We start from the raw sequence: 72,089 nt of genomic DNA on the forward strand, positions 1-72,089 counted from the left end.
CACTTTTGCCGACCATTGCTGCATTGGTCGCTTCATTTCTACTTGGAGACGAAACATCTTTTCTTTCTGTTACAGAAGTCTCTCCATTACTGCTGATCAACTCTTTTGAATAGACAACCTGTTCATGGATTTCCTTCTCCCTCAGCTCTACTAAACCTGAAACAGGTTTTTTGATGCTCTCTGACTGAGCTGCAGACATAGCTTTATTTTTGGCCGCATTTATTGCCTCCCTCGCTGCCCTGATCACATCCATAGTGCTCATGGGCTGGCCACTAATATCTTTCTCCTTGGAACCAACAGGCTGGCCACCAAACTCTCTCACAGGCCTTTTTGCATCATCTGCTACACTTGGTGAATGTCTTCTGCTGACTGATACATTTGATGAAAGTACAGCAGGTGAAACTGCTTTGCTACCTGGTGCAATATTGGGTGAACGTTCTTTGTTGACTTGCACAATATTTGATGATAGCCCTGTGTTAGTTGGCACTACAATTGGAGAAGGCTCTGTGTTTGGTGCGTGCGGTAAAAGTCTGTTATTTTTCTCTATAAGATGGTTTATATTCACTGGGACTTGAAGGAGTTTCATCTCGTTGTCAATAGGACTGGCTTTCTTGTACAAATTCAGCGATGGATAGTTTTGCTTATTAGCCATGGGGCTCTTGTTCTTTTTTGAATGTATCTCCTCACCAAGACATCTGCTACCTGCAGCCTCCCTTTTGCTTTGCAATAGATGTGATATCAAATAATCATCTGATATTGGCCTTTCCATATCATACTTCCTACGACCAACGGTTGGGGTATTGGATGGGTCTAAAACAGGGCTGCAAATTATCTGTCCATCTTTAAAAATGGCAGGAGTGCTGAAGCCTGAAGCATTGCCGTCAGAGCCAGCTTGTGTGTATTTTGCAAGATCTAGTTGTGGAGACTGGGTGCCACGATCAGGCAATTCTGAGGTTTTGAATTTAGGTGGGCTGTAACGGCTTTTCACTCTTTTCCTGTTGTCTTTTAGGTTGAAGAGGATGCTGGAGGCGAGGGATTTGTAGCTGTCCCGCTTGATCGGAGGTTCAGGGGTCAATTTGATCTCAGAGTCTGGTCTGAGAGGGAGGTCGAGGGCAGAGGGGGAGAGGACAGCTTGGAGGATTTCAGATGTTTCTGTTGGTTGTCTGGAGGGAATGAGGGGAGTCATAAGCTGGCAGATGCTGAACGGGGTAGAGGCCAAAGAGCTGACCTCGTCAACTGCTGTCACCTCCACAGATCTGGCTTGGTTTTTGATCGACAAAAGACTCTCCTCCACTGTTTTGGAGACACTGTACTGAGGAGGTGAAAGTATCCCTGCCTGACTAACTGGAATAGCACTTTTTGTCCTTGACCTGTTTCGCCTCCAGGGGGCAGCAGGCGTACCTCCTCTGTCTGATGAGCACCTCTTCTCAGCGGGAGGAGCTGAGGGCTTTGCCACGACCTTTGGTGGTGGAGGAGGGGGAGGGATGGGTTTTGGGGCAGTGGGAGGAGCTGCTTTCTGGCATGGCTGTGCCACCTCTGTATGCAGAGTCTCTTTTCTATGTGCCTCTGTCAGCTCCTTGTAAAGCGGTGAGTCATACCATTTAGGGATGTTATCTGTGGGAAGAATAGAGGTGACTATGTCCTCCTGGCCAAAGGGGAAGTGGTTAAAATCTCTCCATGTCTGGAAAGGACTAAACTCACTGTGGAGGAACAAGTTTTTGATGTTAAGCTTCATCAGTTTGATTGTGGATTTCCCATTTTTAGTCTTTGAGGATTTCCCTGAGGCGAGGGCAGCATCTCTGCTGCTCTTCCCTGAGGCGAGGGCAGCGTCTCTGCTGCTCTTCCCTGAGGCGAGGGCAGCATCTCTGCTGCTCTTCCCTGAGGCGAGGACAGCGTCTCTGCTGCTCTTCTTCGCTGAGCCGTCACCAGAGGGATGCCGTTGATGGTTCTTGTGGCCGAAATGTCCGTCTGTAAGATTGTTCTGATAATCCGACGAGAATTCTGACAGTTCTCGTTGGATGCTGCGGAGAGCCGATTTATCCCACGAGTCTTTCAAACCTCCATGTTTGTCCAGCAGCTCATCACAGCGCCCCCCTGTGGCGCTTAGCGCCTGGAGGAAACACGACACGTGGGACATATTCTTCTGTTGCTGCTGTTTCCATGGCTGTGCATCATTTGTGCCATTCTGACTATGATGTTGCCCTTGTTTTTTTTTAGATTCCTTAAGATGAGTCTTTTTAGGAGGATCCTCCACTAACGGCTTGTGGCAGCTGAAAGGCGAGTATCCATACGAGAACTCATCATTGTAAACTGCATCGTCTCCAATGCAAAGACTTCGGAAGGCTCGATCGGTGAGCGTGCTGACCTCGCGATCGGTCTCGTCCATGAGCAGCTCGCTGAAGCCGTTTGGGAAGCGGTGGTGCAGCATGCTCCCCGCCCGTTGGCTCACGTGTCGCTTTTCCACGCAGCTCATGGTGTCAACAGCCATGTGTCTGTCTGTCCGGCAGAGAGGCTCGTGCATCAGCTGTCTCACCTTCTCTCTGGATAACTTTGTTTACTTCCGGCTCAGAACAACATCAGGGAAGTGGTGGGGATGTGCCAGGTTCCTACAAAGGAGACACAGTGAAACCAGTGTCAGAGTTTAAATATATATCAAACACTGTGTTGTGTTGTGTTGTGTGGTGCGGTGTGGTGTTGTGTTGTGTTACTATGTAATAAGATTGAGGTTTACATTATCACATTCAATTTGTGCAATTCCACAACTTGCAAGAAGTAGATTTTTCTGATTTGCACGATACTATATTAATGGTTTTGAACTCTTTCTGTACTGATGACCTTTGTGTACAAGACGTGTGCAGGCTGACACTATGCACATTGCACACAAACACTCCATACGCTCCACTGGGCTATTTTAAGCAGTGGACAGCACTTAAAGCTGTGAACATTGAGCATAACAGTTGCTAGTTATGAGAAGGGGCTGCTGCCTTATATAGGAATGACATTTCAAAGAGATAAGATAACCATCATATTGTTCGTGTGTGTGCAGAACCACAATTCACACTGCTACCCGTCAATACACAATCAGGTCTCAGTGCAAAGCGTTAGAACAATCATCACAGCATGGAGTTTATACCACAGAGCAAATCACCACAGCATTCACTGTGCGCCTTAGCTGTAGCTTAGCTATCTGTGTGAGGGCTTAGAATAGCAACAACATTAACCCATTTACTGTATATATTCTGACCCACTGACATATCAGTCAGGTAACTATTTACTGTATATTACATTGTATATACTTACTGTATTACTGTATATTACATTTACTGTATATATCCTGACCCACTGACATATCAGTCTGCAGGTAACTATCCACACACTCCTTTAAAGCAGATGCAGATCCAGACAAATATAAATACAAACATGCCACGGTGTATGGGACAGTATCTGTATGGGACAGTATCTGTATGGGACAGTATCTGTAGTTTAATTCCTACACAATCAATTTGGTTTGGAAGCCATCTGAGTTTTCTAAGAGCGATGTTCCTGGTCAAAGATGATGAGAAGATCAACACTGGTACCTATAACCATTTCGACAAACACATCACATTATTACAATTATTATTGACCCTATTCCAACCAATTAAGGAGCATTGAACATACCCATGTCAGCTTGGTAGGACTCAGTGACTTTACTGTACGATAAGAATGCTCTGGCTTTCCAGGAGACTTTGGCGGCCAAAGAGTTATTTTCCAGCTCTCCAGCCGATATCAGTTAGCAGCCACGGTACTTTCCCAGCATCTGCGTGTGTATTTATACCCGAGGAATAAGGTAGCCAGGCTAAGTACAGTGGAATAATGTACAACCTACAGTATATATATATATATATATATATATATATACAGTGTATATATATATATATATATATATATATATATATATATATATATATATATATATATATATATATATATATATATATATATATATATATATAAGGTAGCCAAGCTAAGTATAGTGGAATCGTGTGCAACCTATAGGAACCAAAAAAAAAACGATTAGCCACAAAAATCTATATTGGTGTAAATATTAAATCCATATAATTATTTAGATGAACATTTAAATTATTTCAGTTTAAAACAGGATAGAATGGTAAGAGGAAAGCCTAATAGTTTTGTTATTGATATTTGAATGTTGGTCTGTTGTTATTTTGCAGTTAGTAAGCCACATAGCCCAAAATATGACGAGTTGGGAGTGGGAAGGTGCAAATCTTCTTTCCATAACTCAGCACATATCCATGCTTCTGCAAACATCATGTCATCACACTGGTTCCTCACCTTGGTGATGGGTCTTTCATGCTGAGCGCAAGGGTCCAATCAAGACAGTGGCATCAAGTAAAACTCCTCAGTATTCGATTTAGATCCACAACACCTGTTGATAATAAATTGTTGTTAGCGGCGGCCACACTTGGGTGGGATGAAGACTTTCATTTGAAGTCAAAGAAACAAAGAAAACTCACCAAAGTGAGTCAAGCCCTCAGACCCATGTTCAAATGCACTTGTGTGGACAGACTACTGATAGCCAGCTCAGAAGATACCAAAATAGACGCAGAGGCCAGTGTGGCCAAACGGAGCAGTAACCCAGCAGGCAGCTAGCTACAGTGTAGCTCCACATTGGAATAACCACTGGGTGTCGAGTGGCAGTAGGGCAAGGCAGGCGAGCCGGATGAAATGGACACTGTCATTGGTTATTTTTGTAACCAAGCAGAAAGACATGCACCCTCTCTTTAATGTTAGGCACCACTGAACTAATGACTGAGGGTCTTCATGTGAGGATGAGGTGGAGAGATTACAGAGGGGGGTCACAATAGGTTAGCTGTTTACCAAATATTAGCTTGTGACTCATTTTGCCTCCGTCACCCAGGCCAACAAGCATCCACCCAACTCAAAACAACTGTCACCGTCAAGCATGCTGAAGCACAGCATGCTGGGTAACGCAGATCATCTGATGACTATGGGGAGGGGAAGGTGGCAATTTGATCTAATTCTCACACTCGTTGCTCAGGCGTTTGTTTACCAGGCCGTGTTGTGGCCATGCAGGCATGTGACTGGGTGGTCTCGTTTTAGGGCCGCTGCAGCTGTTGTTGCTGTGAGATGAAATGGAAGGTCTTTCTGTGAGTCACAGGAAGTCAAGGGGGTGAGGTCATGCTTATTGGTTGACCCTACTCCATGTTTTCCCTAAATGGAGAAAGGGGAAAAATCAACTTAACTTGCATTTTGATACACACTGTTGGTTGTCCTGTGATGTTTTGTCCTGTGACGTTTTGCTGTCTCTGTTCTATGTTGGCCAATATTGACTTCACTTTGTGAGTTTCAACATGTTAATGTGCTTTCATCACTCAAACAAAATCATAATTGGTTATTCTGGTAATTGAACTGTGACTGGATGTAAATGAAAGGGGCATGAGCGTTATCGACATGGTGACCAGTAGGAACTGCAACAACATTGATTTAAAAAAACTTTCCCCTGAGCTAACATGGATTGTAATTGACACAAACAATATTCACATTTTGCCAATATAGAGAGGAGTAAGATTGCTAATTAAAGCAGAGATCCAGCAGAAACACGAGGAATATATGGCCATGCTGAATACCTGAATAACAACAGGCCTACTGCTTTGACATGTGCCCCCCCTTTTGTCTTTCCTGGCTAGAGAAGTGTCTTTTGAGCCTTGGTAGCTGACATGTGTTGAGACACCTGGCACTTGTAGCATTGTCTTTCTTCCAAAGCCAGTAGGTGGGAGAAGGAGGAGTTTCTGTTCTGTGCATTTTGAATGGCAGAACTCTCAGCAGCTGGCAAAGTACAGTATCATTGAGTCATACTGATCACCAGCCCTACAACCCCCTTTATTTTGGAACCTGGAGCATATTATTTTTGCTTCCAAATGTATAAAAGGAACATGGCTAGTGTGCGATGTATGTAACTATTTTTAAAAGGGAAAAGTCCCCACATAGTTTTGCGGAGATACACTTACTCACTTACTTAAACATGTCATCTCCACCAGTGTGGAGATGACATGTTTTAATGAGAGCTATGTGAGACCATTTTCCTTTTACTGGCTCACATGGACATCTCTCTCTCTCTCTCTCTCTCTCTCTGTGTCTCTCTCTCTCTCTCTGTCTTTCTCTCTCTCTCTCTCTCTGTCTCTCCCACCTCATTCTTACGTTCCCCAACCTCTTGCTCTGGCATATTCCTCACTTTTCTCCGTTTGCCTCGCAACACAGCTTTCAAACCCCCAAAAGCAAACTTGACTCAGCCCTTGTGTCAGCGACCCACATCCAGCAATCAGTCTATAATAGGAGATTGGCGTTGAAAACGTTGAGTGCTGCCTCTAGAGGGCAGTACTCAGAAGGAGTAGATAACAACGAGCCAACATATTATTGCCCCGCATCCACATTGCATCCAACAAGACCCTATGTCTTGTTTGGATATTGATTTCAGTTCTCTGGCTCCCATCAGCCGCCTACATCTCTTCTCTGGAGAAAACATTTGCATTAGGCGACTTAGCAACTGAAGTTAGCAACTTAGCTACTTCATATGCATATACACATTAGCAACTGTGTTAGCAAAATATATGAAATACGGTACACACACAAAGCTAAAGCAAGAGAGTGGACAGAGCTGGGAGACACTGAGCCAAGAATACAAGGGTGCAGCCTTTGTGTCATTCTTCTGATTGACACCCACACATGCCTGAAAGCATAGAAAAATTACAAGAAATTCTGTGACATTCTCGCCCCACTCCTCAGAATGACATCTAGCTCGAAGAAGGATAAAGTCTTGCCTAAAACACTGTATGAAGCTAACATCTGCATCTCCCTCATTCTAAAAAAGAGGAAGGAGGAAGTAGTAGTAGTAGTAGTAGTAGTAGTAGTGGGTCAGCTACAGACCCATAGCGCTCCAAAATCTTGACAGGAAGGTAATAACTAAAACTCTAGCTACCCGGCTAAATAAACATTTGTCAACCATCATTCATTCTGATCAGACAGGGTTCATCCCGAATAGGTTCTCTTTCTCCAATGTCAGACGTCTCCTCAACACCATATACGCAGATCAAAGACCCGCGGTGCAGCGATTTTATCACTCGACGAGCAGAAGGCGTTCGATCAGGTTGAGTGGCCTTACATGTTCGACTCACTGCACAGATTCAGGTTTGGCGATTCATTCATATCCTGGGTAAAGTTTATGCTAATCCAACATGCTCAGTTATAACGAATGGTGACAAGTCAACCAGGTTTCCATTACTCCGCTCGGTCCAGCAGGGCTGCCCTCTCTCGCCGGCCCTCTTCGCCGTTGCGCTCGAGCGTTGTGTGCCTGATGCTTTCTCCTCGGCTGGCATTGGGTCATCTCGTGACTTTGACCCTAGGCTTGACCCATAACCCCACGTCTCAACTCAACCACCTCCTCTGCCTTCAAACCAGAGCTAAGATGTCACGGAGCTCGCAGAAGCGTGCACTGCTGCGTCCTGCAAAACCACCCCCAACCACCAGGTGAAATGCCATGATTTTAGCGAGTCTGTCAACATTCCTTAGTACCAGAAAAACTGTGGCTCTTAGTCTATGGCTCCGCCCACTGAGGTTTATCTTAACCAATGAGATTATTTCTGCCTCCTGGTTCCCACCTTGGCAACTTTGCCACCAGATTTAGCGACGGGGAACAATGCCAATGTGTGTTAATGAGTCGCACTGGGCGACCTTGTCGGCCAATGCTTTGGGACAGCTGATGTCAATTTGCACTGCATGCTTGTCTAATCAGAGATCTGCTGTTTATGGGAGGCGCAAGTTGTTTTTGTTAGCCAAACCTTTGAACCTAGGCCAAGGCATTTGAGGCAATGGATAAAGCTCCAGGGAGTTTGTCCACATCTGTGCCTCTGTGCAATGTAACACACAGCAGCCGCAGGGCCAAAATGATCAGAGGTGATATGATAGAGAACACAGCCATTGACAGCATGGCTATCATGGCTTTACATGGTAAGGCTTGTAGTGTGGGTGTGTGTGTGTGTGTGTGCGCGCGCATGCGTGCGTGTGTTATGTAAGAGCATGTGTATACAGTTTTAACTCGACAACAAAAACATTCTAAATTGAACCCCAGCTCACTTCCTGTTGGACAGGAAAAAGAAAGAAGCAGAGCAGGAAAACGTCTCTAGGCCTACTTATACTTTATTTTCATGACTTCTAATCCACTTTACTCATTGCTGCAATTCCCTTGTTTTTATCTCACCTACACATTTTGTTTGTCTTGCACAATGAAAATGGACAGCAGCATATAAAATGGTAGCCTCAACGCCAGACTCATCATTCATTCCTCTTTCTTCGTCTCGAATGCGCGGCCCATATCCACTGGGAGGTCGGCTCAAATGGCTGCATGCGATATGCACGTTATCAATCACAATAAAACTGTACCTAGTCAGTCAAGTCTGTCAAGTTATTGCATCATCTAGTTTTTTGCAGTTGCTCTGCAGAAAAAGTTGCAGAGGACTTATTCAGCAACCTTTGACGCCCACAGGCTCAGGAAATGACTTGAGACAATACGTGAGCTAAGAGGATGTCAAGTCCCCAGCGTGTCAGACAATAGAGACAGTGAGAGATGAGGCTGTTTCAGACTGGAGGGTGTTGGACTGTCATCAGAGCTTTCCTCATCACCGGTGAGTACTGAGGGACTGTGATTTAATTAAAGGAACACTGCGCCGATTTTCAACCAGCTTTGTATCATTACAAAATCAGGAGTATATCAGAAAACTGCAAACAGTTTTGCAGACATCAATTTAGTTTGACAGTCATTGAGAGTTTGAGTTAAGTTGTGGACCAGTGTTGACATCACTGGTCCACAACTTAACTTGAAAATCGGCGGAGTGTTCCTTTAAGCCCCAAGAGGCTGTGGTTTATAGTGATTTTTACAACAGCTAGGGTGTTCTAGGCCCTAGAACACCCTAGCTGTTGTAAAAAGAACAACTAAATGTATTGGAAGTTGGAAAACCTAGAATCTAGGGTTTCCAACTTCCAATACATTTAGTTGTTCCAATGCCGGGGCCCTAATTAGTGTATTGCTTGCACCTGTGTTACTTCCTGCCTTTTAGACACAGAATGGGTAAATTGGGTGGGAAGGGAAATAGGCTAATACCCTGTTTGCTCTGCTCTCTCTCTTCTCCTACTCCCTGCGCCCTGCTCTCTCCCTTCTCTCAATCACCTCTCTCCCCCCTCTCTCCTCTTCTCCCCCTCCCTCCCTCTATCTAATATAAGATTGTTCAATCATGTTTATTGATAGTGCTTAGCTAGACTTAGCTAGACATATTCTCTGTAAAGCCCTCTGAGATATTCTTGTGAATTAAGTTTACAAATAAACTTGACTTGATCTTCAAGAACGTACTACTTTGTAACTGTGATTTTATAGCTGACGCGGGATCCGTCCACCCAGACAGGATACATACAGACTTGCAGAAGCTGTGCCTTATCTGATGTGTGTCTTCCTGTCAGTGTTTCACCCTCTCAACCTGAAAACAAACCGTTTCAGAGCGACTGCTGGTGAGCGTGAGAGGAGAGGAACTGGACCACGAGGAGAAAGTGGGTGAGTGAACAGAGAACACGCTGGCTTAACACTAGTCTCTCCCCAGACTCAAATATTGCGTTGAATCGCTGCGCTCCGTATACTAAGTGAGTCTGTGCCACTTCACAGCCACGGCTGGTTTTTGAAGCTGGGTTGAAATTGAATGAGTGACAGGTCGTAGCACCGATGAGAGAGCGGTTCGAAAAATGGGCTGATCACAAAGTCGTTACTGATTGGGGAGGACTGGATCCAGCACTGGCATATCACTGGCCAAGTGAATGGTTCCCTCCCATAACCAAGCCTCTATATTAAGCCTATTCACCTTATGTAGCCCCGCCCACTTGACCTGTTTGTGTTCCGACTTCCTGTTCAAAATGCTGGCTGTTTTACCTGCTCAAACCAGAGATCTCTGGTCAAAGCTAGTGACTCACTGGAAGCAGGCCCACGGGGATAAGCTCTGCCACAGGAAGTGTACACAATCGGTTCCGATTGTGTTTACACTTCCTGTTCATCTCTCATGCCAGACTGTCTCTTTTACATAAGGTGAATAACATAATTTATAAGATTTCAGGGGTAGCATATTTTGACCAATATCTTCCATCAAATAATGTGTCAATTCTATCAATTTAAATTTGATGTCAAAAGACTTGTGGATTCTGCACATGCGTGCGCCTTGCCAGAACTGCTAGCATGGATTGATATTTAGCATGGATTGATAGGTAGCATGGATTGATAGGTAGCATGGATTGATCGGTATCATGGATTGATCGGTAGCATGGATTGATCGGTATCATGGATTGATCGGTATCATGGATTGATAGGTAGCATGGATTGATAGGTAGCATGGATTGATCGGTAGCATGGATTGATAGGTAGCATGGATTGATAGGTAGCATGGATTGCGGAACACTGGCACTGACTCCCCTTGTGATTCCTGGATGTTGGGGATTCAAATTGCAAACACCGGTGATGCAATACAATTTGCAGAAAGGAGTCTGATACCATGACTGGTACCATACAGTACACTGAGTAAACAGGTTGTGAAATCAAACATCCCCCTCCCTCCTCTCTCTCTCACACACACACACACCACACACACACACACACACACACACCCGCACACACACATGCCATTCAGCGAATCAGGGGGAGAGAACATGCGCTGGCATTCCCGCTGTGCTTGCTCAGGAGTGTTGTTTTGTTTATGTCTGCCAATGTGTCCAAAATAAGTTCACTGATGCAAACAATAGGGGGGGGGGGGGGGGGGGTCAGGCTACATGACAGCTCGAGTACAAAAAAGAGATTGAATAAGAAAACAAGCTGCACCAACAAAACAAAACATTTTGGATCAATTGTTTTTCATTTGAGCTCTTCATGATCAATTGTTTTCTATTTTTTGCACAAGTCTCTTAATATTCCTTTCTTTAGTGTGTGTGAGTTCTTCTCATCCCAACCTGTGCACCTGAAGCACACAGTACTTCTTCTTTCTTTAGTGTGTGTGAGTTCTTCTCATCCCAACCTGTGCACCTGAAGCACACAGTACTTTTTCTTTCTTTAGTGTGTGTGAGTTCTTCTCATCCCAACCTGTGCACCTGAAGCACACAGTACTTTTTCTTTCTTTAGTGTGTGTGAGTTCTTCTCATTCCAACCTGTGCACCTGAAGCACACAGTACTTCTTCTTTCTTTAGTGTGTGTGAGTTCTTCTCATTCCAACCTGTGCACCTGAAGCACACAGTAGGCTACTTCTTTCTTCTTTTCTGGACTATTTATAAAAAGCACAAACTACAACAGATGGACTCTTTAGGTTCTTTCTTCTCTCTTCTTTTCTTTCAGAAATGCGGTTTGCTCTGCTGGGAGTGGGGATCGGCCTGCTGCTAGCCGTCGCCTTCATCGCCATCAAGCTCTACATGATCAGAAAGCACCTGAGTGACAACAGGAGAGGTCAGAACATAATGACACTGTTCCACTGTTCAACAACACTTCAGCTTAGAGAACACATATTAGCTATGTTGCTTATTAAAAGTCAAGCTGAAACGCCTTTTGCAGAGTGTGACTCCTTATCGTGATGTATTTGAAACAGGGTAGAGAGGCGGGACATCGAGTAGAGAGGCGGGACATCGAGTAGAGAGGCGGGACATCGAGTGTGGAGGAGTTTGATTTGACTGTTGAAAAGTGGGATGAGGGAGAAGGAAATTCCGCGCAGGCAACATGGCTGCCTACATGGGCTGACTTTGCTATAAACGGTTTTCACCAGAGCGCAACCCCACAGCAATTCCTTTTTCTCAGCATTCGGCAAACTGCAGAAATATTCACTCGACATTGTTACTTTTGTTTTCGCCGCTCAGCTGTATAGACGGTTTTCATGGAATGGTCAGTCCTGCACTTGAATGTTTTTTTTTCTTTTATGTCCATAGCAAACACTGCAACAGGAAGTGAGCGGGGGTTCAATTTAGAATGTTTTTGTTGTCAAGTTAAAACCGTCTATAGCCCAAAAAGTAGGATAGGATATAAAACAAACTGTAATGTCTTAATTTAATCTAGATGCAAAGGATATGTAATTGGCTCGTTAACTCACATTCCAAGAATATCGCTATTTACCACGGCTCGTGGTGCGCTTCAAGACCGGTTTGGGTTCAAGATCTGCAATTACAGATGGCACCACAACTTCACGCATTATGATTGGCTGCAGCAGCCAAACAGTCACGTTAGCTATGATGATCTAATCTGATCTGATCTAATGATCTAATATACATAATGTCATTTATAACATTGATTATGTTAGCTTGACCACCATTGACTGTTTTAGTTGCTACAGGTAACATTTTAGCTTTCTTACTAAAGGAATGAATTGCTAGCTAGCTAGCTGAAAGTATGTACACAATGTCATGAGAAATGCTCCTGTACACTTTAATTCTGATGATTGAATGTTTGTATGATTCATATTTTGTATGTATGAACGTGCCAAAATGCCTGTTGACATCAGTAGCTTAGCTTGTTAGGTAACCTAAAGCTGTCGGACATTTTGGGCATGTTAAGCCCACGTGACCAACGTACAGTCAATCACATTGCGTGAAGCCATGATGTCATCTGTAGTCGCGGGACCCCGAGCACTTCTGGTAGGGTGAGTGGATCTTGAACCCACACTGGCAGCCGGCTCTCTCTTGCCTGCCACTTCTCTGCTTTGCTTTATTTTGCCCGTCATCTCACACATATCAGACATTTTTATTTGAGTGAAGTTGTCGACCAGTGATGTCATTTATGCATGAATGACATCACTGGTCCACAGCTTCACTTAAATCAACTCTCAATAACTGTCCAACTAAATGAATGCCTGCAAAACGGTTTACAGTTTTCTGATAGGTGTGAGATCATGGGCAAAATAAATCAGCATTGTTTTCAGTGGAGTGTCCCTTTAAGCTACTGAGGGAAATCCCATGAATGTGTTCCCCTAATGTGATGTTTGACCTCTGTTCTTCCCTGTACAGGTAGCAGCATGAAGAGACCTTCAGAGGTGAGATGTTGACCTCACCATCACCACACAATCTACAATCACTAGCTACAATTAATTACCTAATTACTTAATTAATACAATTAAACACTGCTACGATCTAACTTATTATAATCGTATAACTATTTTCATTTCTGTCACTTTCTTTTCTTTAGTCTGTTCCATTACAAGACCATTGTGGCAGAAGAGAAGATGGGCCCTAAACATTTTGAGGCTAAACCTTGTACAGTCTTTTATATTTTTAAGTTTAATGGATTGCATTATGCCAGAGATGGAAACTCAAGTCACATAACTTGATTGCATTATGCCAGAGATGGAAACTCAAGTAGAAATATATACAGAGAAATATCCTCCATTTGCAGAAACTCCGCCCCTGCCAGCTGCAAGTCATTACGGCTCGTTGAGGCTCTCCATGCAATTCTCCGTGGATGTGCACATACGTAAAAAATAAACAATAACAGCCACCCTCGGAGCAGATTCCGCATCTCGAGCAGAGCTTCCGCAGTTCTGTTGTGACACGTTTTGACGTATAACGCATCACAGCGGAGCGTTTTGCCAGAGGAGGAAATGAGTTGGGAGCTCTCTGTGTGGTAAGACATTATCATGATACAAAGTGGGTTGATCATCGGTAAAGCCATCCTTTAAAAAGCAGTGTGAGGTGTGTGTGTGTAATGCATGTGGGTTTTGTGTGACTCATCACAGAGATTTTGAGTTTGGATTTGAATGAGTTAATGAAATAATAAATAAAGTTGAACAATTCATCAATTTGCTGGGGACCCCCTGAAACCCCCTCAAGCACCCCTGGTGGTCCCCGCATCATTGTTTTACAAAGCATCACATACAGCAGAAAGGCAGGGAGGGACTTGTGCTTCAACAGTGCTTCAGCTGATCCTGGTTTTACAAACAGCATCACATACAGCAGAAAGGCAGGAAGGGACTTGTGCTTCAGCAGTGCTTCCCCTGATCCTGGTTTTACAAACAGCATCACATACAGCAGAAAGGCAGGAAGGGACTTGTCCTTCAGCAGTGCTTCAGCTGATCCTGGGAAACATTTGTGGAGCATGTGCACGAGCTGACTGGTGGTCTGCACTCACCGCTTTCCCAGCCTCAAATGGAAATGACCTTGGCTGGTTTTGAGCTGTCTGGGCCAATCAGATGGGCCCATAGCGGCGGTCTCAGGTGACTCGCGGTGTTAAAGGCCGGGTGGAGTGTGGGTGAAAGGTCAACTAGACGGCCTGTTCTCCCCTCCACAGAACTCCCTATCGACTCCTCATTCAATTTGGTTCCTTGATAACATGCAGGAATGTTATAACGTTAAATGTTTTTCTTCTTAATACCAACAACAATATAATACTGTATTTTTCTTTGGCTAAATAATATAATAATAATAAATAAATAAATAATAAATGAGATGATGTCAGTGACTGACACCACAGCTCTGGCCCGGTACCATGCCACACCATGCGGCCTGATGCTCTTTTCCCCATCATCAAATGAATGAACTGTTCAAGCTCATCCTTCACGCCTCACTCTGATTTGTTTTTATTTTATGTCATGCTTGTGTTTACAGTTATTTACTCGCACTTGCGCTTCCTGGGACGGCCAGTGTGGCGACCAGAAATAGGCTGCTAGCAGACTGGGAAAGAAACCTCAAGTGCAGTCACATGACCCTGGGGGATGGACTATATAAGCTGCATCATGGCCTCTACTCGTCAGTCTACGCCTCTCCACAGAGGGGGCAACTAGGCCAGCTAGTTAGCCGATCCTGTTAGCTTGCAACAACATGCTATAATGTATCTGTATCCTACCTAGATAGGGACTGTAAATAAACGATGCCAGCAACATGCTGGATCAACTTTGACCTCTGCTCCTTTTCAGAGCAATTTCCAAAACAAGTGCTCGCCACCCAATCGCCAAAAAGGTAAATTACAGAAATCTCCAAATGTCAAAAGTTTTTGATAGCAAATCACAGCACAACTTTTTCTAATGGTGTTCCTTAAGGTCTTGGTGTGGTGTCTTAGTGTGTACGTATTATTATTTGTGGTATTTAATTATTACAGTAGCTACAGTTAAAATGGTCAAAATGAAACTGGAATTGTCCCCCTTTTTTATTTCACAGATAATACTAATGATATATTGACCGCCGAACTGGAAATCTGGTCACCATATCTTGGAGACATTAGCTACTGCCATTGTGCACTCCTAGACCATTGCTTATGTCAATAATTAGCACACTTGCGTTCCTAGAGGCTATTTTTGTCCCTGTGTAAACCAAAATTTCACCCTATTACTGTTTTGGGATGAAACCGATCAGATAGATTTTCCATTAGAAACCATTATAAACTGCAAAAAAGCCGGGTTTCCCCCCCCCCTTTTTTAGCCATATTTAGAGTAATATATCATTTTAAATCAACATTAGGATTATACTGTTGTGATGTCATTATTCAGTATATTCTCTTTCATGTCACCACCTGCTCAGCTCTCCTGTCAACATAATTGTAACTAACAAACACAAACTGTTTTAGCCAAATTCATATCAAAATGACACCTACAAACACAGGTACACAACCCAAGCCGTACACAACACACAAAGTCATCATCGATAATAAAAAAAACATACAGAGGGACATTTATTTATTCCTGATAGGAACGATTGAAAAATAAAATAAAATATATTATGTTGTTTTTAACTTTACACCACCTCTTTTTGTTACTTATTGGGTCATGAAACTGAAACCATGCATATAGCCACCTGCATACCTGACTTCGGGAGCTTGGCAATTGGCATCATGCATGATTAGCCAGTAGCATCCCAACGTGTCACACAGGTAACATTACTTAAGAGACAGACTAGACACTTACTTTCTTGGTTGTTGCTAAAAAATCTGTCAGTGTCACTCACTGTCTGTCGTTCACTCGCTCACTGTCTCGCAGCTCGCTCACCTTCAATTATCTCGCCAGGCAGACAGACAGTCATCACTCGCCACCATGCTGCTGCTCTCTCGGAATCAAGTTACCGCGGACGCGGCGTCAGATGACTTCCTGCCTGACCTGCCTTTCGTTTCAAAATAAAAGCGATCCCGTGTTTTTCATGCTTTTCCATGCAGATTGTTTTATAAAAAAAAAAATCCTCTGAAATATTAGGGGAGGTCCGGACGTCCCCGTCCTCATAGCTAGTTACGGCCATGCATGCACGCTCTATTTTGACAATTTTCAGCACTTTACTTTTCCGCAAAACAGCAGTTTCATTCGGCACTGCTTTTTCTCCCAACCGTACATCTACCGTATTCCTCCGCTAAAAGCCTGCACAGAGCACAGAGCCGTGGTTTACAAAACAGGAAGGCTTAGAAGAGAGATAAAACACTGACTTACTTTAGAGACAACAAGTCACCTGGCCTCTCTGGTCTGGGACGTTTTCCACAATTTATCCTGGGAATGGTGAAAAAGGTCTGCAGCCAGGGCACCCCGGCATTTAGGCAGCAGGCGCATGATCTCTCTTTCTGCCTGTTCACTCTCTGCAAAAGTTCCTCTTCATATTCTCTCTGGTTCATAATTGTATCCTCTTGTCACCAAGGTGAATGGCATATCATCCTCGCTATCAAAATCTCTCATATTTTCGTTCGTGTATTCTATTTGTTGTGTCTTCACTAACAAACCGAGAGAAATAAAATACCCCCAAATAACTGCGGAGTAATCCAGTGCTGCGGCTCTGTGCAGGCTTTTAGCGGAGGAATACGGTAGTGATACGGTTGGGAGAAAAAGCAGTGCCGAATGAAATGACTGATTGACGGAAAAGTAAAGCGCGGAAAATTCTCAAAATAGAGCGTACATGTACACTGACTGACTGACTGACTGACTTTATTAATTGATATAGAGAAACAAAAACAAGATCCAAGGGATAGCATGTAAAAGTGTAAACACTTATTTCCAACATGGTCCCCGATGTTCTAAACACAGGACAGACAATAACAGAAAACATATAGTCATCTAAAAATATGTAACAAAAATCCCCATTACAAACATAAAATAGATTTAGACACCAATAAATATGGTACTTGGAAATAACTTATCCTAAAATCATCCATTATTAGTCACACTCAAAATTGCATAAGAAACTACAAAAACACATGTTAAAAAAAAAAAAAAAACAAACAAACAAAAAAAATCATCACAGTAAAACACATACTCACAGGACCCGCCAAAAATTTGGCCTACTAACCTACCCAGTCACTTTGCTCCAGAGATGAGCAAGGACCCGACCTCTAAAAACTCCTCTAGAGTCTGAGAGTTTAATGCCTAGTGGAAGGCTGTTCCACAGTAACGTCCCTGTGTAAAAAAAGGAGCTCCGAGCTACACCGTTCACCCGTGGCACTACACATGAGCGCACACTGGCCCTGGTGTCGTCTCCATGCTGGGTATGAACCATGCCTATATGCGAACCCATGTAGTGTGGAGCAGTACCATTTACAATTTTATACATATGGTTGAGTTTTCAGCTGTTCGATCCTGTTCGATACACAGATATCGATTTGTTTAGGTGGGCGACTGGGTGTTGTTTGAGGTGGCTAAATTACGTTTTAGTTGTTGACCCCCAGTACTGAGAGAGAAAAAGCTGGTGAGGCTGCTGCTCTGGGTGCCGGATCTCGTTAGACGCTGCGCCCCGCTTCAAGACCACTGTACCTAATTAAGTTAGTGTATCGAACTAGCTGATAGGACCCCACTTCAAACAAACCGAACTATCCCTTTAAGGCTTGGCAATTATAGTTTTTAACTTTACACACCTTTTTCAGCCATTTTCCTGAGATCCAATACATGCAAATGTCCCATTGAAACCCAATATAAATACAAATGAAGACATAAAAAGTGCTATTTTTGGGCCTCCAGCTTTTTTTTTTTTTTTTTTAACACAAAAAGCATGTATTTTATTACTTCCACTGTGCATTTTGGAGTTAAGGCTTCTTTAAAAATAAAAAATAAAATATATAAATAAATAAATATATATATATATATAATATAGCTTGAGGCCCAAAAATAGCACTTTTTGCAGTTTTTATGGGCAAACAAACATTAATATCTTCAAAACTATACATGACATCGCTTATATTTTGACATTCTGAGTGAGAGCAGAAGTAGCTCAAGAGTTTGTATAAAAGTTTGTATAAAATATGCATGTCGTGTTAAAGTTGTGTGAACTGTCGCAGTTTATAAAATATACACCGCACAGTTGGGGCTAGAGTGAGCACTCAAAGCTGGCTCCATAGGGTCCCATTGCCGTTTTCCCCCGGAATCGCAGTTTGTTTACCAAAATGCTACTCGGCTGATCCCTCGTATAGAGAACTGAATGGGAAACTCACTTCCGGGGCAAGAAATGTCACGTGACTGTTCAGCTCTATAGTGTCCCATATGGTCTCAGCAGCTTTAATCTCTCTCTGTGTGTGTGTGTGTGTGTGTGTGTGTGTGTGTGTGTGTGTGTGTGTGTGTGTGTGTGTGTGTGTGTGTGTGTGTGTGTGTGTGTGTGTGTGTGTGTGCGCACATGGCCCTGCCAAATGTGTGTTTTCCCAGAGTGTCACGGGGGAGGGGCAGTGGGATGTTGGGAGGTTCTGAGTGGAAACAGACCGGCCAATGTTTCGTATTACACTCCACGGAGGAGGAGGAGGAGGAGGAGGAAGAGGAGGAGGAGGAAGAACCCTGGGCTTGGTCTCTTCACAGGCATTTAACCGTCTTGGAGTTTATGGAGGCTGCTGGTGTGGAAAATGAAGATCTCCTCTGTGGTCTTCGCTCTCCTGACTCGCACACTGTTTGAAGGTGAGAAAACTTTGCTTCATTTATTTTTATTTCATATTTTTGCTTTAAACCAAGGAGATTCTGGAGGGTAGCATGTTCTCTCTTTGGAAGAAGCTTTTGAGAAAATGTCTCAGTGGAACACGGCGTGATGGTTGAGGAGATGGAGAAAAGGAGTATTGGTATGTTTTTTTTTGTTTTTTAATAGTACTGTATAGCAGTGGTTCTCAACATGGGGTCCCTCGGGGTCCCCAGAAAATTGTTTAATTGTTCAACTTCAGCCTTATGTCTTTTACAAGAAGTGAACACAGCTCTTATTTCTCTGTTAATGTATCTCTCTCCAGTCAGTCATGTTACTGTATCTCTCTCCAGTCAGATAGTCATGTTACTGTATCTCTCTCCAGTCAGATAGTCATGTTACTGTATCTCCCTCCAGTCAGATAGTCATGTTACTGTATCTCTCTCCAGTCAGATAGTCATGTTACTGTATCTCTCTCCAGTCAGATAGTCATGTTACTGTATCTCTCTCCAGTCAGATAGTCATGTTACTGTATCTCTCTCCAGTCAGATAGTTACTGTATCTCTCTCCAGTCAGATAGTCATGTTACTGTATCTCTCTCCAGTCAGATAGTCATGTTACTGTATCTCTCTCCAGTCAGATAGTCATGTTACTGTATCTCTCTCCAGTCAGATAGTCATGTTACTGTATCTCTCTCCAGTCAGATAGTCATGTTACTGTATCTCTCTCCAGTCAGATAGTCATGTTACTGTATCTCTCTCCAGTCAGATAGTCATGTTACTGTATCTCTCTCCAGTCAGATAGTCATGGACAAAATCATACAGTATCTGACAATTAAAAAGACATCTCTGAATTGGCTTTGATCAGATGGGAGTCTGCATGTGGCTCTGAGGTGGAGTGGATTACAGTAGGGTCCTTGATGTGAAAAAGCTCTCAAAACGTCTATATTGTTGTATTGTTCAGTTGGTTCAGTGAGGTAAATATAGTCCGATGTGAGATTACAGGGTGTGATGGCTAAGAAAATAAGTTCATCACGGTTGAATATTTTTGCAAGATGAGAGGGAACGACAAACTGAAAATTGTTGGTTTCCCCTAAGTGTTTGAAAGAAAAACAAAGCTTGCACTTACACTTATACATCAAGACACGTTTTTCCTTTTGTCAACTTACTGAAGTCTAGTGAGTTCAGCATGAACTTGCAACAGAGAAAAAAAAGTGTCTTTATCCAGAGTTTGACTGCATATATCTTCTTTGTTTTGTTCTGTCAAGCAAAAACCAAATGATAGACATTCAAGAAAGCGGTGTAATTGCATGGCGTGCCGAAAGTGTGCGAGTGTGTGACAGCGATGTGGGAGCGATGTGGGATGTGGAAAGTGTGGATTATGAAATGGCCCGACGTGGGAAAAACAGATGTGTGATAACATTTTCATGCAACTCATGCAGCAATAAAGTCGGTTCCTGAATATTCCACCCACACACGTGGAGGCAGCTTACACTCAGTTAACCTTTGCTAGCCACAACAGCCAACGTTAACACTAAACAAGTCCACTGCCTCCTCCCCAGGTTTGGTTTAACGTAACGCCAGCTCACACTCCCCCCCTCCTTGCGGGACATGTATTGCAAAACAGCCGCGTCATGCATCCGTCCAGTCGTCTGCATTCAGCAAAGTTCCGCACCATCAGCTTAACATGGCCCCGCCAACAAATGCAGGATAGTTCCGCTTTATGAATTCAAAATCTGCGGGAATTGCAGAAAATAGGTGAGATATCCGCAATTCCGCGCCGAATTTCAGGCCCTGAGTTAAAGTCAGGCAACTAAAACAACTTGGTTAAGGTTACGGTTAAAACACGTCAGGAGGCGAACCGGCTCTCTTGCGATGAGGAATTTGAAAGACAAGGATGTTACCGTCTGTCAATCCCACCCCTTCAGCCTCAGCGGGCTTTTAATATCAGACTGTCGTTACGTTAAAGACCGCCCAAGGTCGCCACTACTTCCTGGTTACAGCTCCCGACTCTGGCGTAGGCACTGCACGCATGCACCTACTCACACGACCACAAGATGTCGCATTCGTAAACATCCGTCGTTGTAACTGAACCTGACCAAGCCCTTCCTGGGCGAAACGTTGTTTGTTTGTTGGAGGGGAGACAGCATTATACTGTGTGCAGACATGTCCTTTCTGTACATCCTTTCTCAGCAGTTTTTTCAAGAACTCTGGGGATGTGCATAATACTTTTCCTCACCTTGAAAATCAACCAATGTTGTCGTTTTCCTTGTAAGGACGGGCTTAAAGGAAGGCTTTGCCGATATTAAACTTGCTTTGTATCATTACAATGTCCATAATATGCAGATGGACAATATTTACTGTGTTTTCATGTTTTCCTGTACTGAGAGCTCTGCAGTTTATTCCAGGGCACTTCCCTTCCAGAATGATACAATACTTCCCTCTCAGAATGATACAATACTTCCCTCTCACAATGATACAATACTTCCCTCTCACAATGATACAATACTTCCCTGTCACAATGATACAATACTTCCCTCTCACAATGATACAATACTTCCCTCTCAGAATGATACAATACTTCCCTCTCAGAATGATACAATACTTCCCTCTCAGAATGATACAATACTTCCCTCTCAGAATGACACAACACTTCCCTTCCAGAAGGATACAATACTTCCCTTCCAGAATGATACAATACTTCCCTCTCAGAATGACACAACACTTCCCTTCCAGAATGATACAATACTTCCCTTCCAGAATGATACAATACTTCCCTCTCAGAATTATACAATACTTCCCTCTCAGAATGACACAACACTTCCCTTCCAGAATGATACAATACTTCCCTTCCAGAATGATACAATACTTCCCTCTCAGAATGATACAATACTTCCCTCCCACAATGATACAATACTTCCCTTCCAGAATGATACAATACTTCCCTTTCAGAATGATACAATACTTCCCTCTCAGAATGATACAATACTTCCCTTCCAGAATGATACAATACTTCCCTCCCACAATGATACAATACTTCCCTTCCAGAATGATACAATACTTCCCTCTCACAATGATACAATACTTCCCTCTCACAATGACACAATACTTCCCCCTCACAATGACACAATACTTCCCTCTCACAATGATACAATACTTCCCTCTCACAATGACACAATACTTCCCCCTCAGAATGATACAATACTCCCCTCTCACAATGATACAATACTTCCCTCTCACAATGATACAATACTTCCCCCTCAGAATGATACAATACGCGTCATTCTGAGATGGTGAACAGATGTTCTGCTCGAGGGCGGCTGTTCCAACTACAGATTGTTTATTATTTTTTTCTGTATGAGCACATCCACGGAGAAACGAGCGTTAATGACCCATGCCAGCTGGCGGGGGCGGAGTTTCTGCAGGCAGACGAACATTGATTTCTTAATATAGAGAACATAGAGAAGGTAAACACTGTCCATCTGATTATATTATAATGATACAAAGCGGGTTGAAAATCAACAAAGCCTTCCTTTAATGTCCATTTCGAAACCTTTCTGCATACCAAAATGCCTTTAATACGTCTCCGATACGTGCAAACTCTAAACAGCTAAATATCTAAACCTTGCCTTCTTCTTTAGATTTGTGTTTGGCGATCAACGTCACCATCACCCCTTCCCCCTTCACAGTGGCCCAGGAGGGTCAGAACATCACGCTGTCCTGCGTCGTGTCCCAGCGGCGGCGTAACAGCGCCCTCCCGGTGGTGAAATGGACCTTCCTGCCGGCGGGCGCCGACCGGCCCGAGGACGAGCTGCTCATCGCCCGCGTCAACATGAGGAAGGCCCGCTTCTATGGCAACTACACCAAGAGCTTCGCCTGGCCCAAGCTGAAGCTCACGGTGGTGAAGCAGGGCAAGATCTTCGACCTGCTCATCCTGAACGTGGCGCAGGGTGACCGGGGGCTCTACATGTGCCGCGTGCAGGAGTTTAAAAAGAACCAGGAGCGCTGGAAGGCTGCCACCAACTGCACCGCTGCCACCGAGCTCAGAGGTGAGGGGCTGAGCTGCTTTATTTCATTGATTTTATCACGAGTTCAGACTAGACCAGTGGTTCCCAACCACCGGGCGTCCCGCGGACCGGTACCGGGCCGCAACGCATTTGGTACCGGGCCATGAGCCCGGTTAAAAAAAACTTTTTTTTACAAACTACAAACATAAATAAACATAAACTTGAAACTATGTTTCAACTACCACACAGCCTATAATATTATAGCCTTTGTTTATAAAAAAAAAAAAATTAAAAAATTAAAATTGACAACCGGTCCGCGACTTTTTTTTCCATCTATCTACCGGTCCGCGGCACAAAAAAGGTTGGGAACCCCTGGACTAGACGATACGAGCCCCCGACAAACCCCCCAGATCAGAGCCAAAATGGCGTTTGCTCACGATGTGTGAACGACAAGCAAATAGATTGTCCCCCACCCTCCAAATTGTGACACATTCAGCAATGGCAGATTCTGCATATAAATTTAAATCTACAAACAGAGCTGATAATTAAAGTGCCATTTCTGATTTCCTTACCCATGTTCAGTGCTGAACGCTCATCACCTGAGTTTCTCTTCTCTCTAGCCGTGTTCGGAATGGTTCACTCATTCATTCACTCACTCACTCACTCACTATTCCCCATGGAGTGTTTTAAAAAAACTCTCGTAACGGACAAGCCCGTCTTTTATTGTCACACGAACACCACAATACATGCATGCGGCCACAACACACTCATGCTGACGGTGGCCGGTGAAAAGTGTCCTCTGCATTTAACCCATCCAGGCATGTCCTTTCCTCCGAGGGGCAGGCCAGGAGCAGTGGTCGCTTTCTCGTACAGCGCCCGGGGACCAACTTTGGATGTTGTCGTCACTGGTCGGATGACGATGACGATCTGATCTTTTGCATGTTTTTAGTGGGGGGGTTATATACGGAGGAACCCCCTGGGGGGAGCACGGGGAGAACATGCAAACTCCACACAGAGAGAAAGGCCCTTTCGACGAGATAACCCACCTGGGCAGTAGGCACTGAAGATATGGGGGGGAACACAACCACAGCGCCCACAGTGTCCCAGGCGAGAATCGAACCCAGGACCTTCTAACTGTGAGGCGACAGCGCTACCGACTGCGCCACCGTACCCCCGTACCCACCGTTTATCATAGAGTGAACTATATGTAGTATCATATTATATTTGGTTACGATCAAATGAGTTTCGGACACTACCTCACTCTTCTTCTCCTTCGGTAAACACGACAGCATTGCATTGTGGTATATGGGAGAAAATGTATGGTGTTGTCTGTACACTAGAAATTGCTCTGCATTGTGGGGATATTACAGTGGACTATATAGTGAATCAAATTAACAGATGAGAATTCGGACACTAGTAAAAAAAAAATGGCCAACACATAGTCCACTATTTCTGTAATAGGGATCGGTTTGGAACAGGGCTTCTGTCTGTTCAGTCATGGTGGCTATTGCTCATTCTAACTACCCAGTCATTCTTCTTCTGCTGTTGATAAACGGCATCACTTCCTGTGTTGCAGAATATTTTTCCCAGCTACCAGACCAGGCACTGGCTCTTTAGAACAGACAATGGAAAAGCTTCCATCACCTGGTTAGGTTGAATCACTGTTGTGTTAGACTCGATAAACCACTCTTTAAAGTAATAATTTGAAACATTTTCATATAAACAAATGTCAAATTGGCGACAGACTGACTGACATTTAATCTCCACAACATCTGTGGACAACTCATCTCATCCAGCCTCATCAATTTAGTCTTCCTCTCCTCTCTGAACAACACAGAGATGCTGCTCACCACATTTTCCATCGCCACTTTCAGGGCATCTCTGCAGCCAAGTCTGAGCCCGCTCTGTTGACTTTGGCTGCGGCAAGGCGTTTCCCTCACGAAAGTAGAACAGATGAGAGAGTCCAGAGACAGTCAGCAGAAAGGGAACCAGAGATAGTTGAAGAAGGTATAGACATCTGACAAGGTGAGCGGGCAGTCTGGCTCTTCACCTTCTCTGGCCGAGGTTGTGGAGAGCTATTTTCATCCAGGAAGCGCCAGTCTATTGTCGTTTTGTGGCAGGCTGCAAGATATTAATACAAAGGCCTACCTACTGCAATGCTTTCTGCTGAATATTGCAATTGTTATATGAATTGCAATATGTTGACATATACATCTCCATCATTTCTAACATTACACAATTATCAGGGTGGGGTGACATATTGTACAGGTACATTTGTTGTGTTTGGATGTTGAATTTGAGATGTGTAAACAGCAGAGCAGCACGCTTGTGTAGCAGGTTGTTAGGAACTCCTTTCCATCCAAGTAAAACTCGGGGTGCTCAGCCCTATGTTCCCTCAGCCCTAGCGTATGTTCCCTCAGCCCTATGTTCCCTCAGCCCTATGTTCCCTCAGCCCTATGTTCCCTCAGCCCTAAGTTCCCTCAGCCCTATGTTCCCTCAGCCCTACTGTATGTTCCCTTAGCCCTACTGTATGTTCCCTTGGCCCTATGTTCCCTCAGCCCTAAGTTCCCTCAGCCCTATGTTCCCTCAGCCCTACTGTATGTTCCCTTAGCCCTACTGTATGTTCCCTTGGCCCTATGTTCCCTTGGCCCTATGTTCCCTCAGCCCTATGTTCCCTCAGCCCTACTGTATATTCCCTTAGCCCTACTGTATGTTCCCTTAGCCCTATGTTCCCTCAGCTCTACTGTATGTTCCCTCAGATCAGTACCTACTCTAACCCACCCTTCGGGGGAACCCCAACAGTGTGTTATGCACATGCACATTATGCAAGGGCTGGCTCTGATGCTGAGGGAACATGGGGGCTTAGGCTGATGAAACGTAAAATTTTCAGACCTACTTAATCTGCTTGTATTGTCAAATCTGATTGAAATTTTGAAGGTTTTGTTCACTGAAAATGTATTAATTCAACACTATTATAATCTATATTCAAGATGTATACTATTGCAATCTATAGATATATCTATAGATGCTATAAGCTGACAACTTCAACAGATAAATCTGTTTGCGTTTTGAAGAATGCAAAAAACAAGATTTTAGATTGATTAGATCAAAATGCCCTCCAAATGTCAAACCGAATGATCAGAATCTCAGCGAGTTTTGAAAGTTTTGAACCCCAAATCCAATTTGATTCCTGAAATCCAAGAATCCAAGGTGTTTTTGAGTGATAAATTATATATATATTATGGTGTAAACTGTCCAGATTCTGGGTAAGAGCTTCTCCACAGGAAAAGTGGACTATTTCTGCCCAGTGGACCACCAGGCGCTGGTATTTCTCAGTGGACCACCAGGCGCTGGTATTTCTCAGTGGACCACCAGGCGCTGGTATTTCGCTGTCCCAGTATGCAAACAGCTCCATATGATACACATCAGCTACACATCTGAGGGACCCATGCTGGTCCCGCTTCAGCTGACAAACACCAGACCAACGTGTGTGTGTGTGTGTGTGTGTGTGTGTGTGTGTGTGTGTGTGTGTGTGTGTGTGTGTGTGTGTGAGTGAAATAGAACTATTGGAATTCCTGTGGTCAGTTAACATTAGGTGACCAGGTGTTTCCACCTCTCTCTCTCTCTCTCACACACACACACACACACACACACACACACACACACACACACACACACACACACACACACACACACACACACACACACACACACACACACACACACACACACACACACAAGCACAACTAACAAGCACATCTGAAAGGGTCAATGGTTTTTTTCCACATCTCTTTGCGGAAACAAAAGACAGCTTCTTCTTTAAGGTATTTCTATAACATGTGTGGGCAGCCGGGAGTTTGAGGAGAGTTTTTTAAGAGGTACGTTGGTGGCAAACGGATGTGGCATGGGTTTAAGTATAGAAACAACAAGGAACTCAGCTGCGTAGTCTGCTGGCAGGGCTATGTCACATAGAGAAATGTGATGGCTGCAAACTAGTGTATTTTTTGTCAACAAATAAAAACTAGATTAAAATGTTAGGGAGGGACGAATTGGGAAGAGATCCAATCAGAAGAGAAGAAGAAGCAGTTAAACAGTTAAATCTGTGTCTGTATTGCATTAATATACCATTCAATAATAACAGATTAATAGATCTTTCCAATGAGTTTGGAAATTGTAAAGAAACAATAGTTACCGTTTTCTTTGACTAAGATGAGACTAAAATATTCAGACTTTTAGTCGACTAAAACCTGACTCAATACAAACTGGATGAGATTGACAGACGCTGGGGACATACCAGAGGCGAAAATTGCGCGCATGCGCCGCGCAGCGCACCTCCGCGCAGAAGTTGCTTAAAGTGTCCACACAGAGAGCGCAGCTCTCTTTGCGCGCTCTGCTCGTCCGCTATATATTTTGCCCCAGATCTCCTGTCTTCCTTATCATGGCCAAGTAAATGATGACATAAATATCTAAAGTAATATGTTTGGGATAACAGTTAATGGCTACCTTCGTTATAAAATGCAATTGCATCATTTGTCTGTTCTCCTCCCGTTTTCCCAGTGCGTGCTGTTGTAGAGAGAAGGCGAGTCCTAGCTCTCTACTTGTTGCTCCGCAGGCAACGAGCTTTTATCCAAAGCGACTTACATTAACACATTTTTGTCAGCAATAGAGCAATCAACTATGCAACAGTCTATGACAACTACAACCTCTGAAGGAACAGTGGTTTAGGTTAGTATTTTTTTTTTTTTTTTAGAAAGAGAGAGAAAGAAGTTAGATCAAGAAGGGCCCAGATGGAGCCTGAAAAGGTGTGTCTTTAGACTTTTCCGAAAGATCGGCAGTGATTCAGCTGTCCTGACCGAAGGTGGAAGCTCATTCCACCATTGAGGTGCCAGGGACGAGAAGAGTCGAGATCGGGATGAGCGACTTTTGAGCCCCCGTAGCGAAGGAGGGGCGAGGCGTCCTGCACTGGTGGAGGAGCGAATGGAGCGCTGAGAGGTTTGGAACCTGACCATAGATTGCAGGTACAGGGGAGTTGACTGGTGTACTGTCCTGTAGGCCAGTACCAGTGTCTTGAATTTGATGTGTGCCAAGATGGGAAGCCAGTGGAGGTCCTGGAAGAGGGGAGTGACATGAGAGAATTTGGGTTGGTTGAATACCAGACCGGCTGCAGCGTTCTGAATGAGCTGAAGCGGTCTGATGTCGGTGGCAGGTAAGCCGGCCAGGAGCACGTTGCAGTAGTCCAGGCGAGAGATGATAAGTGACTGGACCAGGAGTTGAGTCGCTTCTCTTGTGAGAAAGGGACGGATTTTGCAGATGTTGTAGAGGGAGAACCTACAGGAGCGTGCTGTCGCAGCTATGTTGGCTGAGCAAGACAGCTGGTTGTCAAGGATCACCCCAAGGTTCGTAGCTGTTTGGGAGGGAAGTACAGTGGTATTGTCAATGGAGATGGAGAGATCAGCGAGAGGGCAGTCTTTCCCTGGGAGGAAGAGTAGCTCTGTCTACCAAGGTTGAGCTTGAGGTGGTGGGCAGACATCTAGTCGCCAATGTCTTTGAGGCATGCAGAGATGCGAGCCTCGATTTGAGTGTCGGAGGGGGGGGGAAGGAAAGGAAAAGCTGGGTGTCATCAGCATAGCAGTGATAAGAAAAGCCATGAGATGAGATTACATGGGCAAGCGATCTGATATAGAGAAGGAAAAGTAAGGGGCCCAGGACTGAGCCCTGGGGGACACCGGTGGTAAGAGGGCAGGATCTGGAGAGGGACCATCTCCATTAGACCTGGTATGAACGGTTCGAGAGATAGGAAACAAACCAGGAGTGTACAGAACCTGAAATGCCGAGGTCAGACAGAGTGGAAAGAAGGATTTGGTGGTTGACAAATCTTCTCGAATACTGTGTCGGAAAATACATGGAAGTTCAGTGAGTGAAGAGTTCAGTGAGTGAAGAGTTCAGTGAGTGAAGAGTGGGTGTTGGGTGAAAGTTGAAACATGAATTTACAATAATGCTTAATTAGCTTTTTAACCTTCTTATCCAGTAAAGGTTCAGGTTGAATACACTGTGGTGGGAACTGAGTGATCCAGCAACAGCCTGGGAGGAGGGAAACCTCGGCTCCTTGTCTTCCTACAATTAGCAAACTCTACTCAGCGTGTAATCAGATGGCAGGCAAGCCACAGAGATGACAATGGACTTTACAAGTTTCTCTTCTCTTTCTCTCTGTCTCTCTATCTTTCTCTCTCTCTTTCTCTCTTGTCTGCAGTTCATGTCCCAGCCACCAAGGCCAAAGAAAGTCTGTGGAGCTTGTTTGAAGGTAAAGGCACCATTTTTTGTGTGTGTGTGTGTGTGTGTGTGTGTGTGTGTGTGTGTGTGTGTGTGTGTGTGTGTGTGTGTCTGTGTCTGTGTGTGGGGGGGTGTACTGGAACTGTATCGTCCTTGGCGGGCAAAGATAGCCCAACCCAAAGGATATACTACAGTACCTTAAATAGCGAAACAGCAAAACATGTTTTTAGAAATACTTAACCCCCCCTCCCAATCAGGTCCAGTCATCCCACATAATCTGCACCACCTTTTGCCTCCATCACCAAGAGATCCCCCTCTCCACATCAGTCACCAACCTGGGCATTAGGTTTGATCCCCGCTTGACCTTTGACACCCACATCAAACACCTGTGCAAGACCTCTTTCACTTCAAGAACATCTCGAAACTCCGTCCCACACTCAGCCTGCCAGATGCTGAGAAACTCATCCATGCGTTTGTCTCCTCAAGGCTGGACTACTGTAGTCTCGCTGGCCAGCCTCCTGCGAGACCAGCCAGCGAGACTAGGACTAATGTAACACACCCTTCATCGAGAATCCTAGCAAGAGCCTCCAGAGGCTCCAATACATCCAGAACAGCGCTGCTAGGATCCTGATGAGAGTGCAAAAATACTACCACATCACCCCCATCCTGCACTCACTACACTGGCTCCCTGTTTCCTCCAGGATCACATACAAAACTTCTCTGCTAACACATCAGTGTATCCACGGACATGCCCCTCCCTACCTCAAGGAACTACTCCATATACCATATACCACAAACCTCCTCCCACAACCTGCGATCCAACAATAACCACCTTCCCCATCCCCCACACTTTTGTGTGTGTGTGTGTGTGTGTGTGTGTGTGTGTGTGTGTGTGTGTGTGTGTGTGTGTGTTTCAGATGTGTACCTGTGTGCGGTGCTGATCTGCTCGGTGGGCCTCCTGTGCATGTGTATGTTCACGGTGACTGTGACCTGCCAGTACATACAGAGGAAGCAGAGGTTAAAAGGTAAAAAATAAGTGAACACTTGCTGATACCTGAGACTTGTCCCTCAAGACTTGTGACTGACTTAGGAGCAGACTTGACTTGGTCACACCTCTGCACACCAGTTATTATGTTTCTAACTTTGTTGCAGATAATTACCACTTGGTCAAAAGCGCACAGAACAGGTAAGCTTAGAGTGACACTTTACAACTTTACAATTTACTTGACAGTATCATCATTAAAAACATAACATAACAACAGAACATAACATAATAATATCATAATTAAAAACATTGGCGAGCTGCAGGGCGGGGGAGGCCACGCAGCGGGTGAGCCAAGGAATTGAGCGTGCATAGCGCGCGAGATGCCTATAGTATAGTATATAAAAGGGGGAAGTGGACAATCTTTGTCTGTCTGTTCTCTGTTTAACTTTGTGTCCCACTGATGATGTCATAGGCCTTGTGACATCATCAGTGATGTCATAAGAGCTTGTGTGATATCATCAGTGATGCGAAGTTGTGACATCATCGGTGATGTCATCAGTGACATAATTATTACCAAAATCATCTTATGACATCACTGATGATGTCATAGGTATAGTGACATCATCACTGATGTCACCAGAATTGTGGTTTCTGGTTAGACTCGAGCAATTGTGACATCATTGATGATGTCATAGACATTGTGACATCATTGTAATATCATCAGTGGGCCGCGCAGAGTGCGAGCTGCCTAGTCATTAAGAAACAGAACATAAGCGCAAAGCAAACCTTTTAGACAGTGGCACTTTTTTCCCTTGACTGCAGCTCAGGAGAGACCGTGACGAGTGTGATCAGTGTGTCTCCTACTCAGGCCGGGCGTTGGGGGGGGGGGCCTGACCGGGCCGGGCCCCCCCATTCCCCAAACTGGCCCCCCCATTAAAAAAAAAAAAAAAACGGAATCTGGCTGTCATTAGGCATTGATTAACTGAATGCTATTGCTAACTGTTACTTTGAACATCCATTTGCAATGATTCTGGCTGGATATTAACTATTGTAAATGTGTCACAATGAATGCAATTTGTGCACAATGTGTAAATACATTTAATATTAATTGTTTAGGCCTAATTATTTGTAAAGTCACAACACATTAGAGATGTGTGTAGTTCTTCATAGATTTACCCTCTTCATTTTCCTCTCAAATGCACCAGGTTGACGAATTTTACTTTAAAATGTACAAAATCTTCCGGGGGAGAATCCCCCCGGACCCCCCTTGGGTAGCTTGGCCCCCCCAAGCTAGGGGCAGGCCCCCTCTGTAATTTGGGTCTGGAACCGGGCCTGCTCCTACTCTGCAGCTCAGGAGAGACCGTGACCAGTGTGATCAATGTGTCTCCTACTCTGCAGCTCAGGAGAGACCGTGACCAGTGTGATCAATGTGTCTCCTACTCTGCCTAAGAAGGAGAGGAGGTACAGGAAGAGAAGGAGCAAAGAGCACCGAGAGGAGATACCACCTGAGATACCAGCCAAAGGTAAACACACGCCTCTCATCTATCACAGTTAGACCATCAATCACATCTACAGTTGCTTCCTTTGGTTTGAGCCATGATGGAAAAGATGACTTTGTTGCATTTTTGTACCTTTTGGTTTATTTAGGTTCACACTGACCGAGTTCAAGTTGAACCACAGCTTTTAAACAAAAGTTGATGACTCACAAGTAGATTATATTATTGTTGTTGTTGTTGTTATTATTATTATTGTTGTTATTATTATTATCATTATTATACTTTTTTTAGACTGTCATCCTGCCGGGTTAGAGATTCTGAGGCTCTCTGTAGCTTTATCTCAGCATGATGGATAGTCTGTCGGATGGATCGGCTGGAGGGACCTGAGGAGTGATGATTGCAGGCCCTGAAATTCATTGTGCAAAATGGGGGGAAATCCCTCCTTAAATATTTGGGCATTTGGCTAAATACTAAGCTCTCATTTCAGTGGGACATGTGGGACATGTGGGACACCTAACCAAAAGAAAGACTATTGTGCAATCTCTAATAATGTCTGTCTTTGATCATGGTTATGTGCTATAATGCATGCTTCATCTTCCACACTTAGGCCATATGCTGTATTTCACAGTGCTCTGCGGTTTATTACTGCCGATGGGTTTCACACATCATTTTATTTTATATGAAAAAGTGGGTTTGCCTTCTCTTGCCATCTGAAGAGATCAACATTGTCTTTTATTTATTTATAAGGCTTTGTGTGGCAAGCTTCCATTGTATTTGTATTTCTTTAAATCCGCATTTCTTTTTTACATTTTGGTCCGAGTGAAATGTTCTGTGGTCTCTCCTGTTTCTAAATACATGTATAGCTGAACCATTTGGTTTGAACAAGTAAAACTATTTTTATAAGCATTTTACGAAATTCTATGAGAAAATAAATGGCGGATGAAAATCTCTGGTACGCATGCTGAAGCAGGAAGTGATGTTCACTTTGGCTCTCTAAGCCAGGAAAGACCGCTTTCACCTTTTATGCTCCTGATACTTGTAAATTCAAAATCTGCGGGAATTGACGAAAATATGCTCGATACCCGCAATCCTGCGCCGAATTTCAGGGCCTGTGAGGGGTTGGGTTTAGGGTTAGGTTTAGGCATCAGGATTGATGATTGGTTAATGGTCAGAGACTATGTTAGGTCCTGCCCCCGTCCCTCTGGTCGATCCATTTTGTCGTCAACCATGATGGAATTGTCTGTCTCTTCTGTGGTGTTTCTGAACAGTTCAGAACACATGCAGAAACAGCTAAATATGAGCGTCCGTCCAGACTGCATTTTGTTCTGCCCGGCTTTCCAAGCATGACAAACTGATGTCAACATGTCTATGCCGACAACATACCCAGAACATCTTTTGGGTCGTTTCCTGTAGTTCCCGGGTTTTAGTGTTTTTCCCAGAACTCCACTCCAAAAGACATATCGCTCTCTCTCTGAGTATTGAATTTGATGCATCAGAACCAGTATGGGTGTTGAAAAATAAATAAATAAAGTAAACATTGTGTAAATATGTTTGCCCACCACCCATCGCTCTCTGTGAAGCCACTTTCATTCTGTCCCTGCAGCTCCCATCAGAGACAAACTGCGGAAGCCAAAACTTTTAAAACCTCAGCCAAGGAAAGTGGTTTTGGTGAGTATAACGTCCATGCCCTCTTCCCTGGATCATTTCCTGTTATAGAATGACTAGATTAATCTTAGAAATCTGATTGGCCAAAGAGATGAAGTGACGAATGTGTCGAATGCTTTTTGCAAGTCAAGTATTGCCATTCCACAGTACTTTTCACGGTCAATTTCCTTTTGAATGAAGTCAGTCAAATAAACCAATCACGTCTCAGTTGAATAAGACTGCCGAAAACCTGACTGAAAATCACATAAAATATTACACCGATTTACATAATTAAAAATCTGTTCATAAAGAACTCTTTCCAGGATTTTACTTAACACTTAAAATAGGCACAAGCCTGTAATTGCTTCGATCCACCTTACTGCCCTTTTTATATAGAGCAGTCACCCTGGCCTTTTTGGTTTCCTCTGGGACTTTAGGTTTGGAGATTGACAGGTTGATAATGTGTGTGACATAAGGACGACCTAATAAGGTCAGCTAGAGGGAGCTGTTTGAGTTCAGTAACGACTAACCTCTCGTTTCCTTCCGCCCTGTGCTTCCATCCTCTCCGACACCTCCAGCCCAAAATAGCGGAGGAGAGTCTGACCTACGCAGAGCTGGAGCTGGTGAAACCCATACCGGAGAGCAAGGCGTCATGCACCGGCACGGTGTATGCTCAGATACTGTTCGAGGAGAGGCAGTTGTGAGGGAGAACACACACACCACTAATAACTGTGCCTTATGCATAAATAAGTATCTATTTATAGTCTGAATTATTCTTTTGTAGTGCTTTGTGAACGTTCTTTTTTAATTTAGTGAAACTTGTAATACGATTAAAGTTTGAATTGTACATCTGATTTTACATCTTCGATGAAACTTCCGTCTGCAAGGCCAAGATGCAAAAGGAAATGTTTTGTATACGAGAGTATTGAATGGTTGTTTTTATCTTTTGCACCCGAGTTTCAGTTGCACCTCTGTTGTTTTACTTTGTTTCAAACTTCGGATTCTCACACAATGCTATAGCCGCCGCCCCAGTGGCGCTGAACCTGAATGCCTTTCTTTTTCCTTTAAAAAAGACCTTCCTTAAAACCACCCAGGTGCCCATGAAGGCAGCCTGGCTCACCTCAGCCAGTGATTGGCCACCCATGTGTCACAGACACAACCCATGCACACTGGCTGAGGAAGTCACTCTGCTTGCATTCAGCCTCGCTGATGGCTGTGCCTCTCTCTCTGAGCCCTACCGATAGCATTGTGCTAATAACGGTAGCTTCCATTAGCCAAAGTCCGTCTTAACTGCCCCCCCCCCCCCCACTGCCCCCCTCCCTGTCAAACCACCACACCACTCTCTTCATGGTGTGAAATGCCTGGCTCTCTACCTGAGGGGCTGTGCTGCCTCAGCCTGTTGAGTATCTCTTTAAAGTCATCTCTAGTTTGATGAAATTCAGCAAGGCCCTTTCTTAGGTCTGCTCACTGCTCCACAGGGTGAAGAATCATGTTTCTTAGGTCTGCTCACTGCTCCACAGGGTGAAGAATCATGTTGGGAGCAGTTTGCTGGGCGCATTGCCCTTTTATTGAGGGCGCCAGCAAAGGCAAGAAGGGGTGTGGCCATATGATATATGGCGACAAATTGAAAAGTCTTCAGTTGGTACACTCACGTGAGGGATTCCATCCAATAGAGACAGTCGGCATGTGTGGGAACGCCCACAAAATGTTATACGGCTGGCGCGCGAGTGGGGTAAAACCGCCCATATATCTCAATGGGATGACTCACCAAAGGAAGGTGCTGCGGCTCTAACTACAGTTTTGGGGAATCTAGAGCAGAACACAAGACGTCTAATTCAGATGTGCGTTTACTGCGGTGGTTGAATCCCTGATCGTGTCTGCCTGGGCTGGGCTATCAGCTAAATTCTTACTTTGCCGAATAGATAGACCGGGGGGTTTACCCCACCCTGACCACGCCCCCAGCCAGGCTGAGCCAGCTAACCCAGCGTCTATGACGAGACATCGCCTCAACCTATAGCGAAGCCTAAAGGGCCTCGCTGAATTAATAAAACTAGATATTACTTTAAATCTTTCGTTCTTCCGTTTCTTCCGGTATGACGTGAACGCCGCATAAAATAAGTCTGTTGTGACTGGTGTCACGTCGGATCGTGCAACTTCCTGTGGATTTTATAGTGTGTGAAACCCCATCCTTGGCTGATCCTCTGTGTGCAGATTTACAACCGAGAGACACAACACATCTGTGAAATCCATCATTATGGTAATAGGCTACGTTTTCAAAACATCTGTGAAATCCATCATTATGGTAATACGTTTTCAAAATTAGTGACATAGTTTTTTTTAAAGTCTAGTTTGTCCACCCTCCCCAGCAAGATCTGCCTCTCAGCTGTGTTCAGTCTACCGTGTGTGTGTGTGTGTGTGTGTGTGTGTGTGTGTGTGTGTGTGTGTGTGTGAGGCTGCAGTTTAATGAGCACATCTCTCGAGGACTGATGCTAAGGCAGCGATTAGCCCCGGCCTCCCTCCACACACACACTGTTAGCATGCTAGCCCTTTTATCTGGTGCCAAAGTCAACTTAACAATCTGTTAGTGACACACACACACACACACACACACACACACACACACACACACACACACACACACACACACACACACTTAACATACAAGGATGCAGTCACATGTACAGTAGGCTATACACACATGCTCATATCATACACAAAAGTACGTATTGTAAATCCAAAAAGCCGCAAACAATTGTGACTGCTGTGTTTTCTTACACTTTATTTGGATAGTCGCCTCCAGAGCAGTTGTAACATGTCAACAGCTTATTAGTTAACGTTCAACAATTAACAAACATTTAACAGATTATCTATAGCATCTATGTGACAATTCATGAACACATATATTACATATAGGTAGGTGAATAAGCTGCTAAAACAACATCTGAAGTCAAAGCCAAACAGCTGAATTTATGAATGTCAACTACTAAGCTGTTGAAATGTAACAAATACAAACATGCAGGCGGACTAATGCGATATGGATCACATGCCTGCCACAGCTTTCATATGCTCTCCTAGCTTTCTCACTTTCCATGAGTGTGAGCGTGAAAATGCTTCGTCCTCTTTTTCCACTGAGCAGAGCAGAGTGCCTTTTCTTCCCCCCCTCTCACATGAAGCTGAAACCTCAGACACAAAGGCACCAGATACTTCCTCCCTTCCCCCAAAAACCTTCACTGTCTTGTGTGGAGATGCAGTATGTGCAGATACAGCCATCATTGCAGAGAAGCCTACAGTAAGTCCCACTTGTTGAACTTCTCATTCTGAACACTGGAAATGTTCAGAAAAATAAAGTGTTGCTCTCTATTCAGCAGTCAGGTTACAGCTGAAAAGTAAGCAGTGGTTACCAATAGAGCAGGCGAGGCCACGCAGCAGCCGAGCTGCAGGCGAGGCCGAAGTTGAGTAATTGTAACGTCACTCGAGCAATTGTGATGTCATCAGTGACGAAGTTGAGCAATTGTGCATGCCAATAGAGCAGGCAAGGCCACGCAGCAGCCGAGCTGCGGGCGAGCCATATACGTATATATATATATATATATGTGGTTTGGGACTTGTGAACAAGCATACAGGACAGAAAAAAACAGGACAAAGTTGGACTTCTTCAGTGGCTGACACTACAGTATATCGGAGGCTAATTCTTTCCTAGACTGATTGTTGCAGTCAGAGAGATTCCCTGTTCTACTGCCTGGACAATGTAAGCCAGAGGTGGACATCTAGGTTATGCATGTCATGAGTGTGAGTGAATTCAAAGGGGTTAAAGAGGTAGAAGTGTCTTAAAAATGTCCCTAAACTGTGAACTGTAAAGTATCTTCCAGGCCACAGCGTCCTTAATAGGAGGCCGCTAACTACAACCATGTGTGCACTGCTCACTCGCTCTTTCTACAGTATCTCCCTCTCTCTGCATTCCAGTGTTTCTTGTTCATTTTTGTACATTGCAACTGTACAGTGTGTATCAATGTGTAAATATACCTGTACAGTATGTATCAATGTGTAAATATAACTGTACAGTATGTATCAATGTGTCAATCTACAGTGTGCTGTGCTGTACAGTGTATCAATGTGTGTATGTATACATATATATATATATATATATATATATATATATATACATATATATATATATATATATATATGTGTGTGTGTGTGTGTGTGTGTGTGTGTGTGTGTGTGTGTGTGTGTGTGTGTGTGTGTGTGTGTGTGTGTGTGGGTTGCTGTGCTCTTGTGTAAAACACTTTGAATTGCTTCTGTGTATGAAATGTGCTATACAAATAAACTTGTGTTTGTACTTTTTGTACTCGGGGACCCGTTTTCACTTTTTTGTATTTTCAGGCCCCAAGAACACCGCTGACGTGAAAAAGTAAGGCACTAACGCAAACAAAAAAAAGTGTAGCCGTTCTATGCAGGGAGGGTTGCCGTGTAATCTGGGCCAGAGAGATATACTACCCCCTGCTCCAGGACTACACTACCCAGAAACCCCTATGAGTCCTACACACACTGAGTGAGTGAACGGGGAATGCATTTGTTACACTTTGTGGCAGGACTACTATCCGACGGGTGAACGGGCACTGCATACCTTTAAATTTGATTCATTACAATGCATTCCAAAAAGGCACAATGATATGAACGACAGTGACTGGCTGATATCTCATTTGCATTAAAAGGACATTGGACAATAATCCCAATAAGTGTAACTGTTCTTTTATCATTCCTGTTAGATACAGCAACATAAACAACAAGCTCTTCCTCACTCAGGCCTCAGCCATAAACTACGGGGAGCAAACAGCAGTTGCCTGGAAACGGAGAGAAAACAAATTCAGTGCACGGCCTTGTGGGTTCAGTCCCAAGCTGGAAGTCTAGTCTTTCCACTTCTAAATACCGCAATCTCCCAACACGTCCTAGTTTTTAGTTACAACAAGGCTCTTTGGTGGCATGTTGATGTATAATTCACAGGCTGCAGAGATACGACAGAGAGGCGACTGACTGTCTTTTCTCTGCCTCTCTTCAGTGTGCTGGATCTGAGGCAGCGGACACACTCATGCTGGTAAGTGATCAATCAAACACCAAGTTTCTGGATGATAGGATTTGTTATCTTGATAACTTATTTTTTCAGCCAAGTTGATAAAAGGAAAATGTGTTAAATCTCCCTCTGGGAAAAAACTGACAAGCTAGTGCATGGTAATGGCTGCACAGCCAAACCATTTACTTCTTCTATGATGACAGTTTTTATTACAAGTTATGATGCAATAGCAAATAAAATATCATCCAGTCCTTTCCAGTAGCACTTCACTTCAGATGGCATTATTATTATATCATTATTATTCCTGTGCATTAACCTGTGGAAAATCATTATAAAGTCACATTAAAGTAATTAATGAAAATCGAAATGAAAAATAAACAAGGCTAGGTCGAAACCTAGCATAGGGCCAGCGCGGAAAAGCGTTGCCGAGGCCTGTTGGCTGTAGCAGGCAGCCGCAGGAAGGGCTGTTAGTGGCAAAAGTATGAAGGATACTTGTCAAACATATTTCATTTTTTACCCCAAAAATAAATAGGCTATTTACCCCTGTTTAGCCCAATGTTTTTGTGTCTTTTAATCAATCACCTAAATGCTATATTATATTATATCATATTATATTATCATATATTCTCTTAATTGTGATATCTTATCATCTATATATATCATCTATATATAGAGATAGCCTACCGGTATATACAATTGGATCTGATCAGTGTTGTAGCTACATTACTGATGTAAAATGTTATTTTAGGGGTACAAATTTCAAATAAAATATTGAATACTAGAAAATCTGGCCCTCACAAACACAACAAAGAAAACATCACCATGCAATCAAATGTGTTTAAAAAGTCTGTAGGTGATTGATGTAATTATGTATTAGATAACATTAACTTTAGTAAATGTAAACTAGCTCTTAGCTAGTAGCAAGCAGCAAATTGCTACACTCTGAAAAAGGTCAATTTGACTACACACCGGTCACGTTCACGCCATTTTGATTGGGTAAAGCGCAGCATGCGAGCCTGCCCCCTACAAGCGCTGTTATTCAGCTTTTCACGGAGCGTGCTGACAGATTTTCGATGCAAGTGGAAAGTCTGTCTCGAGAGATTAGCAAATAGCCTACAACAACAGGAAGTAAGCTAGGGACAATTTAGAATGTTTAAGTTGTCAAGGTAAAACCGTGTCAGACCCTTGCTAGGGTTGCCAGGCTCTCAACCACAGACTCCAGAACCATGGCAGTCCCCCCCCCCCCCTTTATGCAGTGGGTGCAGTTAGGCTCAGAACGGGAGTGAAGATACCCTTTAATTTCCTTTGCTGTGGAACCAAGGGCGATCATGTGACACATTTGATCTAAGGAAGGAAGTAAAAAGGGGAAAAACTTGCTCTTGTCTACTGTTACACCTGATGTAACATAATCTGTTACACCTGTTCCACTGTCACCTCCTTTTGTCACAGCGGGTTACTGAGCAGCGGTAACAGACTGACACCAACACTTCACATACAACATGGCCAAGGGCAAGAAGAAAGCAGGTGAGAAGAAAGCGAGTGAGCCTAAAGCTAAGAAGCTCACCCTGAAGGTCGCTCAGAGCTGCCTGCAAGTGACGGTGGACGGGAAACGGCGTCTGGACCTCAGCAACAAGGAAATCACTGCCGTGCCCAAGTGCATCCTGAAGCTGTGCGACGTGGAGGAACTGGACCTGAGCAGGAACCTGATCAAAAAGCTGCCGGACTTCATCGACCAATTCGTCAACCTCCGCTTTCTGGATCTGCACAGCAACCATGTGAGTGTGCTGGGAAAAGATGGATGGCATGATGTGGTGTCGCTTCTCTGAAAGGAGGGAACGTACGTTAGAGATTAAGTTGTGCTTTTTGTCATAAATTAGAATTAGTTGGTTGAGAGACACTCAGGTTGTGTGTTATAACATTATTGAATTGTCAGGGTAACAAATTAACCTTTTTGCAGAGTGTTTTTTGCTCAATTTTGGACAATTTTGGTGAACTATGAAAGTTAACAATTCATGTGCATTGCATATCGCACTCAATTTGTACCACTGCATTCAGACTGCGAACAACACGATCAAGTTATCGAACATCCATTCGTTTCCAATAGTGAAGGCCGATGTGGACAGTCAACAAGCTTGTCAGCAGAGAATGGTTGCAAAGTTAAAAAGCTTCTATTGTCATGGCTTAGAGCTAACACATTTCAAACATAAGGTCTTCATCAGGAGCTTAAGGTCTTCATCAGGACCTTGTGGAAACATAAGGTCTTCATCAGGACCTTAGGGTCTTCATCAGGACCTTGTGGAAATGGAATCTAAATGCATTGGCAACAAGGGATTTATATAATTCAAGCTTTTGGTCTCTTTTCTGGATTTAGAGCGGGTTTGTGTTTTTAATCTAGTTGGAACAGCTCCCCGAGAGGCTGGGCCGCCTCCAGAACCTGCTGGTCTTGAACCTGTGTAACAACCGGCTCACAGCTGCCTCCCTGCCCAGCGAGCTGGGCCTGCTCAGCAAACTGCACAAACTCAACTTGGGCCTAAACCTGCTGGAGAGCCTGCCCTCCTCGCTCGCTGCTCTCAAGGTGTGTCACCCTGGTGTTGATATCCACTCCCCCAGTTATGTGTGTGTGTGTGTGTGTGTGTGTGTGTGTGTGTGTGTGTGTGTGTGTGTGTGTGTGTGTGTGTGTGTGTGTGTATATATATATACGGTATATATTATCATCGATATAAAATTGAGTGAGTAAGTGGGCTCTGTCTGTGATTTTGGTCCCACATCGGTCAGTAATGATGTCACTGATGATGTGACAATGTCTATATGTAAGGGATAATGTATTGTGAGCCGGTGATTAGTGGCGAAATAATGACCGACAGGTGAATGATTGAGCCCGACGCGCAGCGGAGGGCTTAATCATTCACCTGAAGGTCATTACTTCCAGTAATCACCGGCTCACTATACATTATCCCGCTTAGAACACGGCCTACAACTAAATCATTCAATAATCTGACAAAAATAATTATTCAAATAGATTTTTTAATAGCGTTTTCAACGACAAAGCGGTTTCATTCGTAATTGGCACACAAGACACCACAGCTGCAACTGGTTGGCCTAATTAGTAGTGTTTGCTGACAAAAGGCTCTTATCAACTGATTAATCCAGGTGTGGCAGAGCAGCGGTCGGTTGTCGAGAAATAATGACCGGTGAATCTTGTTGATTGACCAATCAGAATCGAGTATTCAAGAGAGCCGTGTTATATATATATATATATATATATATATATATATATATATATATATATATATATATATATATATATATATATATATATATATACACATATATATATATACACATATATAATATATACACATTATTTTTGTTAGTATTAATTGGTATTGCCGTTTGCTATATATTTACGGTAGTGGTGTTCATTATTGCTTTTTGTATTCTCTTTTTGTATTTGTTTTATCTTTCTATGAAGTATTTTTAAACACCTGGCAAGCGACTACAGATTGAAATTATAGCGTTGTAGCTAAATCTGCCATATTTACAGTAATTTTTTTATTGTAAGGTTATAATCGTTAATTAATATGCGTTGTCCTTTTTTTAAACATAAAACTGAAAGGAGCTCCGCCACATCGGCCTCTTCAACAACAGCCTCACCCGCTACCCAGGCTGCCTGCGGAGGCTGGGCCACCTGGAGACAGTCAATATGGATGGGAACCCCATCCGCCCCGAGCAGCCGGCCTGCCTGGAGCCCACGGAGAGGGTTGAAAGCCTGTACCTGGTGCACGAGAACTCGCTCTGCAGGGAGTGCCTGAGGAAGTGCCAGGCGGACAGGAAGAAGCTGGAGGACGCCGGGAAAAGGGAAGCGGACAAGTCCAAAGTGATGTTTTCTGGGTTGATCACGCCCAACTCAGTGGCCCGGGAGGATCAGGAGACCTGGAGGTGAAAAAAGTGGGCAGAGAAAACCATGGAAGATCACACAGGTCCTCCTGAAGGGACGTATGATGAAAGTGCTTTCATTTTCAAGATTTCCTTGCCTTATTTTGAGTTATATAAATGGTTGAAAATACAGTCTTCATGCAAGGCATCAGATTGTGAATGATTACATTATTAATTAGTCCTGATATTTAGTCTTAGACATAAGAGAACTGCAGTCCTCAGCTGTAAAGTGGCATACCGTGCGTGCGTCCTGGTGGCTCACCTGGTAGCACGTACGATAGAGGCGCAGGCGCGGGTCTGAATCCGACCCGAGGTCCTCTGCCGCATGTCATCCCCTCTTTCTATCCTCACCTTTCCTTTCTGCTTACTGTTCTATCTAAATAAAGGCAGAAATGCCCCCCAAAAACTCATCTTAAAAAAGACTGCGGGATATTTACTGAAGATTTCCAGGCTTTTAAGTCCGGTAAAGAACTTCCTAATTGTGAAGCGCAACTTTCTTTTTCAAATTACACACTCATATTCCTCTCTTATCTCCTTCATGTCAGACCTACTTCAACAGTTACAGATCAAGGGTTAAAGCTACAATATGAAAACACTGCAAGAGGAAGTGGGCTATAGCTCACTCAGATAAACATATGGATGTTGTGTGATGTTTGAAAGGTTGTTTGTTCAACCCCTGCATCACCAGTGATGCTATTTTTATCATCAGTAGTTTGAACACTGATAGAAATAAGCTGATGTAGGAGTGTAGTCACTCTCTGACTCTAGCTCAGTCAGATCAACAACTGCTCACTCGCTCAATTCCAACCTATCTCACTCTTTATGATCCCTGTGTTGTTGTCAGTGTGAACACATAGTGTGTAGAATTACATGCAACCCTGTCATCACATCACTCTCTTTACCTTGACCTGGCAATATAACCCTGTCATCACATCACTCTCTTTACCTTGACCTGGCAACCCTGTCATCACATCACTCTTTACCTTGACCTGGCAACCCTGTCATCACATCACTCTCTTTACCTTGACCTGACAACCCTGTCATCACATCACTCTCTTTACCTTGACCTGGCAACCCTGTCATCACATCACTCTCTTTACCTTGACCTGACAACCCTGTCATCACATCACTCTCTTTACCTTGACCTGGCAACCCTGTCATCACATCACTCTTTACCTTGACCTGGCAACCCTGTCATCACATCACTCTTTACCTTGACCTGGCAACCCTGTCATCACATCACTCTTTACCTTGACCTGGCAACCCTGTCATCACATCACTCTCTTTACCTTGACCTGGCAACCCTGTCATCACATCACTCTCTTTACCTTGACCTGGCAACCCTGTCATCACATCACTCTCTTTACCTTGACCTGGCAACCCTGTCATCACATCACTCTCTTTACCTTGACCTGGCAACCCTGTCATCACATCACTCTCTTTACCTTGACCTGGCAACCCTGTCATCACATCACTCTCTTTACCTTGACCTGGCAACCCTGTCATCACATCACTCCCTTTACCTTGACCTGGCAACCCTGTCATCACATCACTCTTTACCTTGACCTGGCAACCCTGTCATCACATCACTCTTTACCTTGACCTGGCAACCCTGTCATCACATCACTCTCTTTACCTTGACCTGGCAACCCTGTCATCACATCACTCTCTTTACCTTGACCTGGCAACCCTGTCATCACATCACTCTTTACCTTGACCTGGCAACCCTGTCATCATATCACTCTCTTTACCTTGACCTGGCAACCCTGTCATCACCATCACTCTCTTTACCTTGACCTGGCAACCCTGTCATCACCATCACTCTCTTTACCTTGCGTTTCCTGCTCTCTGCCGGGTGCCATGGCACGAGTCCGATACCTCACGAGTCCGACACCTCACGAGTCCGAAAAAAGAGGCTAACTTCCCCCAGACCCTAACCCAAAACCTAACCTCTCCCACCCCCACGCCTAAACCTAACCTCCCCCAGACCCTAACCCAAAACCTAACCTCTCCCACCCCCACGCCTAAACCTAACCTCCCCCAGACCCTAACCCAAAACCATGAGGTGTCGGACTCGTGAGGTATCGGACTCGTGAGGTATCGGACTAGGGGGCAGTCCCCCTCTGCCGAGCCGCTCCAGATGAAGCACTGGTAGATGAGCCTCAGGCTCTGCTTCCAGTTCTCCACTTTCAAGCTGTTGACATGGGGGTTACCCCGCTAGCTGGGCGCTTCTCGCTCATACTGAGCACATTAGCGCCCGGCGAACGTCACGCATTTCCCATCAAACAATCTGCCATTTTCACGTCTAGGTATAAAAGCATGATAGCATCCATCTGGGTTTGGCCAAGCTACCTTGCTGAAGAGGGCGGTCACTTTTTTCAAGCTACTTGACAGGTGATTGGATGGACCGTCTGTCTGTCACCGTCTGGGCGTGCCAACGCCAACCAATCAGATCGACTTGCCTTCATGACGTAGCATAGGCAGCGCCTGGTAAACAGCTAGGACTACAATTGCTAAATAGTTAGCATGGAGGTCGCAGATTTTTGCTGTTTTTGTAAGGTGAATATTGGGTGCAAACATTGACTATTCAATTTGCCAAAAGAAAGAAGAATAACTGCAGATGTCTAACTGAGGATGAAGTGCAGGTAGGCCATTTGACATATATTTGATTTAGAGTGTAGTTTGCATGGGTATTCAATTTGTGTGACATAACTTCAATTTGTGTATTTTATCGATTTTTAATGACAGCTTTTATTCTGAAAAATCCTGACCGGAAGTCAGACATTCCTGCTCAGAAGTTCCTGCTCTATATTGGGAGGACCAGCCTCTGATCAAGGTTTATTTGCGCTCCGATCCAGTCTACAACTAACCTACATGCGCACAAGCAAGGACAACTTTGGAAACGAAAGTAAGGCTGAATCATCTTGCAGAATTAGATAGCCTATAGACTAGTGCATACTGATCATATGGAATGATCTTCTAGAATCACTTTAGCACGATATGATGATCTCCGTTGTTTATGTAGCCTAGTCTGGTAACGTGTGCACAACCCTCTCTCCTGCTCTCTCTCTCTCTCTCTCTCTCTCTCTCTCTCTCTCTCTCTCGCTCTCTCTCTCTCTCTTTCTCTCTCTCTCTCTCTCTCTCTCTCTCTCTCTCTCTCTCTCGCAGTTATTAGACGCGATCCCAAATTCTCTCATGTCCATCGAACTCAAGAAAACCCTTTGTTCTCTCTCAGTCTCTCTCTCTCTCACACACACACACACACACACACACACACACACACACACACACCCTCCCTTTCAACGTTCAACTTTGTCTCCATCCATATTCGTTTCATTTATAATGGATGATCTATCCAAGCAGCTAAACGGCTGTGGAACAGGCTGTATGGTTGGTAATACCATCATCAACCATCTGATGTATGCAGACGATTTGGTTATTTTCTGTCCATACAGTGCTGGTCTTCAACAGCTACTGAGGGTGACTCTGTTCCCAATATGGCTCAGACTTTGACATTAAGTATAATGCAAAGAAGAGTAATAATATATGATTGCTAGGAGCGGAGTCATTTCCTGACTTCTCTCTGTCTGGTACAGTCCTTAAAGTGTGTAAGGAGACAAAATACTTCGGACATTGTTTAACTGATGACCTGTCCGATGATAGGGACATTTACAGACAGTGTCAAATGTTGTATGCACAAGCTAATGTGTTAATTTGTAAATTTGGTATGTGCTCTGTACCTGTGAAGACTGCACTTTTTAAAGCATTCTGTACCTCCATGTAGGCTATACTGCCCACTTGTGGCGGCACTGCAGAAAGAGCAGTATGCAGAGATGATCTGTAGCATACAATGATGAGAGAGTAGAGTAGAGTAGAGAATCTTTATTTATCCCCCTTGGGGCAATTCATGTGCAGCATAAAAAAAGTAATTTAAAAACATACAGACATGAAACAGTAAAAAATAGGGATGTCTTAAAACATAGTACATTTAAAAGGACACGAAACCATGTAAATTAAAACAAAAAGGGGGCATGAAGTAGGCTACTATTCAATTCAACAGTTCAGACAGCGAATAGCCTCAGGAACAAAAGAATGGCTGTATCTGTTCCTGCAACAGCGGGGCATCCTATACCTGCGCCCAGAAGGAAGGAGGGAAAACTCAGGGTAAAGAGGGTGCTGAGGGTCACGCAGGACACCCTGAGCCTTCTTAAGAACCCTCTTCTTATATAGAAGACAGAGGTCATTCAAGTTACAGCCTGTGATTTTGGAGCTCATCCTGACAATTTTCTTTAGCATGTTCTTGTTTGTCAAGTTTATGTTCCCAAACCAAGAAATAAATGCAAAGGTGAGGACTGACTCAATACAAGAAGAGTAGAACATTTTCAAAAGTGACTTGTCTACGTTAAAACTTCTTAGCTTCCTTAAAAAGAACAAGCGCTGATGGCTTTTCTTTAGAATTGCCTTCACATTAGGCTCAAAACTCAGTTTGTCATCCAGAATTGTCCCCAGATATTTGTACTCGCTGACCACTTCTACCTGTTTCCCATTTATAAGGGTAGGTGATGGGGGGACGGGAGCCTGTCTGCGAAAGTCGATTGACATTTCTTTTGTTTTTGACACATTAAGTTTAAGAAAGGACTTTTCACACCACTGTAAAAAATCATCCACAATTGTGCCATGACCAGTCTCCAGTCACCAGATGGAATGAGGCTGCTGCTCAAGATGCCACGATGGAGCAGTGCAAGCCAGATGTTTGTCAGTGTTGGTGTGCCCACCTGTTCTGCTGTTGTGCCTAATGTATGTGTAGGCTCTCTGACTCTACCAACAGTGTGATTTCATTGCTGATGAACCTGTACTAAGCTCAGTCAGGCTCTTTTCCACTTTATGGAACCATTGGTGTTCTAGCCTTTATGTAATCACCATGTGACTTTGTGGATATTGCCTATTTTTATTCTTGTTTTATGTATTGTTTTCTACAGTCTGTGTGCTATGGACCACTTAAAGTTTGATTGATTGATTGACACCTACACACACACTAAACTAAACATCTAAACATTACATTACGTCATTTGGCAGACGCTTTTATCCAAAGCGACTTACATTAACACATTTTTGCCAACAATAGAGAAATCAACTATGCAACACAATCGAAGACAACTTCTGAAGGAATACGTGCCTGAGTTTGAGCGTCTGACTCTAGCCGGCGGACCGTGTTTACAATTTAAAAACTGCGACAGTTCACACAACCTTAAGACGACATGCATATATTATACATCCAACTCTTGAGCTAATTCTGCTCTCACTCAGAATGTCAAAATATAAGCGATGTGGTGTATACCTTTTGAGATATTAACGGTTGTTTGGCACAACTCATATAGTTCACTGCCGCAGGGTTACGCATTTTTTTGGTGGCAGTGACGTCACGCTGATTCGTCCTATAGGCCCAGATGGAGCCTGAAAAGGTGTGTTTTTAGTCTTTGCCGAAAGATCGGCAGTGATTTGGTCGTCCTGACCGAAGGTGAGAGCTCGTTCCAACATTGAGGTGCCAGGGACGAGAAGAGTCGTGAAAGGGATGAGCGTCCTGCACTGGTGGAGGAGTGGAGGGAGCAGTGAGAGGTTTGGAGCCTGACCATAGATTGTAGGTACAGAGGGGCTGTCTGATGTACTGCCCTGTAGTCCAGAACCAGACAGTGTCTTGAATTGGATGTGTGCTGAGATGGGAAGCCAGTGAAGGTCCCGGAAGAGGGGAGTGACATGAGAGAATTTAGGTTGGTTGAAAACCAGACGGGCTGCAGCGTTCCAAATGAGCTGAAGCGGTCGGATGTCAGAGGCAGGTAGGCCGGCCAGAAGCACGTTGCAGTAGTCCAGGCGGGAAATGATAAGTGACTAGACCAGGAGTTGTGTCGCTTCCCTGGTGAGATACGGACGGATTTTGCAGATGTTGTACAAGGCCTGACAGGCGCGTGCTGTCGCAGCAATGTAGGCCGAGCAAGACAGCTGCTTGTCAAGGATCACCCCAAGGTTCTTAGCTGTTTGGGAGGGAAGCACAGTACAGTGGTGTTGTCAATGGAGATGGAGAGATCTGCGAGAGGGCAGTCTTTCCCTGGGAGGAAGAGTAGCTCTGTCTTACCAAGGTTGAGCTTGAGGTGGTGGGCAGACATCCAGTCATCGATGTCTTTGAGGCATGCAGAATCTGTTAATTTATTCATTGACATCATCCTCTGCTATTTAAAAACTCAGAAATCTTCAACCTTTAGATTGTAATATTTGTATACCTTCAAACCTATGATTATCTCAATACATTTTAAGCAACATACCATTCAATTTTGAACAATTTCCTAAAGAGTTTGAGACTCCAATTTGTAATTACATTGTATATGACTAATTTAATATAACCCTGCTGTATCTACAGAGCTGCTTGGTGGGAGGACAGACATCTGGCGTAGGAGGGGAGGAGCATTGTCCAAATGAATTCTTCAGAAGAGGTGAGAAAAATATCACTGTTGTATCACTGATGTTGCCACACGCACGCACACACACACACACACCACACACCACACACACACACACACACACACACACACACACACACACACACCCTAATTCTTTCATTGTGTCTTTATAGAAACAGAGAGACACCAACAAGAGACCCAAACGCATTCACACTGGAGATAAGCCCTACCACTGTGACCAATGTGGAAGCAGTTTCAGTCAGTTAGGTAGCCTAAAAAAACACAAACGCATTCACACTGGAGAGAAGCCCTACCACTGTGACCAATGTGGGAACAGTTTCAGTGAGTTAGGTAGCCTAAAAAAACACAAACGCATTCACACTGGAGATAAGCCCTACCACTGTGACCAATGTGGAAGCAGTTTCATTCAGTTAGGTAACCTAACAACACACAAACGCATTCACACTGGAGAGAAGCCCTACCACTGTGACCAATGTGGGAGCAGTTTCAGTCAGTTAGGTAGCCTAAAAACACACAAACGCATTCACACTGGAGAGAAGCCCTACAAATGTGACCAATGTGGGAGCAGTTTCAGTCTCTCAAGTACCCTAACAAAACACAAACGCATTCACACTAAAGACAAGCCCTACCACTGTGACCAATGTGGGAGCAGTTTCAGTGAGTTAGGTAGCCTAAAAAAACACAAACGCATTCACACTGGAGATAAGCCCTACCACTGTGACCAATGTGGAAGCAGTTTCAGTCAGTTAGGTAACCTAACAACACACAAACGCATTCACACTGGAACGGGCTACTGGTGTGACTGCTGTAAGAAAATGTTCACTCGGTCATCTACTCTGAAGAAACACCGCTGCATCTAACCTGAAGAGCGCCCTCCACTGTCTGCAGACGGAATAACTTCTCTCTGTCCAACCACACATGTAATCAATGAATCAAAGTTCAGTGACAGTCTGATTATGCATAATTATGTTTGTTTCTGACATTGCATTGCTAGAATGTAAACAACAATGTAAGAATGTAATTACAAAGTAAATGGAGAGCTTGTGAAACTGTCTGATTTGTGATTACTACAGCAGAATAACATGCAGCTAATATCAGCATTATTTTTTCTGAGCCACCAGAGCGTCATATTTTGTATTGACATATATTGAAGATATATTGTCCCTAAGGTTTACTAACATGAGATATGTGGGGTTGGTGACTGTTGGATGTGGTTTACTTTCTCTACTTTGTCTGATGTGGCTTAAGACTGTTTCATGATGGAGATATGTTACGATGATATGAGTTATAATATGTGTAAATAATGATAACCTATGGCTGTAGATGAGAAAAGTTTTTGTTGATATGGCAAGGGGGGAGGGTAGGGGGTCTTGTCAAGCTCCTGTCTTTTGTTTTGTCTCTATTATTTGTATGTATCATTTGTAAATGTTGATGTAAAAAAAACTATAAAAATGTGGTCACAAAAAAAGTTTACTAACATGAATGAAACAAGAACAGTGACATCAACAAAGGCGAGTTCATATTAAAGGCACAATGAATTTAAACCCCATCTCTTCAGTGTATTACTTCTAGCCTGGCATTAACTAAAGTAACTTAAGTCACAACAAGCATTGCCTATAGCCTACATGAATGATCTGTGGCAGCATATTTGAATAATGTCTTCATCTAACGTTTAATTGAAAATCAAGTTTCACCATTAAACTTGATTGTGATTTGGTTGTAGAGTTTGCCAAGCGGTGCTCGATGCAGTACTGGGCTCCTCCCTCCTGGAGCTCCAGAGGAGAGCTCACATGATGAGATGCCTGCGTCAAGACCCACCTCTTTCATAACGCTGGGCCAATAGGACGAATCAGCATGACGTCACTTGCCACCCAGGAATGCGGAAGTTTAATAGTAGGCTATGAGTTGTGCCAAACAAATGTTAATATCTCAAAAACTATACATGACCGCTTATATTTCGATATTCTGAGTGAGAGCAGAATTAGCACAAGAGTTGATGTATAATACATGCATGTCGTGTTAAAGTTGTGTGAACTGTCGCAGTTTTTAAAATGTAAACAGAGTTAGCCGGCTAGAGCCTCATGCCTTCCATTGCCGTTGCCACCCAGTGAGCGGTTTGTTTACCAAAATGCTGCTCGGCTGATCCCTTGTTATATAAGGAGCGAGTGTTGCACTTGATTGACGCGCGCTAAGCTTCCTTTCCTACTTGTCATTATTTTATTATACAATTAAATTTATTTTTATTATGAAGTACTGCCAATTTTATATAGATTTTTTTTGTACTCTTTATATTAACAATAAAGTTAACAAAAAACTTCAAGGCGGTTAAGTCCCACCTCTACACATCAAATGCTGCGTCGTGATTGGTGGACTTTCGCTGCAAACCACATCTGCACGTCGGAGGACGTTCATTGGCCGAGGTCTAAATTCGTACATACATGACGGCACCCTGAGGGAGGAAAGGAAATTCTAATTCAAATGCACCTTATAGTAAATGTTGGCCTCCACAAAGCCAGGCATAAAAACCCACAAAAATATGATTCATATTCTTCAACAATTTATTACAACAGATCCACAACGGCAAAGTTCAAGCTCCCAAATAAAATGACAAGTTTGGTCTCATCTGTTTAGTGTTGTTACTCGAGAGCGGTCTCAAGACCAAGAAGACCACATTTTGATGGCCTCGGTCTCGGGATTTTCTTTCAAGCCCAGTCGAGGCCACAAGGCCCATTCTGAGCCAGGAAAAACCCTCGTTTTACATTGTGTGAAATCATGTTCTACTGCAGACCAACAGGTTTACATTTCAAATAAATGTTTGTTTCAACAGAACCACTATCTAATGTTGTGTTAATTAACCGCATAGTCCCAGATACAGATCATATCAGGCTACTGTATCATCATACAGGCTATTATTACATACTGTATCATTGGCCAATCAGTGGTGTGGGAGTCATCATTTAGCAACAGTAAGGTGTTTTTACACTTCATTCTGCCCACTGTGGAGCCTTTCTGAAGGTCACTGATATGGAATTGCAGTGTTTCAGATGAACGGATTGCCTTCTGCCACAGAGTATATATAGGTAGGCTACTGTACAGCCATTTATTTTACTGAAATTTCCGAAATAATGATTTTCCTTTCTTTGTTATTTAGCAGAGCAATGGTGTATAAAGGTTAAGCCATCAGTCATGGTCTTGAAAATGGCCTCACATTGGTACCCCCCCCCCCCCCCCAACTACAACACTACAGTCATCAGCTTACTTCACCTCTTGTAATAACGTGTCAAAACAATGTACTGTACAGTGCGCTAGCGACCTCTGGTGGATCGCACCTAAAAGCGGGGGGAAAAGTACTGAACCAGATTGTGACTCCTCCATTCTGCCAAGTTGTGGTCAAGGGCATGTTGGTGTGTACAGATTCGCTATAGCCTACTGTATACTATGTTATAAACTACATTCCAAAAGGAGTGAGAGGGAAACGATCTTTGCAATCATCACAACTGTAGAATAGATTTATTCCATGTCAGCCACAGATGTATTAGCTCATGTAATGCTCTCTAGTAATGGCCATCATGCATCAGAGAAGCTAAACAAACAGTGATTTTTCACACAGTTTTTGAACAAATAAGTCCAGTTTTTATTATTGTGGTTTGTGTTAATGTAGGAGTGGCGCTCCCACCTGAACATCGATAAATAAAACACTGACAAAATTGTCATTTTTTTCTTTTCTGTAAGGATGTTTTGTTCTCCTCAAGACACTGTGAAGAAAGAATAACCAAACCATCATCATCATCATTCCACACATTTAGATTTTTCCTTGACCAATGTCCATACGCCATAGAATGTTTATTTGTTTTTCCTCTTTAAAAAAAGCCGACTCATCGTGAGAGGAGCCAGCAGCGGTGGCCACAGCGCTCGCTCCCCGTCCAAGGCCTCTCAGGAGTAACTTGACGTTTTACTACCGACATCGTCCTCCTGCGATCCCATACTCTGAAAACACATGGAGAGCATGACCGGTCAGAAACCATCCCATACTCTGACAACACATGGAGAGCATTACCATACTCTGAGAACACATGGAGAGTATTACCATACTCCGACAACAAATACTCTGAGAACACATGGAGGGTATTACCATACTCTGAGAACATACAGAGAGCATGACCATACTCTGAGAACACATGGAGAGTATTACCATACTCTGAGAACATACAGAGAGCATGACCATACTCTGAGAACACATGGAGGGTATTACCATACTCTGAGAACACATGGAGAGTATTACCATACTCTGAGAACACATGGAGAGTATTACCATACTCTAAAAACACATACTCTGAGAACAAATACTCTGAAAACACAACATTACTAGTCATAAACCAGGGGGTCAACCAGGCAAGGATGGACCAAAAACCCATTCCAACTGTGCTGATTATTCCCATTAAGAACAGCTAAGCTAAGTTGATTAGGGGTAAATCAGTCATGCTGACAGGACAGTAGCTGGGCTAAGCTGCATCACTGCTGTACCCGTAAACACAGGAACAACGCATCTTGGGTATAATTACTTCATTTGCCACATTGACATGCCTTAGTTTCATGTTCTTGTAATATTTTTAATACTTTAAGACACTCTTCCAATTATCAATTCACCCATGCTACTATAAACTGAAGTTGAAGTGCAGTGCATGGCGCGCAGACAGGTCGATATGCATTATGCATCAATGCAAACGTGCAGAAACATCATAAAAGAGATAATGAATGTTGATACAATATCTTATAATAGCAAACACTGACCCACCTTTTGCACAAATTGTGGGTTTACTGTGATTTCTTGATCCATAGACTTTAGTTTCTCATCCAGCTCTATACACTTCAACATCTGAAGAGAGAAGAACACGATCAATGACAGGACTTTATCAGAAACATTTGCTGCCTGAAGATTAGAGATATTCCCATACCATTTCTTCCTTCCTGATACCAATAGCTGAAGTTGCATAGATACAGTCGGTCTGTGTGGGAACGCCCACAAAATGTTACTATGGCTGTAAAACCGCCCAGATATCTCAATGGGCTGACTCACCAAAGGACGGTGCTGTGGCTCTACACTACAGGATTGGGGATTCTAGAGCAGGTACACAGAGCCTGCAACAAGTCTCCTTTTAGCCTCAAAAGAGAAAACTTGCCTTATTCCTAAAATAAAAACCCAAAGTCACTTTCTGGAATAAATTGCATGGTATCGGTCGGATGGGTGCATAGATTCGCGTACACCCAAACCAGCATTTTAGGAGGTATCGGAACAACTCTACTGAAGACATGAGGATGGGATCATCCTAAATTCATGCACAGGACACCCTCCTTACCTCTTGGTCAATTTTGTGGAGCATTGCTGGGTTGTTGTATTTTTCGGGGTTGTCGTGGAAACAGACCATGCCATCCTTTTGGTTGATGCTGGCGTAGATCTCACCATCTTCAATCTGCTCAGGAGCACAAGGAGGAGCATGAGGAACATAAAGCAAACTAAATGTGATTCCTATTAGTGCTGATCAACGCTAATCAATCATCTAGCAATGTGATGCTGTGTCTAAAACAACAGATCAAACATAAAATGTCTCTGTATGCATTCAGAAGCTGAAGAAGAATGTCAGCGTGAATACAGAACACAAATATATGAAATAAGCACAGTGTGCACCAGATGCTCTACTCAGGGTCCAACACCCACCACCGATGGTGCTGGTGCAACCATCGGGAGCAATTTGGGTTTCAGTATCTTGCCCAAGGACACTTTGACAAGTGGAGTGGAGGAGCCGGGGATGAAACCACCGACCTCCAAAGCAATTAGTGGACAACCCGCTCTACCACCTGATCCACAGCCGCACAAATAATTTGGAATTCCAGCATGTTTTTTGATGTTCTTAGACCGGCTGAGACTAATGTGACCCTGGCTTCCACCCTGACCGGTGACCCTGGCCTTCCACCCTGACCAAGGCTCTTGGAAAGAGAAACGCATCAGTGTGCTTTTAACTTTTCTATAGCCATGGACAAATAAAGGCTTTTTTACTTTATCAACGGAACAGTGTGATGGGACTTTTTTTTTTTTTTAAGTTTTCCACTTTCCACTTGTTTTTCCTTCACTAAAGGAGACAAAGTTAAGGTTTTTTTATATAGCCAGGACCTATGGATACCCTTGAGAGATTGTTTTGCATCAGCAATAACCACCAAGAGAAACACAGAGTTATACTAAATCATTAGATGTGGTTTCCTTTTATATGTAGTATATGACTGCGTGTTGAGCACAAGCGAGCCTGCTTTTAGGTGCTGGACTCACCATGTGTAAGACGTATTTCTCTGCCTCCTGGGGCCCTGACAGCTGCACTCGACTCGCCATGTCTTGCAAGGACAGCGTCAGGAAGGTCTGCAGAGGGAGGGTGCACGAGAAGGAACAGCGGGTCAGGACAGATTAGAACAAAAGATACACCAACATTTTGACACGAGGGTGGGATCAGTCCTGCAGGTCATTCTCTTTGGCAGGTAGTGAAGAAGGTTGCTTTGTTGCATTTCTTTATATTCACATAATTTGCACACACACACACACACACACACAGACAGACACACACACACCTTTGTTAGCCTCTGGATGTTCTTCTTGTAGAGGGAGGAGAGGCACTGCTTGACCAGGCCTGTGTTGTTGTCTCGCGTGAAGCTGTCGCTGTGCTTGTTGAGCAGGTTGCGCAGCTCCGTAGGGTTGTTGGTGCCGTAAACCTGGGCTAACTCGTGGTACGCATTGCTCAGGGGCTGAAGGCAGCACAACACAAGTCAATCAATGGCAAGAGAAAGTGTTAAGATGTTTAGTGGCTTCATCGTGCTGGGAGCAACATGAACATCAAGTGACTGGAAATCCATTATCTAAAGAGCAGAGTGACCGGGGAAACACAGCTGACAACAACAACAAAAGCTGTCATAGGCGGAACTTTTCCTGCTCGTTGGCCATAAACATCCACATTCTGCACTTCCTTGTTTCTATCAAACTAGTGGAATACCCATCCAGTGTAGCATCCATGCAGAACGCTCGAGGCTAGAGGCTGAACGCTCGAGGCTGCGCAGCCTGTGTGACCGTGGGAGGCTGTGTGTGCAGCAAGTTCAGCCATTAATCAGCCCTAATGACCAAATTACAAAATGTTTTTCTTGTTTTCTGTGTACTCCTATTGTCAGCGTCTTTGGGTCATTGAAAAGCGCTAAAATAAATGAATTATTATTATTATTATTATTATGTATATTTGATACTTTTCTATATTCCATTGTTTTTTATTTATTGATTTTGTTTTAAATAATTATTAAAGAGCATGGTGCAGGTTTTTGAACGTGGAGAAAATCAAGTACAAATTGAGAGGGTCACCTGATAAATTTGCGTCTGTCTGGGGCCCTATGATCAGTGATATACCGTAAATTCCGGACTATAAGCCGCACCTTTTTTCCCGTTTTTTGGCCTTTTTTGGCCCCTGCGGCTTATATAACGGTGCGGCTTATCTATGGATTTAAAAAAAAAAAAAAAAAAATCTCTCTTTTTTAGCACTCTTTCTAACTATAAATCCTATATAACTATAATAAGTTTTAATTTCCTCTCTTGCCCTCTTTTCACCACACTGTATGACACTGTGTGCACTGTAAAAAAACAACACAGGTGGTGTTGTGTTATGTTGTTTTGTTGAAATGTTAATAAATGGGAGCTTCCTCAAACAGCCATCTCTTTCCCGACAATCCCCTCTGTGCATGAACCCTTACATATGTTAATTAAACATTAAAACACAAAAAAAAAAAAAAATACCATTAAAACACCCGCGGCTTATAGTCCGGTGCGGCTTATATAAGAAAAAAATAGTCAACTTTGCAGGTGCGGCTTATACACCGGTGCGGCTTATAGTCCGGAATTTACGGTAGATAAACTGAAGACATTATAGGAGAAATGATGCACTTGTCTTTAATGCTCACTCTGTCAATGTCATCATCTACAAAGTTATTTTACTTGTTTTGTTGTGTCTTTGACTTGGACTCGAACATGGTATCAAGAAGGAAGGGTTGATATAATCTTTAATTAATCTTTATTTTTTATGTCATTTAACTTCTTATTTGCTTTTATCTATGTAGGACCAGGGGTGGGAAGGGGATATTGTAAAAGAAAAAAGCCCTTATTGTACATTGTACTCAACTGAATTTATTGTATGAATAAATATATTGTTAAAAAAAAGAGCATGGTGCAGGTTAAAAAATATGAATTTACATTTTGGGCTCAAGATTCCTATGAAAATTAGTGACGTGCCGGTTTCTCCTATCTCTCTCTATCACATCACTGTTCAATCATGTTATTATTACTACTACTGTCATTGTTACTGTTGTGTCAGCTAGATTTAGCTAGACATATTCTGCGTGCTATTTTTTTTTGAGTGAGTGCACTACACCTGATAGTCTAAATGATTTATAAATAAAAGCTATTTGCAGCATTGTAATGTTATTGAAATGATAACAGACTCAGAGCTGATCAGCGTGCAGCTGTGCACCTGCCCATATTCAGCTGCGATGGGAAACAGCTGTCAGAAAGTGTGTGCGATGGTTATGGTTATGTAACGTTAGCACTGTGGCATGACTAATTAGTAGGCAGAAAGGAGAGCAACACTAATTCCTTTCGCAATTTATTCCAATAATCTTATAACAGTCTGTCTAACATTATCGAGATGGAGTGACTACTAGCCTGTTATTCTCATCTCATAAGGTACGTAATGTAAGCCACTCGTTAACAGCTTGTTAACAGCTGATGATGGCTGACCCATTTAATTGTTAATTATGTCGCTCTGCTGTTTGCTCTCCTTTCAGCCAGCTGACTGCAGCAGCCTGTCTAGCCTGTAATGTCACTTCTGCTCATGTGTGCGCTTCCAGAAAAGCTCTGTGTTGCTTATGAAATTAACACCAGCGATTGCCGACCAATGGACCAGAAGAGGTCAGCCCTACGATCGATCCATCCCTCTGTCTATACATACCTTGATGAACCTTCCTACTATCTGTGAGGTGTATTTGGGCAGCTGCTGCACTTTGCCGTGGAGGATGAGTGACACCAGGATGTACTTCTTATAGGCTTCCAACATGATGTGGCTCACCGCCATGGCTGGAGTGGTTATTGCCTGGTGGGCAAAAACATCCCGTCATCATCATCATCATCACTCACGGAGAAAGAGAAGAGATATATCGACTACTCATTTAGTGTGTGTGTGTGTGTATATATATATATATATATATATATATACTGTATATATGATATTTTATTTTTAGGCCTACTTTAGTTGTAGAACACAGTAAACATGCCAAACACAAAGAAGCCGTAGAAGCACAGTCCATTGAGATATATATTATGACAGAGGCGAACTTCTAACATATTCCATATTCACTGACACTCATAATTTTTGCACTTAGATGCTGACTTTTGATCACACCTTTTGTACATGTTGTACAGTATGTTTATTTTGTTCTATCATTATTTATACTGTGAGTTATGAATTTAAGACTAATTAAAAGCAATTTACTGTACATCTTTGTATTTATTCTATTCATTTGTGGTGTAGGGTTATATGGGTGGGGGGGGGGGGGGGGGGGGTTGAGGGTAAACTGTTCACCGAAACCCCAGAAAATCTCCCTCTTTTTCACAGCCCAATGTTGGCAGGTATGTGATGGAGAAAACAGAGAGAAGCAAAGTACATTTTAGCATTTGTAAAGCTGTAACCAGCAATTACTTGGTACTTGGTGAATGACTAAAGTGATTTATCGATTATCAAAATAATCGATGACTAATAATTTCTGCACGAGTCAGATTACAGAGTTCACAGGCAGGTTTCTCCAAAACAGATAGAAGTACCTGTTCGTAAAAATACAGTGCTCGTTCGAAGTTTTTGAGGCCCGTGTAGATCATGCCACCATAGTAGTAGTAACATAAAAAGTGCTTAGCGTCGTAGGCTCCGTTCTCCTTGCAGATGTCCATCATGTCCAGCTCCAAGAAGGGCAGGGCAGGCTTGAAGCACTTCGCTAACAAGCACAGCTGCAGGGGGGACAGGTAGAAAAGACAGCGTATATGCATGAATCCTGAAGTTAAATTCAATACCTTTTAAGACCTTATCAATATATTTTAAGACCTCAACGCTACTTTCATCACATCAGAGATAGGGGTGTAAATAACAAGTTTCATCATGGTACGATATTCTTTGCACAACGACATGATATTTGCTGATATCACAAATTCTGCCACGATACAAGTTGGAGAAAAGAAAATCCAACCATTAGGTAGTGCCCTTGGAAACGGGTAACATCTGTATCTCATTCGATTTTGATTTCCATTCCTGGGGCTAGGGCTGTCCTAAATGACTATTTTCTTCTCGATTCATCTAACAAATATTTTTATTGATTAGTCAATTAATTGAACGTTTATATATATATATATATCTCTATATATATACAGTATATACGCACACACGCACGTGCACACACACACACACACACACACACACACACACACACACACACACACACACACACAACTGAACCTCAAAAGGAATCAAAAGGATTGCTGACAGATGGTTTAAACTGGAGTAATAATATTATTGTGATATAGTGATTATCTTAACTGCATATTATGCAGTTAAGGTAATCACTGGCGAATGAATGTTTTCATTGGTGTGGGCTAAGGAAAGTAATTGAAATGATTGAACTAATTTATTAACAGATACAGAACAGTCTGTTACACCATGTAACAATAAGCATTTTGCTTTTAGGAGCATCCTGCCAGCATGCGGCGCTGTTCGTGTCAACGTGTGTTGTTGCCTGGGAAACGCACATCCCATAATACAACTGTTCGCATTGCATCCCATAATAGTATGATGATACTTGGGATGCCATTGCGAACATAGATGTGAACAGGTTAGCTAAAAGTTTAGCGTCGCCAGCGAGGGCCCCCACCATTGCGGACGGGGTACGTTTCAAAATCCCTCCAGGCCTCCAGGAAAAAGCCTGGTGAAGGTGTTGAGTCACCTGACACAGGTGAAGGTGTTGACTCACCTGACACAGGTCTGCATGAACTGAGGTAAGTTGGTTTGTGTTCATCTGCATTTTGTCTATTGCCTGTTTTAGGACGACCACACCTCTCAATGGCTGTGCAGGAGAGAGAGACAGGAGAGAGAGAGTCAGTTAGGACGACCACACCTCTCAATGACTATGCAGGAGAGAGACAGGAGAGAGGGAGAGATGGTTAGGATGACCACACCTCTCAATGACTATGCAGGAGAGAGAGACAGGAGAGAAAGAGTCAGTTAGGATGACTACACCTCTCAATGACTATGCAGGAGAGAGAGACAGGAGAGAGAGAGTCAGTTAGGACGACCACACCTCTCAATGACTATGCAGGAGAGAGAGACAGGAGAGAGGGAGAAATGGTTAGGATGACCACACCTCTCAATGACTGTGCAGGAGAGAGTTAAGCGCAAATTATGCTCGAGCGAAATCGCCGGCGCTGACTGCGCCGCAGCTGGGCGTCCTATCGGCGCAGCTCGGCGGAGGGGGCGTGCAGCTCCTCGAAAATGTGACTGCGGCGTCAACTCCTTGTTGTGAGGAAATGCCATTTCCTCATTTAACAGTGCTTGTCCCTCATCTAGCAAAGCCTTCTGCAGGCTCACCGGAATGAGTTTTGAAATGGAGGGACAATAAAATGTCCCCCCACCGACATGATTGCAAGTTCTTGGTAAACGACACGATAACGTTTTGGACGTGTACCGCAGCCAACGCGCCGAGTATGCACAGTCTCGCTGTTGCCGCCATTGGGCGACAGGGCGCCAAGTCGAGGTTGCGCAGAACCATGTCGGGCGCTTTAGGACGACCACAACCCCCCAATGGCTGTGCAGGAGAGACAGACAGGAGAGAGAGAGTTAGGATGACCACACCCCCCAATGGCTGTGCAGGAGAGAGAGAGAGTTAGGATGACCACACCCCTCATTGGCTGTGCAGGAGTGAGAGACAGAGTTAGGATGACCACACCTTCTGCTAGAGGCTGGAGGTGCGTGAATCAAAAACCAAAGAACAGAACATGATGCAAAAAAATAAACAAATTGCAAAAATAGCCAGAAAAAAAAATCTCTGTCCAAAGAAAAACTCACAAATGCAATCTTATCTATATCTATATATTCACATATAGATGCGCTTTATTTTGAAAATCCAAGAAGGAAGTATCTGCCCTATGAAGGGAAGTAGCTTAACTACGAAATTAGTGTGTTGCAAATGGACTGAAAAGTCCACTGTGTCATACTTTCTGCTGCAGTATGTTGGAGAAATAAATGTTCAGTTTGAACAACACCCGTTCTGGTCCCGTCATTAGGAGTGGGAGGAATCTCGCACTTGTACTGATGTCCAGCATGATGACTGGTGACCGAGGGAAACGTGAGTTTGTTTACTGCGTCGAATGTAGTTAATGAGGAGATCCCACAACTTTCTTTTAAGCCATGGCCAGTTCAAAACAGGGAATGCCAAACTGGCCGTGTGGAGAGTTAATTTTAGAAGGGGCATTACCAAACTGCGGGGCATCCACCCTACTGTCTGTTTGAGCATGGTATTCCTGCTCTGGATGATGCCCTATAGGCGACACTTGGTGCCCTATGCTCAGCGCGCTGTGCGCGTGTAGGTAGCGGTGGCCCTGATGGTTGGCGTTCACATTCACAAGTGTTCCATCCCCGTTTCCATCCAAGCGTTGCCCAGACCACCTTTTCAAGTGGATCCTGTCATGGTTTGCTGTTCTGCACCCGGAACGCAACATTTACACTCATCAAACAAACCGGACCTGGAGTCAAGTTTCTCTCTAGTTTTCTGAATAAATGTGTTATAATGTGTTGTGATATTGTGATGGACCAGTCTTACCTGTTTCCGTTCTACAAGAGCATTTGTCAACTGGTGGCAGAGACCAGCAACTGTGAGGAGAGAAGAGAAGGAACAGGTTAATTGAACGTTAACGTTAGATAAAACGAAACAAACTATCTGCTGTGAGACGAACATTTCCACACTTCAAAACGCAACGCACATGGGTTTAATAATGTAACGTTAGTTTGCCTATCGAGTTTGTAGTAGCATAATGCTAAATTCATTTACCCAGCTGAGCTCCCTTCACCCGGCATCATCCATGGATCCAATGTGTTTTCGTTTCAGATGTTCATGCACTGGTACTTCCGTGTCATGCAAGATCGACTTTGCGCGTAACAGTCTTATTAGTTTTAGTCAACGTGAAGTGCTCTCATACTTTTGATGATTTAGGGCGAGGGGTCCCTTGGGGTGAGCAGCTTTCTCCCCTGAATTCTCCAGCCATGATGCTGCACGCGCAGCTCCGCGACAGGGGGGACGCCGGGGAGTGACGTAGCCAGCTCTGGGCTGCAGCTGTTTTGCAAACGAAACAGACGGCTCTGCGGCCCAACTAATCGCGACCCAACGAATTGATAATGAAATTAGTTGCCAACGAATTTAATAATCGATTTTTATCGGTTAGTTGTTGCAGCCCTACATCAGAGTTTGACGAGGAAATGCGCTGAATACGAGCGCAACAAGTAACATCAACCAGCTGCAACAATCAGTCAGGTTCTAGATCGGACCTTGCACCCAGAATCATTGTACACTACAGCGGGGCATTCAAAAATAAGGTGGATAGAGCCTTTGCACCACTCAGTGCTCGGGCCCTAATAATTCTTGACCCTAAGAGTCCACAATAGAGATCTTTGGCTCCTGGATGTATGTGATTTTTAACAAGGCAGTATGATCTGAATCCAAACAACATACCATTTTTCCTCATAATTAGGAACATTTCTCAATCATGCCTTGTATATCAAACCATTGTTTATTTTGGTACATTAATTACCAAAATAATAATAATTAAACTAGTCACAAAGAAATAAGTTCCACTGGTCCATGTACCAACAGTTTTCCCAAACAAATGTCTTTCAGTGAGTCAGGCATAATCACACTACCAAAACAAAAAATTTAACATGTGTTTCTGGTACCTTTATAAAAGGGGTAATATGATGAAAAGCTACTGTAGTAGCACAAAGTAGGCTACATAACCGCAATGCAAAGATAGCCAATAGGATATAGGAGCTGCTAGAATCTACTAAAATACTATGAAAGAAAGGTTTGTATCAAAGACTGACAAACCGCCTTCAAGCTACTTTGTTGACCAAGAAATATGAATAAACAGACAGACACACAACAGAAAGTGTATACATAAAGTGTATACATTTGATACTGCATAACAATATCCCATGTTTCAGAAGACTGCCCCCTCTTCACCTTCACTTCGATATGTTGTGCAGTGAGTTCTTGAAGGAGTGAGATGTTTGGGGAAGCAGGACTTACAAGTGTCTGTTGCATATCTGATGTGCTCTCCATTGCAGGTACTGATGAAGAGCTGAACTTGGGAGAAAAGCGTCTCAAAGTCAGGGATGTTTGGCATGGAGAACTTCACAAATCTGTGGAGAGAGAAGGAGCTTAACACAAAGAAATCTAGAACGACCGCACCGCGAATATATGCGCCCACTATTGAGCAGTTGACATCCATGTCAAGGTATCGGTATCGAACTCATAATGTTGGTATTGTGACAACACTATAAGCACATGACTGACAGATCATCAAGTCAAGTCCAAATTTATTTATATAGCACATTTACTAGGAGTGGGGGGGAAATAGATTCTTTGATGCATCGCGATGCGAATGTGGGTGATAATGAATCGATTCAAATAACAAAGTCAGTGCATTTTGTAATTTTATTACATAATGCGTCACTTATTACATTTTCACCCAGAAAAAAGGGCAACCCCCGCATTTTGTAATAACCACCGCAATATGTAATAAATGTATTAGAAAATGCGGCAAACGTTATTACATATTGCGTTCAGGCGATTTATTACATAATGTGCAGATTATTACATACCGTAAATTTCGGACTATAAGCCGCGGCTTTTTCCCCGTTTTTTGGCCCTGCGGCTTATATAACGGTGCGGCTTATCTATGGATTTTTTCAAAAAAAAAAAAAAAAATCTCTTTTTTAGCACTCTTTCTAACTATAAATCCACTTCTGTTTTAATTTCCTCTCTTGCCCTCTTTTAACAACATAACATAACATAACACAACACAGGTGGTGTTGTGTTATGTTGTTTTGTTGAAATGTTAATAAATGGGAGCTTCCTCAAACAGCCATCTCTTTCCCGACAATCCCCTCTGTGCATGAACCCTTACATATGGTAATTAAACATTAAAACACAATAAAAAAAAAAAAAAAAAAAAAAAAAAAAAACATTAAAACACCTGCGGCTTATAGTCCGGTGCGGCTTATATATGTAACAAACAGGCAATTTTGCTGCTGCGGCTTATACTCCGGTGCGGCTTATAGTGCGGAATTTACGGTAATTCGGTATTATTACATATTGAAAGTGACATTTTATTACATTTTGGTATTTTATTACATAATGCGCAGTTATTACATAATGCGTCGTTACACTCCTTAATTTATAACTCATTTTTGGAACATACACAGACCCCTTTGGCGATAATAACCATATGGAATAATGACTGCTGTGAAGCTCCTATAGATTGGTCCAGAGTGTGGAGGAATGTCTTGTTCCTCACAAGAAACCATCATATCTGTGTTGTTTAAATTTTTATTGAAAAATGCTGCCAACCGGCTTAAAGAAAATACACTATGTGATGTTGACTGATGTTTTTTTAATGTAATGTGCACATTTGTTTTCATTATTATTGGTCTCCAAACAGATCATGGCTCTGTCCAGCAGCTGCATAGGCTATACTGTAGCTCAACTCGAAAGTCCCTGTTTGGTTTATAGTGGGACTTAGCTCTCAGTTAGCTTAATAACTTTAGCAGGTTGTTTTTGGAGTTAGACACAATCCCTGGACATTTGATTTTGGGTAAAGGCGTTTCTATGTGGTTTACGCCAGCTCTGAGTATGGAGTGCTTTGAATACGTAGATATTTAATCACAACAAGCGTTTTGTCTGCTGAGCGGGGAGCCTGAGTTTAAGCCTCGCTATGTGAGCCAACACTCGCTAGCCACAACAGCTAACGTCAACTCGAAACAAATACGCTGCATCCTCGCCAGGTTTGGCTTAACGTAATGTCAGTCCCCTCCTCTCGAAACCCGTGCGGGACATGGATTGCAAATTGCAATAGCGTTGTTATCATCTGAAACTGTGAAAACACACACTGGCGGCAGCCATATTTTCATTGCTCTAGTGGCACAGCTGCGACGTCACGAGCGCGCATGCTCTGCTGCCATGCCGCTTCCAAGGCAAAACAAAGCCAAGTAGGCCTCGTATTATCGGCTGTTATTTATCGGCTAAAATGTCATTATCGGAATAATAAATAATAATGCAAAATGGCCATATCTGCCGATAATTTATCGGTCCGATAAATATTGTGCACCCTTTTTTCAGACATAGTCATTTCAACGTACACATGTGAGACTTTAACTTCTCTAAATTGATCCAGTAAAATATATATATATTTTGAGTTGGTGTGTAGTCACTCAGAGTTGTCCTGAATCCTGATCTCAAATATATCAGTCAGTGTCAGAACTTATGGAGCAATGTGTTTTCACAGCTCCCCACGTTTTAGAAAGGAAGCCATTTGAAGGTACAAATGTAGAACTGTAACTTAGAAATTCTCTAAAATGATTCAGTAAAAATGCTTGCTTTTTGAGGTAGTATGCAGTCAAGGTTGTGCTGAACCAGTCATTGTTAGGATTTTTTGGCCTTGGGATTTTGGGGGGTGGCTAAATCTGTTTTGCGGCCGCTCAAAAGCCTGCATATCACCCAGCCCTAGTTAGTTCCTGTGGCCTGTAGTGGAGTTGTTGGTAACCCCGGCCCAGTTTAGGATGAAAGGGGGCTACTTACAGCACAGCCAGCACGCCCAGGGAGTGCTCCTGGATGTCCAACGCACCCAGCACCGTGTCCAGGTGGGACAGATTTTTGGCCAGCAGCTCCCCGCTCTTGTTGATCAACTCACACAGCTGAGTCATCTGGCCTGGGGGGGGGGGGGCAAACAGAGACAAATAAACACACTGTGAACCTCCTTAGATCCACGGAACGTTGGAAGTAGGCCACAGATATCTTGAAGTGTCTAGATCAGACTATGCAGACTAGGGCATACTAGATGCAGATTCAATTTCAATAATCACTATTTTTGAGCAGCCCTCTATCATATTTCACGCTTGGATTTGGGGGGGGGCAAACAGAGACAAATAAACACACTGTGAACCTCCTTAGATCCACGGAACGTTGGAAGTAGGCCACAGATATCTTGAAGTGTCTAGATCAGACTATGCAGACTAGGGCATACTAGATGCAGATTCAATTTCAATAATCACTATTTTTGAGCAGCCCTCTATCATATTTCACGCTTGGATTTGCAGCTCGTGTGTTCTCGGCACACAAACATAGGCTTATTGCATGCTGTACGTCACCCAAAATACACACTGATTATGTTGCACAAAGATGTGCTTGAATCAGAGTATCCAATATTAAGAAGTCGCCTATCACTACTTACTTAATGTTCATGTTATATTAATCAAATAAAAAAATGAAACTATTAGAAGGCCATATAATTGTAGTATGTTGCAGGCATTTCCCTGACTGTTTTGGAGATCAAATATGTAATAAACTAACGTTGCTCTTGCCAAAGAGAGCCTGGTGGCTAATCTTGACATGGTGTGATACAAACTGAGTTACTAAACTGCCATCGTGCTGTGGCTGACTGTAATGTAATGTCATCTGTGGCTGACTACTACTGTCAAATAACTCGGCCGTTCAAGTGTCCTGTCAAGGCCTTGCAAAGGAGGCAAAGCATGTGGGTTGACAGATGTGACTTTGGACCAACCATATTCGTAAATCCAGTGCTCCAGCCAATGGTGCGCGCTTAGGGCGGGACTACCGGTAGGCAGTCCCCAGAAATAATTTTCTAGATCAAAAACAATAAGTCTGAATTTAGCAGATTTTCCGAGTAGCTACATGGCGGCCCGACACTCTCCTCGGCGTCACAGTCTACTAACGCGTGTTCTGGGAACACTTTAGAGAAGTCTCGCTGCTGAAATAGACATGTTAACGGCGTGTTTACATGATCAAGCAAAAAAGACGCCTCTGTTCAGTTTGGCTGCCTGGCTATCGGCAAGGCATTGGTTAGCATGATGCTAGCTACCTAGCTAACTGTTCCAACTCAAATGAGTTTCAGTGCGTACCTTGAGCGGAAAGCTGCCGCACATTGTTCACAAACTGCTCCAAGGCTGAAGCCATTATTTCGCGGGTCCAAAGTGGAGGTAATTCACACTGTTTCTCATTCAAACGTCAGAAACAACTTCGTCCGGACTGAGATAGGGGGCCACACAGCCGCCACTGAGGTGAAGGTATCGCGAGATCGTAAGAACGGAACAGACTGCAACGAGATTTACGATCCGATCATTCGATTCTTAAAGACACAGGCACGATTGATTGATCATTGACAACTCTCACTCTCACATTGAGACAATAGTCAAATGGCCCTATTCCTCTCACACCACAACCATTTCTCACCCCGAATTTCTCCTTTGCCAAAGGAGAAATTCGGGGTGAGAAATGGTTGTGGTGTGAGAGAGTGAGATGAAAAGGTTTAGGAGTGCCAAAGTAAAGTCACGCTCTCTTCCGGATTCGACCTTAAGAGATTTCATTCCCCATATGGTCAAACTAGAGAGAAAATCAAGGAAAGAGTTGAAAGAGAATGGCAGGTTTTATGGGAAAGGGACAAATAATAGGACAGGAAGGGGAACCTTTTATAAAAGCTTGTCAGGTCTAGGGAGTAGGCTACTATCGTTTTCCCTCAAATCTTGCTTTGGCCAAATTAAGAACCACCAGCTGATCACAAAAACAGTTTTGCCGTTTTTGCATGATTCAGCGGCAGCGCTGTATCCGAGAATATGGTGAAGTGTTTGAGTTAGTTTAACCCTTGTCCTGCGGAGGGCAGTACTACGCCAAGAAGCGTTTACACTGCCGCGAATCGGATAGAAGAAGAAGAAGAACACACCAGTAACCTCGCGTCACCACTACAGTAGTACTAGAAGGGGAACAAGCACTGAGCTATATTATCACTATAGGGGACCAGATCCTCCGTCCATTTTATTTATGTCGATGGGAACAAGGCTTTTTATTTTGAGCCCAGGCTGCTAGCTGTAGCAGCCACAGTCACTTGCTGCAGGAATGACAAAGCAGTGACCAGCGGTGAAAGCAAAGGCATGTCACATTTGACCTGCTCGCTGCTAGCTAGAGAGCGGCCCAGCTTTACCACAAAGTGAAGCTAGCAGTGAAACACTAAACCTCACGTCACGAAGAATAACTTTAGACGAATGACAACAAACCGTAACGCGTTCATTTCAGTGAACAACAACGTGGCTTGGTTGTCGCAGCGGTTGGCCACTTCTCAGCTCTCATGTTGACTTTCCAACCGTTTTACCTCTCGCTGTTTGCAAAGGGTTAACGGTCATACTGCTGCAGCCAGCCAAGAGTCAACGGTCATGGCTTTATTGCCAGCAGCAACACGCCTCATCTGCAGAGGGAGAGCCGTGCACCCTGATCCGTTCAAGAAGATTTGTTGTGTAAACATGTCTTCCTCGGCTAAGAGCCTGCGGGTTCTGGTGGACATGGACGGGGTCCTGGCGGACTTCGAGGGGGGGTTCCTGAAGAAGTACCGGGCCAGGTACCCGGAAGAGCCCTACATCAGCCTGGAGGACAGGAGGGGCTTCTGGGTGTCCACGCAGTACGGCCAGCTGAGGAGCGACCTGTGTGTAAGTCAACCTGCCTACCTGCAGCCTGGGCACCTGACCTAGGACTCTGCACCGCCGCCCAAAGCCGGGGGGGGGGGGGGGGGGGGGGTCGGGGTGAGACATGCTTGTGAATTAGGGCTAATAGGCCTGGGGTTTTCAAAGTCTGAGACTGTGGGCCTCCACCCAGACAAAGCTTGGAAAAAGAGGCCCCCCTCGCTCAATACCTGTTGGCCTACCATGGGATCATGATTCTGTTTTTTCATTCCATAAACACTCAACAATTGTGCCAAGATAGTCTGATATTGCTGTTTGACATACTTCACAGTTCAGACTCCACCAAATACATCCAAAAATATGTCTGTCTGTCTGTCTGAAGGCATTTATTTGTTTCTGACTCTGTCAACCGCCCCCCCCCCTCAAAAGTACTGTCTCTCTGAACTATCTCCCTAACCAAATCACACACAGGCTATTCTATGTGATCTCCTTTTGATAATGTAATAACTAATGTAATATTTTTGCACTTTCATTCACTGAGCCTCCCCTGAAACTTCTTGGAGCCCCCCTGGGGAGCCCCGCCTCCCACTTTGAAAACCTCTGCTATAGGCCTGTTTTGACTGTTATTAGCCTTTTTCACTTCCCACCCAATAGACCCTTTTCACGTTGGCCATTTTGTGTCTACAAGGCAGGATAAACACAGGTGTACCAAAACATTAATTAGGGCTTCCAACCTCCAGTCTATTAAGTGTTCCAGTGCTCCGGCCCTAATTAGTGAGTTGGTTGCACCTGTGTTTATCCTGCCTTTTAGACAAAAAAAAATGGCAGCTGTGAAAAGGGTCTATTCACCCATTTTCTGTCTGCAGGAAGTAACACAGGTGCAAGCAGAACATGAATGAGGGTTTCCAATTTCCAATCCATTTCCGTGATCCAGTGCAGGGGGCCCTCGTTAATGTTTTGCTTGCACCTGTGTTACTAACTGCCTTTTAGACACTCCACTGTGGTAGGCGAGTGCTTGTACCTCTACACTACCCAGACGCCCCAATTCTGGTTTTTCTTGAGACTTGCGAGCGCACATGCTCACATGTCGACATATCCAATGTACACAGTGTATGTGTGTGTGCACTGAATCCAGGAGAAGGCCATCAGTATCTGGGAGTCCAAGGACTTCTTCATAGACCTGGAGCCCCTGCCAGGAGGAGTGGAGGCTGTCAAGGAGATGGTCAAGATGGACAAGTAGGTGCTGACCACTAGGGATGTGCGCGACTAGTCGTTTAACCGTTTAACCGCCTACTCATTTATTAACCGTTTAGTATTTTACTAGTCGGTTAAACGCTGCATCTTGTTCTTCACGCCTCTGCCTCGGCTTCTTTGTAAACAGGCTGAGCAGCAGCCAGGGAGATAATTGCTCCTCCTCCCCGCACTCGCAAAACAATTACGTCTCGACTCGAGATCAGCCATCGCAAAATGACAGAGAAGATGCAACGAGCGTTCGAGGGGGCAGAATATGTGGCCATAACTTCAGACGGGTGGACGTCCATAACCACCGAGTCATACATGACTATAACATGTCATTATCTGGACGAAGGACATGCTGTGTGCTTCAGACGTGCGCCCTGGAGGAAAGACACACCGCTGAAAACTTGGCTGCCCAGCTGCGAGGTGCGATGAGTGAGTGGGGACTGGATAACAAAGTCGTCGCCTGTGTGCATGATAATAAATAAAAACCAATAAACGGGGCAACTCCAATCGTGAACAATCGGCCGCTCAGGAGACTGTGACAATAGCGCGGCCGGGTCTTGCCAAGTGAGATCCAACTCTGGTGGGATCCATAATGTGTGGGTGCATTCTATGTTGACTCATTCTATTCTATGTTTTTGTGAGCAGTGAGCACTTCCTACATACTACAGACACTGTCCAGTCAGAGTTGCTGTTGTCTTTGTTGTTGCGCCCTCATGAGGTGACTTCGGGCATTAGTTAGTGAAAGTTGGTGATCTGTCCCACAGATATTCACAGTCGCTACTGAGGTCAGATATAGAGCTCAACAGTCACGTGATGTCTCCAGCCACCGGGAGAGAATTCCATAGACATTTTGAAAAATCCTTATATAACGAGTTTTAAGGCTGGAACCAAGCCAACCAGCGACCTACTGAACATTTCAAAAACATTTCACTTGGAGCAAAAATAAAAACGGGTGTATGTTTTTCAATCTTCTTCTGTTGTTTGTTTCTCTCTCTCCGCAGCACAGATGTCTTTATTTGTACCAGTCCTATAAAACATTACAAACACTGTCCCTATGAGAAGGTAAGCTGACTGCCAACGCACTCTCTTCCCTTTGGCTGAATGATTTAGAAAAAAATATCTCATTTATCTTTTTATTATGTTTGACTGATATTGCAATTGCGATATGATTTGCGATTTTAGAGGGAGATGATAATTTTTTACATAATTATTCAAATTTTCTTTATATTTATATGTACATTTATTTTTTATATTTGTATTACGGATTATGGTGTGATTTTTTCGGGGATCCATTCTGTACCAAACAATCATGTTTTCTTAAGTCTGTAGAATATGATGTGTAGGCCAAGACATCTCTGCAGCACAATATTTAATTATAAATGGTATTTTTTAACACATTAATTACCGTACACACACAACTAGAAGTGAACTCAGAGAGTGCAGAACTCCACCAAGGCCAACGCTCAGAGTTTCTATGGCCTTCCTATCCCTAGCCCCGCGCCTTTCCTGACTACGCCCTTCCACCACCCACATACACAGAGCCCAGAGCAATCTAGTAAGAGAGTGGCATCAGCGGAGGTTCATTGACTCATTAGTCAATGAACAGCCAGGAAGGGGTCTCACGCTACTTTTGAATGCTAAAATAAAGCTGATAATGTACAATTTGATTCTTTAAAAAAAACTTTCAAAGTACAACACAAACTGTCCATTTTGCTGCAACTCGACAGTGCTGCTTAATCCAGGACCTTACTTCCTGGAACTCTTGAGAGTAAAAAACTGGTCCATTGGAGTGAATGGAGATGTCACGACTCTTCTATATACACGGCTCTGACTGAGCCATTTCCCCTACCCACCCCTCAAACCCCGGCTCTCTATGTCCTTCCTATCCCTAGTTACTGCCCCTTTTCCCAAGCCCCGCCCCTTTCCTGGCCACGCCCCCTCCCACCACCCACATCCCCCTAGCCACTCCCCCTACCCACCCCTCAAATCCTGACTCTCTACGACCTTCCTATCCCTAGCTATGGCCCCTTCCCCCTAGCCCCTCCCTTGGCCCGGATCGGATCCGCGCCAAAATGTACCAAGTTTCATGAAAATCGGCCCAGTAGTTTTTTTGTAATCCTGCTAACAGACATAGGCCACCGAAAACAGAACCTCCTTGGCGGAGGTAAATATTGCGCCTCCTGCGATTTGAAAATTGCGAATATTGC

The 72,089-nt window shown here is 43.7% G+C and overlaps 3 protein-coding genes, 1 long non-coding RNA gene and 1 pseudogene across 5 annotated transcripts in view; 4 read left to right on the forward strand and 1 right to left on the reverse strand.

The window, feature by feature from the left end:
• The first annotated feature begins 8,646 nt into the window (after positions 1-8,646).
• LOC310775088 lies at positions 8,647-13,721 on the forward strand. The gene is made up of 5 exons (XR_014552634.1): positions 8,647-8,702; positions 9,569-9,622; positions 11,435-11,542; positions 13,087-13,112; positions 13,265-13,721. It is a non-coding gene; the product is annotated as an uncharacterized lncRNA (long non-coding RNA).
• Positions 13,722-18,819: 5,098 nt separating this feature from the next.
• vstm4b (V-set and transmembrane domain containing 4b) lies at positions 18,820-34,108 on the forward strand. Its single transcript, XM_083634494.1, has 8 exons — positions 18,820-18,914; positions 22,550-22,957; positions 29,166-29,216; positions 30,103-30,210; positions 30,338-30,371; positions 31,569-31,693; positions 33,270-33,334; positions 33,889-34,108. The coding sequence occupies exons 1-8, from the start codon at positions 18,863-18,865 to the stop codon at positions 34,012-34,014; spliced, it is 969 nt and encodes a 322-aa protein (XP_083490620.1). The 5' UTR covers positions 18,820-18,862; the 3' UTR covers positions 34,015-34,108.
• A 5,772-nt stretch (positions 34,109-39,880) lies between these two features.
• LOC310775643 (leucine-rich repeat-containing protein 18 pseudogene) lies at positions 39,881-42,648 on the forward strand (annotated as a pseudogene). The gene is made up of 3 exons (XR_014554035.1): positions 39,881-40,156; positions 40,777-40,956; positions 41,998-42,648. The product of XR_014554035.1 is annotated as a leucine-rich repeat-containing protein 18 pseudogene (transcript).
• Positions 42,649-52,552: 9,904 nt separating this feature from the next.
• cops3 (COP9 signalosome subunit 3) lies at positions 52,553-67,241 on the reverse strand. The gene is made up of 12 exons (XM_083634639.1): positions 67,093-67,241; positions 65,753-65,882; positions 63,203-63,315; positions 61,724-61,773; positions 59,879-59,971; positions 58,686-58,865; positions 57,817-57,957; positions 55,406-55,579; positions 55,113-55,199; positions 54,148-54,261; positions 53,586-53,666; positions 52,553-52,777 (listed from the first exon to the last, which is right to left on the reverse strand). Exons 1-12 carry the CDS (start codon positions 67,145-67,147, stop codon positions 52,724-52,726), a joined length of 1,272 nt encoding a protein of 423 aa, XP_083490765.1. The 5' UTR covers positions 67,148-67,241; the 3' UTR covers positions 52,553-52,723.
• Positions 67,242-68,397: 1,156 nt separating this feature from the next.
• nt5m (5',3'-nucleotidase, mitochondrial) overlaps positions 68,398-72,089 on the forward strand; it is a gene marked incomplete at its 5' end in the record, with an annotated part of 4,891 nt that continues 1,199 nt past the window's right edge. Inside the window, 3 exons of the mRNA XM_083635799.1 lie at positions 68,398-68,667; positions 69,776-69,876; positions 70,884-70,944. Of these exons, the coding sequence (XP_083491925.1) occupies positions 68,398-68,667; positions 69,776-69,876; positions 70,884-70,944 (432 nt within the window). The remainder of the gene's footprint in view (positions 68,668-69,775; positions 69,877-70,883; positions 70,945-72,089) is intronic.

Source organism: Poromitra crassiceps, assembly GCF_964638095.1.
Source record: "Poromitra crassiceps genome assembly, chromosome: 4".
NCBI classification, from domain to species: domain Eukaryota; kingdom Metazoa; phylum Chordata; class Actinopteri; order Beryciformes; family Melamphaidae; genus Poromitra; species Poromitra crassiceps.

Bases quoted from the DNA above. Each gene is read 5' to 3' on its own strand.
- cops3 (XM_083634639.1), bottom strand. From the start codon at position 67,147: ATGGCTTCAGCCTTGGAGCAGTTTGTGAACAATGTGCGGCAGCTTTCC. The intron at 55,200-55,405 runs GTGTGTGTGTGT...CTCCCTCTGCAG, and splicing joins ACATCCAGAGGCTAACAAAG to ACCTTCCTGACGCTGTCCTT. The intron at 54,262-55,112 runs GTGAGTCCAGCA...GCTCCTGAGCAG, and splicing joins AGAAATACGTCTTACACATG to ATTGAAGATGGTGAGATCTA.
- vstm4b (XM_083634494.1), top strand. From the start codon at position 18,863: ATGAAGATCTCCTCTGTGGTCTTCGCTCTCCTGACTCGCACACTGTTT. The intron at 29,217-30,102 runs GTAAAGGCACCA...TGTGTGTTTCAG, and splicing joins TCTGTGGAGCTTGTTTGAAG to ATGTGTACCTGTGTGCGGTG. The intron at 30,211-30,337 runs GTAAAAAATAAG...ACTTTGTTGCAG, and splicing joins GAGGAAGCAGAGGTTAAAAG to ATAATTACCACTTGGTCAAA.